The 68402-nt window shown below is 41.1% G+C and overlaps 5 protein-coding genes across 32 annotated transcripts in view; 3 read left to right on the top strand and 2 right to left on the bottom strand.

Moving 5' to 3' along the window:
- The first annotated feature begins 11708 nt into the window (after positions 1-11708).
- LOC143712127 (uncharacterized) lies at positions 11709-21618 on the top strand. 4 transcript variants are annotated; one of them, XM_077204331.1, is made up of 7 exons: positions 11709-11846; positions 18003-18299; positions 18673-18817; positions 19094-19361; positions 19767-20579; positions 20695-20830; positions 20954-21618. In XM_077204331.1, exons 4-7 carry the CDS (start codon positions 19166-19168, stop codon positions 21264-21266), a joined length of 1458 nt encoding a protein of 485 aa, XP_077060446.1. In that variant the 5' UTR covers positions 11709-11846; positions 18003-18299; positions 18673-18817; positions 19094-19165; the 3' UTR covers positions 21267-21618. The 4 variants fall into 4 exon arrangements, with proteins under 4 accessions (XP_077060446.1, XP_077060445.1, XP_077060448.1 ...); XM_077204330.1 differs by having other exon boundaries at positions 11710-11846; positions 18195-18299; XM_077204333.1 differs by lacking the exon at positions 18003-18299 and having other exon boundaries at positions 11710-11846.
- A 2166-nt stretch (positions 21619-23784) lies between these two features.
- Positions 23785-29912, bottom strand: LOC143711841 (uncharacterized). The gene is made up of 16 exons (XM_077203903.1): positions 29834-29912; positions 28692-28994; positions 28525-28602; positions 27862-27903; positions 27194-27271; positions 26967-27002; positions 26801-26848; positions 26579-26626; positions 26001-26030; positions 25767-25853; positions 25648-25666; positions 25509-25540; positions 25379-25410; positions 25232-25295; positions 24447-24475; positions 23785-24378 (listed from the first exon to the last, which is right to left on the bottom strand). The coding sequence occupies exons 1-16, from the start codon at positions 29886-29888 to the stop codon at positions 24286-24288; spliced, it is 1074 nt and encodes a 357-aa protein (XP_077060018.1). The 5' UTR covers positions 29889-29912; the 3' UTR covers positions 23785-24285.
- A 1169-nt stretch (positions 29913-31081) lies between these two features.
- ldlrad2 (low density lipoprotein receptor class A domain containing 2) lies at positions 31082-39702 on the bottom strand. Its single transcript, XM_077203902.1, has 5 exons — positions 39309-39702; positions 36445-36945; positions 35908-36054; positions 35685-35825; positions 31082-32594 (listed from the first exon to the last, which is right to left on the bottom strand). Exons 1-5 carry the CDS (start codon positions 39394-39396, stop codon positions 32326-32328), a joined length of 1146 nt encoding a protein of 381 aa, XP_077060017.1. The 5' UTR covers positions 39397-39702; the 3' UTR covers positions 31082-32325.
- Positions 39703-41203: 1501 nt separating this feature from the next.
- On the top strand, positions 41204-51564 carry LOC143711838 (ubiquitin carboxyl-terminal hydrolase 48). 20 transcript variants are annotated; one of them, XM_077203898.1, is made up of 28 exons: positions 41204-41229; positions 42017-42151; positions 42321-42441; positions 42603-42744; positions 43032-43159; positions 43242-43366; positions 43533-43641; positions 43752-43885; positions 43979-44061; positions 44669-44848; positions 44992-45126; positions 45346-45495; positions 46170-46370; positions 46455-46569; positions 46684-46820; positions 46906-46986; positions 47235-47359; positions 47488-47610; positions 47761-47822; positions 47925-48035; positions 48495-48625; positions 48707-48813; positions 48912-49016; positions 49947-50120; positions 50203-50328; positions 50584-50632; positions 50734-50760; positions 50884-51564. In XM_077203898.1, the coding sequence occupies exons 2-28, from the start codon at positions 42018-42020 to the stop codon at positions 50904-50906; spliced, it is 3138 nt and encodes a 1045-aa protein (XP_077060013.1). In that variant the 5' UTR covers positions 41204-41229; position 42017; the 3' UTR covers positions 50907-51564. The 20 variants fall into 20 exon arrangements, 11 of the variants coding, with proteins under 11 accessions (XP_077060013.1, XP_077060009.1, XP_077060006.1 ...); XM_077203894.1 differs by having other exon boundaries at positions 49929-50120; XM_077203891.1 differs by having other exon boundaries at positions 41204-41562; positions 49929-50120.
- A 16829-nt stretch (positions 51565-68393) lies between these two features.
- The window catches only part of LOC143711837 (ubiquitin carboxyl-terminal hydrolase 48-like), a 5870-nt gene continuing 5861 nt past the window's right edge, over positions 68394-68402 (top strand). For all 6 annotated transcript variants that reach the window (XM_077203886.1, XM_077203884.1, XM_077203883.1 and 3 more), the window contains exon 1: positions 68394-68402. This exon is cut by the window's right edge and continues 131 nt beyond it. The gene's annotated coding sequence lies outside the window, so the exon portion shown is untranslated.

The raw sequence follows: 68402 nt of genomic DNA, 5'->3' as shown, positions 1-68402 counted from the left end.
GCTCTTGAGCCAGCGTTGGAGAGGGCGCATATGCAACAATCCTAGCTGGAGTACGGCCGATGCTGAGGCCATGAGACCGAGCATCCTCTGAAACCGCTTGACGGGGGCGCGCGCGCCCGCCCTGAACGATGTTGCAAGGCGCCGGATGGTGAGCGCGCGCTCTGATGAGAGACGCGCTGTCATTTGCATCGAGTCTAGAACTATTCCCAGGAAGGAAATCCTCTGGCTGGGAGATAGTATGCTTTTTGCAAAATTGATTCTTAGACCCAGGCATTCTAAATGGCTGATAATCCAAGATCTGTGTGTTATTAACTGACTCTCTGATTGTGCTAGGTCCAGCCAATCGTCGAGATAATTCAGTATTCGCACTCCCCTTCGTCTCAAGGGGGAAAGTGCTGCGTCCATACATTTCGTGAATGTACGGGGAGCCAGGGACAGGCCGAACGGAAGTACTGTGTACTGGTAAGACTGTTCCTCGAAAGCGAATCTCAGAAACGGCCTGTGATGAGGCGCTATTGGAATGTGAAAGTAAGCATCTTTCAGATCCACTGAGAGAAAACAATCTCCTGGGCGTACTTGCGGAAGGATATGCTTGGTTGTTAACATTCTGAACGAGCGAATCATTACTGCTTTGTTCAGGTGTCTGAGATCTAGGATGGGGCGGAGACAGCCATCCTTTTTCGGGACGAGAAAATAGCGGCTGTAAAAACCTGCCTCGCTCATAGAGGGGGGAACAGTTTCCACAGCGCCCTTTTCTATTAGTTTGCGCACCTCGGTGCGTAGAACATGTGAACACTCCTTTCTCACTTTCGTCTCGACCACAGTCGTAAAACGTGGTGGTCTGCGAGCGAACTGGAGCGAGTATCCGTGCTTTACTATATTCAATACTCATTTCGGCATATCTGGAATGTTTTCCCCTGCCGCTGCGTGTACAGATATGGGCTGAATACAGGCTAGGGGCGGGCCGCTGTGACGTAGGGACCCGGCCAGCGAATCGCCTGAGCTCGTAGCTCTCAGAGGCGCGGGCGTGCGCTGAGCAGCTGAGTGAATGGGCGCGTGTGTGCTTACAACAGCGCGCGCTATGTCTGTAAAACTCGCAGCCTGAGCTGGGGTTGTGCTTGACACTGTAAGGACAGTGTTTATAAGTGGGGGTGCATAAACAGTGGTAGGCACACGCGTCACTTTTATAATGTTTCCCGCTTTTACTGGGGATGTATTCATAACTGTAGAACAGTGCTTGTGTGTAGTGGTGCGTACATGACCGTAGGCACGTGATCTACATTCATGGGGCGCGCAGCCTGAGCTGGGAATGAATTTGGCACTGTTTTGACAGTATCTGGGAATGCACACTTTGTGGACATGTGAACCCTTAGTGACACAGGCAGAAAAAGACTCTTTTTGTGTTTTCTGTGCGTCGCCGTAAAAACGGCGTTTGTTTGCAGGTGAGCGAGCTCTGTGACTGACCCATTGACTGCTGTATGCTGTATTTTAGCTTTTGCAGAAAGAGTGGTCCGGCTTTTGTGAGACACGCACTCTCTCTTCTCATTCCTGTGGCTAGGACGGCTTTCGAGGCTCAGGGTTCAGCACAATCTTGGGCCGAGGACCCCGTCGCTCAGGAGGCGGCTTGCGGTTGTGGGAGCGCGAGCGGCGTCGAGCGTCAGCCTGAGGCGCGGGCTGAGAGGCGGTGGGAGCTGTTCTAGCCCGCTGCGGCTTTGGCGGTCTCTGTCTGCTCTGCGATGAGCTGGAGCGCTTGGGCAGGAAATGGCGCATAGCTTGTGAAGCGTTCTGGGCCTTAGTGAAGCGTTCGGCGAAACCTTTAACCGCCGGTTCAAACAGCCCGCTGGTGGAGATAGGCGCGTCGAGAAACGGCGCCTTATCCGCGTCCTTCATCCCCGTCAGAGTCAGCCACAGATGGCGCTCGAGAACAGTCAAATTAGCCATGGCGCGGCCAATAGACTGAGCGGTGGCCTTCGTGGCTCGCAGAGCTATATCAGTTGCGCTGCGTAGGTCCTTAAAGGCTTCGGGTTCGGGGCCAGACTCATCCATAGAGCGGAGAAGCTTAGCTTGGAACACTTGAAGTACCGCCATTGAGTGAAGCGCTGATGCAGCTTGGCCGGCGGCGGCGTAGGCGCGACCGGCGAGAGCAGAAGTAGTGCGGCAGGGCTTCGAGGGGTGGGAAGCTTTGGCTTTCCATCCGGTGGTGGAGGGCGGGCAGAGATGATTGCCCACGGCCTCCTCGAGGGGCGGCGTTCCCTCGTAGCCTCTTTCCTTCACGCCGTCCACAGAGGAGAGCGACGAAGAAAAAGAAGGCTTCAGACGCGCAGAGTGGGGGGCTTTCCATGACTTGGTGAGTTCGTCATGAACTTACGGGAAGAAGGGAGAAGGCCTTTGCCGAGGGGCCTGCTGGCGCCCCTGCAGAAACCACTCATCCAGTCGGCTTCGGGTTGGTTCTTCAGGAGAAGACCAATCGAGCCCGAGGTCCTCTACGGCCTTCGAGAGGACGCGGATAATCTCCGTATCCATGGTGGAGCCCTCGCTCGTGCTAGCTAGCGTCGATGCTTTTTCTTAGTGCGCGGCTCAAACAGAGGGGTGGCGGCGATGGGCTCGCTCACGGCGGAAGCGGCGAGGCGAGCCCGCAGTGCGGAGAGACCCAGGTCATCACATTCCGGGCATCCGCCCTTGGTCAAAGCAGCTTCTGTAAGTGAACTGGAAACGCAGACTGATGATCGTCGTTTCAGTTCAGTTAGGACTAAATTTGACGCACCCTCCACTAGTGTTGATTATCACTTGCCCTCTGTGCCTTCGCCTGTGGCGTCTGATCAGCTTGCTGATTTCGATGTTAGTCGTCATCTAACCCTGGTGCCTGCATTTAGGGATAATGAGGTAGATTCCTATTTTGGCGCATTTGAGCGTATAGCTGCTGCGTTGCGCTGGCCGAGAGAAGTTTGGTCTCTTTTGATACAGTGTAAGTTAACTGGGAAAGCCCAGGAGGTTTGCTCCACCTTGTCTGTGGGTGACAGTTTGGACTATGATAAACTGAAAAGTGCGGTACTAAGGGCGTACGAATTAGTGCCAGAGGCGTATAGGCAGAAGTTTCGTGCACATGTTAAAACTGCCTCTCAAACTTATGTAGAATATGCGCGGGAGAAGACTGTGCTTTTTGATAGATGGTGTCACTCCAGCAAGGTCGTTGATTTTGAGAATCTCCGTGAGTTAATGTTGATTGAAAATTTTAAAAATTCGTTGCCAGACCGAGTTGTCGTTTATTTGAACGAAAAGAGAGTTGGTACTCTTGCTGAGGCTGCTGTCTGTGCAGATGAGTTTACCTTGACTCAAAAGAATGCGTTTGCTGTGCGTCGTGAATTCTATTCTCCGTCTTTGGATAAAAATGCTAAACTTCCGAAAATGGGTTCAACTAAGCCAGCAATACCCGTTGAAGCCCGTGAATGTTTTTACTGTCACGGACTTGGGCATTTGGTTGCGAATTGTCCTTCGTTGAAAAGTAAAAATAAAGGGAAAACAGCCAAAAGTGTTGGTTTCGTTAAGAAAATTTGCAGTCAACGTTCGAATATTGATGCCGCGTATGATCCTTTTGTGTGTCAGGGGATGATTTCCCTCGGCGAATCCGAACGTGATTTGGTTCCTGTGACTATGTTGCGGGATACAGGGGCCAATCAGTCGTTTGTATTGGCTAGTGTGTTGCCATTTTCGGAGAAGAGTTATTGTGGGTCTGATGTTCTTATTCAAGGGATTGAGTTGGGGGTGTTGAAAGTACCGCTACATCATGTGTGCATTCAATCCGGTTTAGTAACAGGTTGTGTAAAATTGGCAGTGAGGCATAAGTTACCTGTGAGTGGCGTGGCTTTAATTGTAGGTAACGATCTCGCTGGAGGGAAAGTACTTCCATTTCCCGAGGTCGTTGAAAATCCCGTGTTTGACTCTGTTGCTTCCGGTGAGTTGGCATCAGAGTTTCCTTCAGTGTTTGCTGCGTGTGTAGTGACGCGGGCTCAAGCGCGTAAGTTTGGCGAGTCGATTGATATTTCGAATACCTTTTTGGCAGCTGAGGAGCAAGTTCAAACCGAAGTTTGCAAGGTTCAACCTGAGCTGTCTGATCCTGAGTCGCTGTCCGTGACTAGTGGTGCTGAACTAGAACCGGCTGATCTGTTATCCATTGATAAAGACGCGATTTCTGCTGAACAGAGAAAAGACACTACTCTGTCGCGTTGCAGGAAGGTAGCGTTCAAATTAAATGAGATTGAGAATACATCAATAGGTTACTTTTGGGATAATGAGGTATTAAAGAGAAAGTGGACTCCGACCGGCTCTGATGGGTTAGGTTGGGATACGTTTTTTCAACTGGTTGTGCCTAAGTGTTTTCGAAAACAGGTTCTGAGCGTGGCTCATGATGATGTAGCAGGACACCTGGGTATTAGAAAAACCTATAATCGCATTTTGCGTTATTTTTTCTGGCCTGGCATTAAGTCTGATGTGGCGCAGTACTGTCGCTCGTGCCATGTGTGTCAGGTCGTAGGAAAACCTAACCAGATTATACATCCTGCTCCACTTAAACCTATCCCTGTCATGGGAGAACCTTTTTCACGAGTAATCTTGGATTGTGTTGGACCGTTACCGCGAACAAGATCTGGACATGTCTACCTGCTTACGCTTATGTGTGCGACAACTCGCTATCCGGAGGCAGTACCGTTGCGTTCATTAAAAGCGAAGGCTGTGGTGAAAGCCCTAATCACGTTTTTTTCTACCTTCGGCTTTCCACAGGTGATCCAAACGGATCAGGGAACCCATATTATGTCACGATTATTTAAACAGGTACTGTCCCAACTGAAAATTAAGCACATTACATCTAGTGCTTATCATCCAGAGTCTCAAGGTGCTCTCGAAAGGTTCCACCAAACCTTGAAGTCTATGCTGGGTAAATATTGTGCTGAGTCAGGGAAAGACTGGGACGAGGGGTTGCCTCTTCTTATGTTTGCTGTCCGTGAGAGTGTTCAAGAGTCGCTGGGATTTAGTCCAGCAGAATTGGTTTTTGGACACACAGTAAGGGGCCCACTGAGGATGTTGAGAGAGAACTGGCTGGCTGAGCAGAGATTGGACTGTAATCTGCTGGATTATGTCAGTTCCTTTAGAGAGCGATTGCATAATGCTTGTAAATTAGCACAGATTGCACTGGAAAGAACGCAAGTGAAAATGAAAACACGTTTTGATAAGAGTGCTGTTTTTCGTTCGTTCTCTGAGGGGGACAAGGTCTTGGTTTTATTGCGAATTCAGGGTGCTGCATTGCAGGCTAGATTCTCTGGACCATATTTCATTGATAAGAAGCTGAATGAAACGAATTATGTTGTTCGGACTCCTGATCGGCAAAGAAAAACTCGCGTGTGTCATGTAAACATGCTGAAGCTGTATGTGAGTCGTGGGGAAGATATGGAGTTAAAAAGCTCTGTTATCACTCCAGTAGCTTCGATCGTGGTTGCTTCTGACAGTGATATTGATGAAGATGGGCTGAATCTGCAGAGTACCCTGGTGTTGGATGGGAGATTGAATAATTCCACGATTTTGGATAATTTAGACCTTCATCTGACACATTTATCTGACTCACAGCGTACTGACATAGTAAGGTTGATAAATTCGTCCTTGGGGTTGTTTTCAGATGTCCCTACCTGCACTCAAGTACTGAAGCATGATATTGATGTGGGTGATCATTCACCGATTAAGCAACGTGCTTATAAAGTGAACCCTGCTAAACGTAAAGTAATGGAGGCCGAGGTAAAATATCTAGTGGCGAATGGATTCGCAGTTCCGAGTTTCAGCACCTGGAGTTCACCCTGTTTGTTAGTTCCGAAATCGGACGGAACACAACGGTTCCGTACGGATTATAGAAGAGTAAATGCCGTGACAAAACCAGATTCGTTTCCCCTCCCGCTCATGGAGGATTGCATTGATAAAGTCGGCTCGGCGCGCTTTGTCACGAAACTTGATATGCTAAAGGGGTACTAGCAAGTTCCCTTGACTTCGGCGCGGCCGAAATATCCGCCTTCGTTACTCCAGATGATTTCCTAAATTATAGGGTGATGGCGTTTGGACTACGTAACGCTCCGGCTACGTTCCAGCGCTTGATGAGTCGAGTGCTGGGCGGTGTTTCCAACTGTAAAGCCTACCTCGATGATATCGTTGTTTATTCGAATACGTGGGATGAGCACTTGATAACCCTGAGCACTGTTTTTATTCATTTATTGGATGCATCCCTCACTCTTAACTTGGCGAAGTGCGAGTTTGGCAAAGCGACAATTACCTACTTAGGGAAACAGGTGGGGCAAGGGCAGGTTCGACCTGTTACTCTGAAAGTGCAAGCTATTGCAGACTTTGCAGTGCCTCGAACGAAACGTGACCTCAGGAGATTCCTAGGAATGTCTGGTTATTACCGGGGATTTTGTAAAAATTTCTCAGATGTTGTGTTGCCTCTAACAAATATGCTTCGTGTGTCACAAATCTTTGAGTGGACTACTAAATGCCAGACTGCATTTGATTCTGTTAAAACCCTTTTGAGTAGTGCTCCTGTTTTAATGGCTCCAAACTATTCATGTGCATTTCAGTTGGATGTCGATGCAAGTGCCACGGGTGGTGGTGCTGTCCTTCTGCAGGATGATGAAAATGGGATTGAACACCCTGTTGGGTACTTTTCAAAGAAATTCCTGAAACATCAGTTAAACTACAGTACTATTGAGAAGGAGGCGTTAGCCTTTTTAATGGCTTTACAACACTTTGAGGTGTATATTGGCTCTAGTTCTCTTCCGGTGGTTGTATATACAGACCACAACCCGTTAGTTTTTTTGTCTAGGATGAAAAACTCAAATCAACGAATCATGCGCTGGTCTCTCTTTGTCCAAGATTTTAATCTGGAAATTTGCTTTAAGAAAGGCAAGGATAATGTGTTGGCCGATGCCCTATCACGGTCGTTTAACTCTGAGTGAATCTATATTCTATGTAGATTCTTTGTGTGTGAGGGTGTTACGACCTGTGTCTGTGTAGCTAATTATTTTCTTTATTGCTCTGTTCCTTTTCTCTCTCTCTCTTTTTTTTGTTTGTTTTTTTTTCCTGATTTTTAATAGGTTGCCCAATGATTGAAGTGAACGAACGCCATTGGTTGTCCAGTCAGGGCGTGGTCTTTATAAGGACGCTGCTGGCACTCGTCTGGGAGCTCATTCTTGGTTCGGTCGCACCAGGGGCGCAGATGGCACTAGGGACGGGGGGGACATGACCCCCCCAGATTCATAGTGACCCGATCTGTCCCCCGCCCTCACTATCCCTACGAAAGGCGACAAAAATCGGTAAAACAGAGGATTAACCAGTGTTTTCGCCAAGTACATTAGCCAAAGTAGTGTCCCGGCCCGCCGCTGCTTCAGAATCGGGTCGGGGCAGACGCGGACTGACACACAATAATAATCTACACCGGTCACCATTACTTTGTTTGTACCCACGTTCTCACAACACGCTGTTCTGTTGTCAATAAACACACGATGCCATCATGCCACCGACGTTTACACTCTCTTCTGGGTGTGTGCTACGACTCCTGAGTGACGTCGCCGGGGTCCTATGAGGAGCTGGTAGCTGCCTCAATCGTGCCTGTAGGGGCGGGGCGGTAACCATAGTGATCATATACAATCTATGACTGAGCTGAGTCGGTGATTTCTCGAACTGAAAAAAATCGACTGTATAAATGCCACATAAAGGCAATGAAGAGACAAAAAACAATCACCTCATTTTTTCAAAAACAAACAATGTAAGTATCCTATGCCTGTTGACTTTCCCAGATGTGGCAGATTAGATTTGTTAAGGGGAATAGCTAGTCTGACAATAATGGCAAGAAGGCTTTTGCACTTAGTAAACACAGCAAAATGTGGAGACCATAACTATGCATTTAGGTGAGTGGACCGAGACAAATAAGGAATGCACACAAAAAGAATGGTTGGATAAATCAAACAATTTATCGTCGTCAGGAAATAATGTTTTATCTTATCATTTAACCCATTGTACTGTATAAATTGACTGAGGTATGTTCACTGTCGTGTAAGCCACTATAAAAATAATCATAATAAGTAAATTTGTGTGGTGCAAGGTTTATGCAAACAACAAATAAAGGCCTACATAAACTTTTGACATCCTCTTATAGCAGGAAATCATGTTTTTTCTATTGTATGGACTGGAGCAACGGAGGATATAGATTCTTAAATTATGGGCTATGAAAAACATTTCTTAATTTGTCATACATCATTTGAAAGATATTTCTAATCTATAAATTGCAACAAACTTGTAATTAACACTTAAATTTAAAATTGAGTTATTCTTAGACATTTTTGAAATAGTAGTTTTAGCCATTAATTCTCAGGAATATGTTGTATTTCACATTGTTGTGAAATTCTATAGAGGTATAGAGGGTTAACTGAAATTATAAGATTTAAAATGTTGTCCTCCTGGCCTGCAGGCGATTTCTGATGACAGTAAGGCAGGCCCTAGTCCAGAGGTCTTCAATCCTGCTCCTGGAGGGCCACAGTTTAGTTCCAACCTGCTTCAGCACACCTGCCTTTGTATATTCAAGCGATCCTGAAGAGCTTGATGAGCTGTGTGTTTCAGGTGTGTTTGATTAGGGTTGGAACTAAACTCTGCAGGACAGTGGCCCTCCAGGAGCAGGATTGAAGACCTCTGCCCTAGTCAGGCAAGTGAGGATCTGCAGGAGGGCAGCCACAAAACATACTTTGCTGAAGACATGAAGTTTTGGTGGGTGATTGGCATACTAGTCAAATAATAGTATGATCATGCATTGCTAGTGGTGATCAGGTAGGCCTTTGTTTACCTTTGTTCATTGTTGTTTATCCATGATTTCAAATAAGAATCCCCCAATGGCTTTTTAGTGCAAATCATTAGCCCAAATTACGCAAAGTAACTACTTGAGCACTAGTTAAAGCCCAAATTACGCAAAATAACGAATTTAGTTTAAATCATTTGCTGACAGCTTGGTCCCCCCCAGTTAAAAAATCCTATCTGCGCCACTGGGTCGCACGTGGGTTGAGAGCTCCGGAATCCCTCCTCCGGCCGATGATCAAATTGTGTATTAGAAACTTTGATTAGTTCAAGTGAACGTGCATTTTGTGATAATCTCTGAACCGTTCTCCTAATGTCTAAACCATCTTAACAGTGTGGAGCGTAGGGGTGTCCTGCCTTGTTTATTTTGTAAATTGTTTGATCTCTGTTTTTGGGCAGGGAGTTAGGTAAGATAAATGTATTTTCTTTTGTTATTTGAGTAAGTTATTAATTTCCCCTTTTACTTTTTATATTCGTTTTGTTTGTTATTTTGGCCTTTTGGACACCCTGAAGATTTGCTCTTTATTTCACTTGTTATTCTTTAATAAATTTCTTACTTTTGATTTAATTTTGTGCATGAGTTTTTTTGATTATCGACCGGAGTGATTCGTTGCTGGGGTTCCATACCACAACCCAATAGTTATTTATTACGCCTCTTTAGTGATTTATATTCCCCTAGAGTCGGGGCGTAATAGTGGTCCCGGCCCAGGCAGCGAGTGCAGATGATGTGACGTTCCCCGTCCGGGAGAAGGTCTCTGCACGACGCGCAGGAAGGCATTTGAAACAACGCCTCAGAAAATTGCTCTTTTACAAGTGTCGCGGGGCGAACAGATGTAAAGATACTTGCGTGTGTGGCACGCCGGATGGCTCAGTAGGATGGCGTTCGAAGGCGGCTGAAGGTGCCGACGTCCTCGTAGCAATCCCGCTGGTATGCTTTTCGACGGCGGCGAAGGCTTCAATAATCCGGAGGATCCAGCGAAGAAGGTGTTCGCTGAAGGAGATTAAATCTAAAGAACTCTCATGACAGGGCGCCCAATAAATAGCTCTTGGCCACGCCCATCTTGGCGGGCTCTGACGCGCGCGGACGCGAAGCGCGCTCATTGGTCGCGCATTCAGAGTCGCCCCGTCATTGGTTCGAGCAAGTTGCCGCAGCACAGCCAATGACCGAGCTTCCTTCATTCATTGCTGTCAGCTGTGCAGCTGCAATGCGTTTTACATAAAGACTTCAATATTCTCGAGAAAAGGAGTTTTCCCATAGCGTAAGCTACTTACGCAATAGGAGAGACCTCTCGAAAGGGAACAATTTTAAGTATGTTATAAAGTCCATTGTTATTATAAGCCCGTTCAAAAGAACTGTAGGCCTAATACTTTTCCTTACCTGTAATGCTTTTAATTGATTACTATTTTAAAGGACCCATTAAATAACCTAAGGGGCTATATATAACTCAATGTACCATAATGCATAAAGTAGTGTAAAGTAGTTATACTTGTGTTTAATGAGAAGACTGCCATCATGTCAGGTACATCTCTGTAAGTCCTGTGTTAGGCAGCTGAGGTGGCTCTCATCTGACTCATATCCACAGTGATCAGATGCCGTCTCACAGTCCTGTATGTCTGTACTTCTTTAGGTTACCCTTGTTGGGTTTGGTTTTCATGAGACGTCTTAAAAAAATTATCGTTCAAAAGTTTGTGGTCTGTAAGATTATTTTATGTTTTCGAAAATCTCTTATGCTCACCATAGCTGTATTTATTTGATCAAAAATACAGTAATATTGTGACATTTTATTACGACTTAAAATTACAGTTTTCTATTTGAATATATGTTCAAATTAAACATTTTCCTGAGATGGTAAAGCTGAATTTAGTCTTCAGTGTTAAATGATCCTCCAGAAATCATTCTAATATGCTGATTAAAAAACGTTTCTTATTATTATCAATGTTGGAAACAGTTGTGCTGATTAATATTTTTTCTGGAAACGTATGAGCTATTACTTAATTACTTAACCAACAGCAGACAATACAACAATGCAACTTTTTGTAATTCCCCTGTGATCATATGAACAGAAAACCTGTTTATATGATTATTAAGCCATTAAAAAGATACTAATTAATCTGACAAATAATTCTCATGAGATCATTTGAACAAAACCAATGAGAATATTTTAGATATTACAACTAGAAGAACAGGAAAAAGAACAAGAACAAAAACAGCAAAAATATCCAACTCTTAAAAATGTCTCTGTTACGTATGTAAACCTCGTTCCGAGACGTAGTCGACGTGTCGACTGATTGGGATCACGCTTAGGGAGCCTGTCATCTTCGAGTACTGTTAAAATTAGCCAATCTGAATATTATAATGAAATGGACACTTAATACAATACATTATTAACAGAAACATTGAACATTGTACACACATCTAAAAAATTTTTTTTGCTGTGGGACAAAGTGAGACTAGCCTCCAATCAAATGCCATGTATGTAGATATTATGTTTATATAGTGGATCAATGCAAATAACACAATAGATGTTTTGGAACTTTTGATATTTATTGCCCCTCAACAGCCCACAACTGGGCAAAATTAAATTAAGCTTGTTAAGCAATATACCAAAAAGAAATAACAAATATATACACTCTTATAGTGGTCGACCGATATATCGCCACGGCCGATATATCAGCCGATATTTCGCCACGGCCGATATATCGGCCGATATTTGGCTTTTTTAAAACATCGGCATCGGCCGATAAGTTTTTCTGATTGGCCGATGTGTTGGAAGCGGGACTTTTATTTTGACGGCGCTGCAGACTTTTATTTTGACGGGCGGCGCTGAGAACACCACACAAGAAGAGAATGGCAGCGCCTGAATCTGATCACACAGCGCTCACTCACATTCTCCGTCTCTCTGTCAGTCATATCGAATAGTTTGTTTGACAGAACCGGTGGCTACAGAACTGGTAATCAAAGAAAGTAAATGGTATGTAAAAAAGTTATGCGTTTGCTTTTATATTATTTGTAACCGAAAAGCCAAACAATCAGGCTAAAATACTTTCTCATTTACCGTCAACATTCAGCAAATGCGCATCTACATCATTTAAACAAATCTCTGAATATCTAATAAACATTTAATTTCACAAACCTTGCAGATTTAATCGAATCCAGCTGTGATATCTTGTGAAGTGTGCATTTGTAGCCTGCATAAACGTGTTCCTGCGAGTGACGGTGCGTGCGAAGTGAGATCAGCCTCACAGGAGACGCCATCGAAAAACTTTAAATCCTTCATTTTAAAATATGCTGTGCTATATCCAGTTGCCCACTGTGCCATATTAATGTCGTTTTCACTGTGTGCTGTATGTAAAATTAGCGTTACTTTGTCAAAAGTCAAAGTGAAAAAAATATGATTATCAGTGCGCATGAAATTACCAGGTTACTGAGTGCCCTGTTACAGTGTTTACTTCCTTTTTATTTACATATTCATATATTTTTAAACAATTACTTTATTTGTGAAAAATACTGTACTAGGATTGCAGATTCAAGAAGTTGCCATCTAAAGTATAGGGCCTAAGCATGTTTATTTTAAATATTTTTAAATATTTATTACATTAATCTAATTTATTAAGTATTGATTTATATAAATATAAAGTGTGTGTGTGTATATATATATATATATATATATATATATATATATATTATATGTGTGTGTGTGTGTATTAGGGATGCAGCGATTACCGGATTTCACAATTAACCGCGCTTTAAAACGTCACGGTTAATTAATCGTAAAGACTATGCTACACCGAGTGTTCTGCACGGAACGGAACTTTTGCAACAAACGAAAACAAGGTTACACCAGCGGTGCGCCAGCTTAATGCCGTGCTCGTCAACCACTATGGCAGAGGGACTAGCAGCGACGCTCTATTCCCACCGAAAAAACGCCTTAAGGGCCTGTTCACAGATCGCGTCTTTTGCGCGCTCAAGTTCGTTATTTCAAATGTAAGTGTGCGGCATGCTCGCTCATAAGGGAAGCGGCGCGCTCGTTTTTTCCAAGCGCGTGCGCGCCGCATCGAGATAAAAACATCTCTACTTTTCATAATGCCGCAAGCGCACCTTAGGTCAAGTGACAAGAACCAACACAGCAACGACAGACGCCTCCGGAGCGCAACCGCCCTAGCGCTTTGGAAAAAGGAGAACGTGGCGTGCAACTTTCAGCTTTCAGTGCAACGTAAAAAAACAACAACCAAAAAACAGCGGAATGTTTTGGTTACCCAAGTCTGTGGAAAAAAGAATGTGACGTGCTCTCAAGAGTTTCAGTCACTGAACATTTAACTTAATATCCTATTACTTTCTCCTATAAATGTTAGGTTTTGTAGTTTTAATATGCCCGGTGTAAAACACTAACATAAGATCAGGGCCGTGTAGACTTCTAGGACTACCAATTAACTGCATTTCAGTTATTAATAACACTACATGAGAGATGTTCTCAGTTTCTTTCTATAATTTTTACTTAAACTTCAAACAAACAAACCAAAATAATGAGATTATAATAGATGATTTTCTAAAGGCACATGTAAAATTTGGATTAATAATTTAAAAAAAGAGTATTAAAATAAGTACAATAATATTGGAGTGGATAACATGTGGACTATATTTGTTTTCTTTTAAAAGAAATACATAGTTAATATTTAGCTTACATTTAATTCAATAGAGCCAAATACTTTGTTTATTCTTATTTTCATTGGGATTTATTATCCCTTTATTTGTTTTTAAGTCAAATACCAACAAGATATTGTTTTCATGTTATCAAGTTTTCTACCTCAGGTTGAAAATAAATTTAGAACAAACTAAACACTTAATCATTTTGTGATCTATTTCAATCAAAGAGCCCTGCAGCCATTGACTTAAATTGTTATTTTAAAAGAAAAATGCTGGATGTTTACAAAGCACTTCTCTTTAATTCCAAAGGAAGAGATTGATTATCGTTTGTCATTTTATAATTTTGTACTGTGTTGTGGCAAATAACACATGAAAATCTAGTGTTGAGTGTTCATGTGATATTATACATATAGTGTTGTGAAATTAATTGATGCATAATAATCGTGATAATCGTTAAATCGTGATTATTTCTCAGACAATAATCGTACTTACAAAATCTGTAATCGTTGCATCCCTAGTGTGTATATATATATATATATATATATATATATATATATATATATATATATATATATATACATGTGTGTTTGATATATAAATACCGGCTTTATATCGTCCATCGGCCACCCTGCTCTCTAAGATATCGGCATCGGCCATCAAAAAAACCATATCGGTCGACCACTACACACTTTGTAGTGCAAATAAAACAAAAAAAATTGGATTATTTGGGCTCATCGCCATACCTGTTTCTCGTTGACTGACTGGCTTGTGTTGTTCCTTGTGTGTCCTGTCCTGTCCGACTATGCGTTATGATGGGTCGTTCGCAATTCATGAGCATTAGCCGTTAGTGATGATGGGTCGTTCGCGAATGAGCGTTAGTGATAATGGATCGACTCGTTTGCGAATGAGCTTTTGATGGGTCGACTCTAAGAGCCGGCTCTTTTAGGTGAACGTCGGGAGCTGGCTCGCATATCTGAAGAGCCAACTCTATTTTTACAAATTTAGCCTATAGAAATTAAATAATTATGTAATAAAAATGAAATATTATAGTCAAAGTCCTTTAAAGAGCCGTTTGTGAGCAAGAAGAGCCGGCTCTTTTCAGTGAGCTGAGTCAAAAGAGCCGAATGCCCATCACTATATGCATGCTTTCGAACACCCGCCCAACTCTACCTCTGATTGGCTTACAATGACATTTTACTCTACCTCACTATGATCCTCTGATCACCCATCTCACACGGCACCGTAGCGTGGCGTGGTAATGGGGACTCCACCTTCATGCATGAAGGCGAGTCTCGATCTCAACACTGCGATAGTCATGTTCTCGCAATGAGAACATGAACTATCCACAAAACCAGCGTGGTGAAAAAAAAAAGAATTATATATATATATATATATATATATATATTGGTATATATATATATATATATATATATACACCATTGTGTCAGTCAGCGGGGGGGACAGGGAACGACCGCATCCAGAAACGCACAGATGGAATGACATCTTGAAAAAGACGCAAATGGGACCCGTCAACAGTGCCGGAGCACACAGGGGAATGACCGCGGCAACACTGAACAGTGAACTGAAACAGTGAAGCACTCACTTCTTTGCCCTCTACCAACCGTCAACAAACACACAGAAATGATACTGTAAAAACAGCAGTTGAGAGCTCAGAAGCTCGCGATCAATGCTGCACTCGCGCAGTAGAACCACCAGCACTGGGAGTCGTTGAAAACTTCAACACTCTTCAGAGACATCGACACCGATCGGCTTCGAAGCGAAAAACGACTGGTGCATGCATGTAAGATGCAGTGTGTAAGATGCAGATCTCGCACGCCAATGTGCATTGGCTCGTTTTAACACATATACATATACACTAGATGTCGCCTTGGCTACGGCAATTCATTGGAACGAATGCGTCAATAGAGCCGCCATCATGGAATCAGAATCAGAAAGAGCTTTATTGCCAAGTGTGCTTGCACACACAAGGAATTTTCCTTGGTACTGAGGCTTCCAGTGCACATATACAAATACAGATACAACTAGTAATAGTAATACAAATAGTAATACAAATTCTACAAATAAAATTATAAAAAATATGAAAATACTATAAAAATATATGGTCACAGTTGGGTTTTGTCAGAATAAACATTTACAGATAATGAAAATATTTACAGTATTTTGTATAGTATGAATAAATATAAATATCACCTGAATTTTTAAGATATTGCACTACACAGTGGGAGTATTGCACTTACAGGCATATGACTTGGGAGATATGTTAACTGTTCAGAAGGGAGATGGCCTGTGGGAAGAAACTGTTCCTGTGCCGAGATGTTCTAGTGGCCAGTGATCTGAGTCGCCGTCTTGACGGTAACAGTTCAAACAGGAGGTGTCCAGGGTGAGTGGAGTCTGTGATGATTTTACCTGCTCTCTTCCTCACTCTGGAAGAGTACAGGTCCTGGAGGTTTGGCAGGGGGGCACCAATAATCCTCTCCGCAGTCCGGACTGTCCGTTGTAGTCTCCTGATGTCTGATTTGGTAGCTGAACCAAACCAGAGAGTGATGGAAGTGCATAAAACAGACTCAATAACGGCTGAGTAGAACTGAATCAGCAGCTCCTGTGGCAAGTTGAACTTCCTCAGCTGGCGAAGGAAGTACAGTCTCTGCTGGGCCTTTTTCACAGTGGAGTCAATGTGATTGTCCCACTTCAGGTCCTGAGAGATGATAGTGCCCAGGAACCTGAATGACTCCACTGCTTCCACAGTGCTGTTCATGATGGTGAGTGGGGGGAGTGCTGGGCTGTTCCTCCTGAAGTCCACGATCATCTCCACTGTTTTGAGCGTGTTCAGCTCAAGGTTGTTATAGCTGCACCAGACAGCCAGCTGTTCAACCTCCAGTCTGTAAGCAGACTCGTCACCGTTTTGGATGAGACCGATGACAGTGGCGTCGTCTGCAAATTTCAGGAGCTTGACAGTATGGTCTTTAGAAGTGCAGTCATTAGTGTACAGGGGGAAGAGCAGTGGGGAGAGAACGCACCCTTGGGGGGCTCCGGTGCTGATTGTGAGTGTCTTGGATGTGTGTTACCCCAGTCTCACTCGCTGCTGCCGGTCCGTCAGGAAGCTGGTGATCCACTGACAGATCGAGGATGGCATGGAGAGCTGGGTCAGTTTGGCTGTGAGAAGACCAGGCATGATGGTATTGGAGGCCGAACTGAAGTCCACAAAGAGGATCCTTGCATAAGTCCCTGGTCTGTCCAGATGTTGCAGGATATAATGCAGTCCCATGTTGACTGCATCATCCACAGACCTGTTTGCTCTGTAAGCAAACTGAAAGGGATCCAGTAGGGGTCCAGTGATGTCCTTCAGGTGGGCCAGCACCAGTCTTTCAACCGACTTCATGACCACAGACGTGAGAGCGACAGGTCTGTAGTCATTAAGTCTAGTGATTTTGGGTTTTTTGGGGACAGGAGTGATAGTGGAGCGTTTGAAGCAGCAGGGAACTACACATTGCTCCAATAATCTATTGAAGATCCGCGTGAAGACCGGGGCCAGTTGGTCAGCGCAGGCTTTTAAACAAGCAGATGAGATGCCGTCTGGGCCTGAGGCTTTCCTAGTCTTCTGTTTTTTGAAGACTCTGTTCACGTCCTCCACGGGGGGGGGAGTGGGAGTGCAGGAGGTGATGGTGAATGTGTGAAGTGCAGGTCAGAGCCGGTGTGTGGTGTGAATGAGGGCTTTTCAAACTGGCAGTAAAATGAATTTAAATCATCAGCCAGGTGTTGATTGTCCACAGATCGAGGGGAAGGTGACTTGTAGTTGGTGATGTTCCTCAGGCCATTCCAGACTGATGATGGGTCGTTGGATGAAACGTTGGAATAGTTCGTTGGAATAGTTTATCAGAGTAGTTCCTTTTAGCAACTCTGATCTCCTTTGTCAATCTGTTTCTGGCCTGGTTATACAAGATTTTATCCCCACTTCTGTAAGCATCCTCTTTTGCATTACAAAGGTGTTTGAGTTTCCCAGTAAACCATGGTTTATCATTAGTGAATGATAAGAATGTCCTAGTAGGAATGCATGTATCCTCACAGAAATTTATATATGTTACAGTATCTGTGAGCTCATCCAGATCGTTGGTAGCAGCTTCAAAAACAGTCCAATCAGTGCAATCAAAGCAGGCCTGTAGATTCTGCTCTGCTTCATTAGTCCATCTTTTTACAGTCCTTATTACAGGTTTAGCTGATTTCAGTTTCTGCCTGTAGGTCGGTATGAGATGAACCAAACAGTGATCAGAGAGCCCCAAAGCTGCCCGTGGGACCGAGTGATACGCATTTCTTATTCTGGTGTAACAGTGGTCCAGTATATTACTGTCTCTGGTGGGACATGTAACGTGCTGTCTGTATTTTGGTAGTTCATGGGAAAGATTTGCTTTGTTAAAATCCCCAAGAATGATTAAAAGAGAGTCTGGGTACGTTTTTTCCGTTTCAGCTATTTGTTCAGCCAGCTGTTGTAGCGCCGCGCTCACGCACGCGTCTGGAGGGATGTAAACATTCACGAGAATGAAAGAGGAAAATTCCCGAGGCGAGTAGAAGGGTTTAGGGGAGAACCGGGGCGAAAGTAACACCGGACGAAAGTAACAAAGCGATTTTCTCTGAGCCCTGATTACAATTTCGTTTCAAGCTATGACAGCAGATTCAGCACGCAGCCAGTGACGGAGACGCTAAATATCACGTCATTTCATCATTGTTTCCCTCGGATAGATCCGGAAAGCTGTTTCCGAGTACGGTAAGTAAATTACTGAAGCGGTACTTTTTTTCTATTTACAAGTTGTTTTTCTCTTTTCATGTGTCGCATTAATGATCAATCCACGGGTTATTTAGTGGTGCAAAACACACAGACAAGTTTGCCTTGTCAGAGTTTTTAAGTATACAAGTAATTCGGGTTTAAATGTCAGGAGTTCCAGTCGGTACGAAAGTAACACTTGTTACTTTCGTCCCGCTGCTAATGAGGTGATTTTCTCTGTGTTGCAGAGTGTATTAAAAACATGTCATATTATACCAACAGAATATGCCAAGAATGATGGTCAGAAAGACAGACAGAGGTCTAATTCTGAAAGGTCACATGAAATATGCCATGTCACTTTGCTCCGATACTGCAGGAGAAGTGCAGAAAACAGTAGGGAGAAGACTAGACCGCCAGGGTACAGGTCACACTCCAAAGTCTTCTCTGTGGACCAAGAGAGGAAGCTGGAGGTTTACATTAAGAGGGCAGCTGATATTTATTTTGGCCTGTCTCCTAAGGAGGTCAGTGTTGTAGCCTACAGTAAAAACACTCAAGATGCAGCTCACTTACACTGCTTTTACTAGAACTAGTTTAAGATATTCTTAGATTTGTATATTCTTTAAGTAGATTTTCATTTTATATATATATATATTTTTTTTTTACATTACATTTAATTTTTCCACTGTCTGTAAAGCTGCTGTACCATGTAAAAATCCCTAGTGCAGGATCAGTAAAGTCTTATTTTATCTTATGTCATAAACAATGTCCCTCTAAACATTTTTTTTTAACTGTTTTAGGTGCGCAGATTTGCATATGAGTTGTCCAGCAGATATGGGTGCAAATATCCGAGTGGATGGGATGCCATCAAGATGGCGGGAAAGGACTGGCTCACCTCCTTCCTTCAAAGGAACAACACCTTATCTATTCGTAGACCCCAAGCCACCAGCATGTCCCATTCCACTAGCTTCAACAGAACAAATGTGTCGTCTTTTTTTAAGAATTTGCAGACAGTTCTTGCCCGCTACCTTTTTGAAGCAAAGGACATTTGGAATGTGGATGAAACAGGTAAAGTTTACAATTCATTAAAACTAAAAAAAAGTTACAATGTTTCAGTGGTTTAAAATACATGGGACAAATCTATTGTTATATAAAATTTAATAAACAGACCGTGATAATAAATACATACTGTAGCCTATACAGATAAATATATACAGGTTATAAAACTATGAGGTGAATGAATATGTAATTCTATAAAAACACTACACTACACGCACACACACATACACTTAGCTATAATAAAACATACAAATAAACAAAAAAATATTAATACAGATATAGAGATAATAAAACAATAATGTTAAAATTAATATGTAACTATGTACAAACAATATCAATACACACACATCTAGGTATATAAACATTTACAAATGTTCTTGAAAGTTCATCAATTAATTTATAATTAAATTTCAGGTACCACAACAGTCCAGGTGCCAGGCAAAATTATAGCCACCAAGGGGAAGCGCCAGGTTGGTGCAGTGACCTCTGGGGAGAGTGGGACATTGGTCACCATTGCCCTTGCGGTTAATGCACAAGGCAATTGCATTCCCCCGTACTTCATTTTTCCCAGAAAGAAGTTCCAGGACCACTTTGTTATGAGTGGTCCCATCGGCTCTACTGGTTCTGCCAATAGTTCAGGGTGGATGCATGATGTAGACTTTCTTTCCTTTCTCCAGCACTTTGTCAGACACACCCGTGTGAACCTGGAGTCGAAGGTGCTGCTCCTCCTTGACAATCACTGGTCACATCTTTCTGTGGCAGCAATTGACTTTTGTCGGTCAAATGGCATAGTCCTCCTATCTTTCCCACCCTACTGCTCACATCGTCTCCAGCCGCTCGACAGGAGTGTATTCGGTCCACTGAAGCGCTATGTTAACACAGCAGCAGATCACTGGATGAGAACACACCATGGAAAAATGTTAACTATTTATGACATCCCAAACTTAGTGGCCAAAGCTCTGCCACGCGCAGCAACACCCAGCAACATCAGATCTGGCTTTGTGTGCACTGGCATCTGCCCCTTTAACCCAGATATTTTTGAGGAGCAAGACTTTTCACCTTCATATGTCACCAACCGCCCAGATCCTTCACAAGTACCATGTGCTCTCACACCACATTGCAACACAGACCCATACAGCCAGAGCCTGCTGCCAGAGTATCCTGCTGGCTCAACCAGGAACACCTGTTTAGTGTCTGCCATCCTTGACCACCCAGCTGTCTGTTCAGGTAAAATAGAATAAGATAGAACTTGTTTAGTCCTGAAGGATTTTAGTAAAATAATTACTAATATAGAATTGTGCACTTGATATTAATATTACTGTTTCTGTGTCCGCTGATTAAGCTGTCCCTCCTGAAGAAGCCGGAAGAGGTATGCTTGAGGTAAGTCACACTTCTGTCCAGGCATTCAGCCCAGAACCTGTACGTTCCTTTCCAAAGGCTGGTCCGAGAAAGGACACAAAACGGGGAGGCAAAAGGAGGTGAGGTTTTTGCTTTTTCCTGAGTATTTTATTTATGCTATCATGTGGACAGAGGATGAGCAATAACTGCCTGTAAATGTATACAAATGTTGACAGCATTTTTTCTCACTTTGAATGTTGCAGGTCAACGGCGATCCTCACGGACTCTCCGGTGAGGGCAGCTCTGGAGGAGGAGCAACAGAAGAGGATCCAGAAGAAGCCGCCTGCTCCAAAGAAAAGGCTCCTCACACCTCACACTCAAAACACTGCACCCACAAACACTGCACCCACAGATTCCTCGGACAAGGATGAGGAATGTCTTGTGTGTAAAGAAACATTCAGCTCATCCTTGCCTGGGGAAGTGTGGGTTCAGTGTCTCTTTTGCCAGCTCTGGTCACATAAAGTATGCACTGAGGGTGCAGAACATTATATCTGTCACAACTGTGACCATGAGTAGGCCTAGGCTAATGCCTTTTTTTAGTTCTTTTTTGTTTGGTTAGTTATGGTGTTATTTCTTTGCTGGTTTTGTTTCTAGGTTTCACTAGAGGAACGTTGAGGAACAGCTGATTTCGAAATGTCACCCTCACATTTTATCTCTCACATTTAGGTTAGCCATACATACCGTACATACAGACCAAATCTTTTCCACCTCCACCAATGAATTTGCAGTGTTTCCATCCACATGTTTTTATGCACAGTTTGAATTTTGATTATTTTATGCTAATTTCGTTAAATTTTCATATTGTTCATACGGTTGAATGTTTTATAAAATGGTTTGACATTGCCAATAAAAAGATATTCTAATCAAATCAAGTTTGTACTGTCTTATTTTTGAAACATTTGATGGAACTGAAATTTAAAATGAAAATGTAATTTAATATATTTTTTTGCAAAGATAAAGGACAAAATATGTTTGCAGTTACATATTAACGAAGTCATAGTCAGGTATATTTGATGAAAACAAGAGTAACACAAAAAAATCTAGCTTGTATTGTTCTGTTACTTTTGACCCACCTGTGTGTTACTTTCGTCCCTACTTACGGGGTCGAAAGTAACAATATGCAACTTATGTTCTAAGTGAAATTATACTTAAGTCAGTCGACATTTGTACAAAATACCACCTGGTATTGATAGACCATACTTGTGAGTTATTGACCACAGCAAAAATATAGCTCTGTCTAAAACAATATATTTTAAAATGGTGTTTTTCTGAAAAATGGTACTTTCGCCCCCGCTCTCCCTACAGTTTATTAAATGTGCCTCTAAATTAGGAGAGCACATCTTCTTCAGTGTTGTTACATCTGAACACCAACTTTCGTTAATGTAGAAACACAATCCACCACCTCTCGTTTTCCCCGTTAGCTCCGCGATGCGTTCCGCTCGGAACAGCTGGAAGCCCGGCAGATGTATTGCGTTCAGTCCCGGCGCCAGGACAAATGACTTGGGGCGGTAAAGTCGAGAACAGTTCAGACGGTTCTCGTTGATAGTTATCTTATTCATAAGTTTTTAGAAAAACCCTGCACGAACGCTCAGTCACATAATCATCATTCAGATCACCGCTAGGGGGGCTTGAGATCATCAAAGGGGGGGCTAACCCCCCCCAAGCCCCCCCTTGACGCCGGGCCTGATTGCGTTGTCTGGTATGGCTTCACTCAGCCAGGTTTCAGTGAAGCACAAAGCAGCAGAGTTTAAAAAATCCTTGTTAGTGTGGGTGAGGAGAAGAAGTTCATCCGTTTTGTTAGGAAGGGATCGGAGATTCGCGAGATGAATACTGGGGAGTGCAGTGCGCAGGCCGCGCTCGCGGAGTTTAACCAGTGCGCCGGCACGATTCCCGCGTTTGCGTCTGAACATGCGTTTGAACAACACCGCTGCCCCTCCGACGAGAATGTCCAGCAAAACGTCAGAATAATCAAAAACTGTAGAAAAGGTTTCTGGTGTGTGTTTCCTAATGTCCAGTAGTTCGTCTTTGGTGAAACTGATAGGAAAAGAATGACTAAACGCAGAACAAACGAATAAAAACAACACAATAGCTGGAGAGCTCCACACCGAGGCAGCCATCCGCGGCGCCATCTTGAATAGAGAGAACAGGAGAGCCCCTCCTCTTTAATGCATCAGCTTCAATGTAGGAAAAGGTCTAACGGAAATAAAATCACCATAAATCGTCATGAATGCGATTTTCTAGTTGTTTTGGTTCGTTCCAACGGTCAGACATGTATTTATCATTGAGTCCAGAGAAATGTAAAAAAAAAATTACAAAATTTCACATTCTTGTTAAATGTAATCCCTAGCTGTCTGGTTTTTAGATTTCATTCGTGTGAACATCCATACGCAGCACAAAAGTCCGGCATCATCCATGAATTCAGCGTTACCTAGCTACTTCCTATGACAAGACCCCTGTTCCAAGATGGCGGCAGTTTTGACGCATGCTTAGAACCCCAAGGCGACATCTAGTGTATATATCTATGGTTTTAACAGTACTCGAAGATGACATGCAGGCTCCTTAAGCAGGATCCCAATCAGTCGACACGTCGAACGTGAGTGACTGAAAGGGAACAAAGGTTCTTGACTCAATTTTATAGAACCATTTATGCCAAAAGGTTATATGTCTTACATGGTTGCATAAAACGTTCATGTTTAACAGTTTAACTCATAAAATTTTATCAAAATCAAAAGTGAATTAAAACAAAATTGGGAAGCCCTAAAAAGTTCTATATATGAAGTGCCTGACAGAACTCTTTAAAGTTCTATATAGAACATTTTCTTCTAAGAGTAAAAGTAAAAATTAGGTGCTTAAATTATGAACATTAGGTGAAATATTCACAGAGCCAACCAAAAGGACAAAATGTGAGTATTTGGCATGCAACAATGGCCCTTGTGCTCATCAATACAACTGCCATTCACAATAACACAGTATCATAAGTAGGCTATGTGTAACACTGTTCAAGATGTAGGCAAGAAGGAGGCAGGAACCGGCGAACATTTAAACATTTTAATAACAAAATATAACAAATACAAAATGAAAGTAAAAGACAGCAGCCCCTCACGGACGCCTGCTGTCACATATAACAAAACGAACACAACACAAGTCCAGGCTTAACCTCTCTTAATCTCCACTGTCGTCGCTCCTCCTTTTATGCTTCCGTTCCTCCGTGAGAGATACGAGACCAGTGCGTCGCGCAGGTGGCGCTCATCAGTAATCACGCCACCGGCCTCGTTGCGTTCTCTCACGGACCTTGGCCTCGTCCTGCTCGCCACAGTATGCAATTATTTTTGCGTAACAGGATGCATGTTCATGCTGTGTTTTTTCATTGATAGAACTGCTACAAGTTTGTGACCTATGATAGTTTTAAAAGGCTAAGAGGTATTGTTTAGAAAGCAGAAGTTTAAAATGCATTTAGTATGGAGTATTAAATCCTGTTTAAAATTAAGACTGATCAATTCTGGACTGAATTAAAATAGTGGGCAGAGTTGGATTCTCAGAGGACCGTCAGCAGACTGTAAACATCATTGCTGTCACTGGCGACGGGCGGTTGAGTGAGGATGGTGACATACAAATGATTCAGTTCAACCTGGAGGAAAAGTGAGTTTTAAAATGAGGAAAAATTATTGCATGCACATGTGCATCTTATTTACTCACCTCAGTTTGCTTTGATTCTTCACTGTTTCCTGCATAACAAGACACATCAGATATCAAATAATGACCATGGTAGTGTATTATTAGAATAATGGTAAGATGCAACATTTGCAAAATTATTATTTGATAGCACTTTATTTCAGTAGTCCACTTTAGACATTCTACTATAACTACATGTCAACTACCTCTCATTTGTCAACTAACTCTCATTAGTCTTAGTAAACTGTCTGCTTAATATCTCCTAACACTTTTACTATGATGGTCACTCAACAGATATTCTACTGAGTATAAGTAACTTTGCAAGTACATATAAACTTATTCAACTAACACCTAACCCTAACCTAAAAGTCTACTAATACTCTAATGAGAGTTAGTTCACATGGTTGCAAATTTTCTTATAGTTAGTAGAACTACAATGTCTAAAGCGGACCATCAAAATAAAGTGTAACCTAATATTTTTGTCAATTGCAATTGAGTTTGACAAGCATTCATGTTTATATATGTTTATATTCAACACATTTATATCAGAACAAGTGCAGATCAGAAGGTTTTTACAATAAAGTAAGCAGCATGAATATTATCCAATTTTTCATGATTCTGGTTGGAGCTTATTTATTAAGCAAATAATATGAAAACATCAGTGCCAGCTAAAGCAAAGGCTTGCAAATCACTATAACCGGTTTGCTATGATTTATGTAAGTAGCCTATAATAAATCATAATGCTATTTACATAAAATAATACACAAAATAAAATATATTGTATGGAGGTGATTCGTTTTACTCTTTACCTGGTTGAGAGGTGGATTGTACGGAGTTGATGGTTGAGTAAAATGCGGTATCTTCCTCACCAAACTAAATAACAAAGATTGATCTATTAAATAGTGTCAAATATTAAAATGATCCCATAAATGGTTGATAATGATAGTAACACTTACTGAGTCTGAACCGGCAATTGGTAAAGAAACTCCTACAAAACAGATGAAGATTTCAGCAAACCTTGACTTTAAAATGAATTTGACTTTTATTTTGATTATGGCTTACGTTTGGAGAAAAGTAAAAACTTACCCTGCTTTTTACTTTTTTTTTCAAGCCAAATCCTAGTAAATTTCACAAATATATTTTGTGCAACTCTTTATCCTTTACTTTTTTATAATTTCACCAATGATTTCATATATGCTCAAAATAAACTCAGAAACATCTCTACCTCTCGTCCTTTGGCCTTCCTGCGGTTAAGGAAACACCAAATCAAAGTGTCAAGTTGACTACTTTTTCATAATATCTATAAGCCACATTGAAGACATGGCAAAACATTTTTATACTTACGTGTACATCCGTATAAACAGATGCCCATGAGTCCAGTCAGTACAATTCCTCCACCAGTTGCAACCACAGCAATAGAGAAAAACATTTCTGTGTCAGACAAAGGTATAAAAGATTAGCAAGTAAAACACTGTTGCATTAATGTATTAAGTGTGAAAAATAATGATGCTGCCATTGGGTTTCTGATGAATTTGCTTCTTCATGGAAAAATGTAAGCCTCTGAGTAAAGTTACTTACTTTTATTTGAGTACTTTTTGATTTCAAGGCCTTCAACCATCAAGAGGAAATTTATAAAGGAGAAATTGACCATTAGCATATGTGTATTGTATTGAATGTTTATATAACATATTCAACTCTATTCATATAAAAATTTACATTTTAGCTAACAATTTCCCAGTAATTTTCCCTAGTATTTAGTAATTTCCCAGCTAACAAGGAACGTTCTTATAGAGCTTTGAGTAACATTCTGGCAAGGTTCTCTCAAAGAACTTATGGTCAAACATTTGTCCAGTAACATTAATAGAATGTTTGTTCAAATTTATCTGGTCTTTAATAATGTTCTCAAAACATTAGCACAAAAAATACATCACTTATACATCATTCATGGAGCATATTTTTTCCTGAAATGTTTTAGTTGGATGGTCGTCTAATGTTTTTTAAATATTACTAGTTGTTTCAAACAATGTTTGAAGAATGATATATTGGAATTCCATAATGTTCGCAAAACCAAGAAAAAACGTACAGAAAAAAATTGGAAATAATGTTTTCATAACTTTAGCAAAACGTTCTTAGAACATTTCTGTTAGTTTGGTTACCTGATGCAGGTTCAGTAGTTTCAGCAGGTGTAGTCGATTCCAGGTATGCTGAAGATTTGTAAATAAATAAATCAAATGTGTTTTGGTTACAGTAATATTACAGATTAAAAGAGAAGACCTGAGGACTTATCTGTAGTAACAAAACAAATGTAGATGAGTAGATTTAAAGCCAACCAATCACAATCTTTGATATATAATTATGAGAAAGAAAGAAGCACTTACTGGTTATCGGGTCTGTTGTGATTTCAGTACTGGATGTTACAACCAATGCTATTGAAACCACAGAACAAGTTTAACATTATTAATGGACAAAACGATAAGACGTAATGTTTACAAAACGAAAAAGAGTTATGTCGGTTGTAAGAATTGTACAATCAAGGCAACTCACAAGTTGTGTCCGTTGTCGATGCAGTCAACAAATTTGCTGAAATTAATGTTTATATATGAAATCGCAATGATCAATTTAGAAAGTGTTAGAATAAGAAAGACGTATTGGCTTTAAAAAGCCTTTAAAAACATTATTTTAACAATTAGTCTATATGCCATTGTAGGTGTATGAATACAAATTATTACAAGTTAAATCAGAAAAGCTGGAAATTCATTTAAAAATTCCACCTTCAGAGGTTCCATTGGAGATCAGTGTAGTTGGGCTGTCCTCTGTGATCGGTGACAAAGATGACATGGCAGCCAAACCTTATGAGATTAAAAAACCAACGAATTTAAGGAAACCAGGTAACTTACTTTGTAAAAATATATATATTGTTAGTGTATTGACTCTTGAATATGATTAAGACAAGTAAAGGTTTATATAAAAATGTAAAAGTCAAGTGTAGACTTAATATATATACTTCATAATAAATAATTGCAAGTGGGAAAATGAACGGAAATCGGTATTAATATATGTATTCTTACAGGGAACAATACATCTATATGCCATTGTACTCCTAAAAGGTCACATACAGAAATGATCTGTTAACATATCTATATATACATTACATTTTAGTCTTTCTCTTCCATGTTGACGGTCAAGGGTGTATACACGTTTTTGTACAATGCAAATACAAGGTTCACAACAATGACTTCAACTAAAGCCTATTGGATGTTTTAAAAAAGGGGAGGCGACAACTTCTATGCCCCACCCAACTTCCTGTTTCAGTTGGAAATACGTCAACACAGGAATCAAAATGTTTTAATGGGGTATTTAACTGGAGTAAAGCAACTGAAATGAATATGAATTATTACAAGTTAAATCAGAAAAGCTAGAAATTCAATAAAAATTCCACCTTCAGAGGTTCCATTGGAGATCAGTGTAGTTGGGCTGTCCTCTGTAATCGGAGACAAAGATGTCATGGCAGCCAAACCATATTAGATTAAAAAAACAACAAATTTAAGGCAACCAGGTAACTTACTTTGTAAAAATATATATATTGTTATATATATTGTTAGTGTATTGACTATTGAATATGATTAAGACAAGTAAAGGTTTATATAAAAATGTAAAAGTCAAGTGTAGACTTAAAAAATATATATACTTCATAATAAAAAATTGTGCAAGGGGGAAAATGAACAATAAGTCTATATGCCATTGTACTTCTAAAAGGTCACATACAGTAATTATCTGTTAACGGATATATACATTAAATTTTACAGTCTTTCTCTTCCATTTGACGGTCAAGGGTGTATACACGTTTTTGTACAATGCAAATACAAGGTTCACAAAAATGACTACAACTAAAGCCTATTGGCTGTTTTAAAAAAGGGGAGGCGACAACTTCTATGCCCCACCCAACTTCCTGTTTCAGTTGGAAATACGTCAACACAGGAATCAAAATGTTTTAATGGGGTTTTTAACTGGAGTTAAGCAACTGAGATGCTCCTTAGTGTTTTCTTAAGGGATATGAATATGAATTATTACAAGTTAAATCAGAAAAAATTAAAAATTCCACCTTCAGGGGTTCCATTGGAGATCAGTGTAGTTGGGCTGTCCTCTGTGATCGGAGACAAAGATGACATGGCACCCAAACCTTATGAGATACAAAAACATCTGCTTGGAAAAGAATAAACCACATTATCAATCTTTCTATTAAAAACAGTCTGTGATTAAACCGCTTACCTCTGAGCTTTACTGAGACTTTGTCGGAATGAGGTGAGGTTGCGTTTTCTCCTAAGCCATACACAGTATAGTAGCAGGATATGTTGACATGTGAAGTCTCTGGATCTTGTGACCACATGATCAGTTCGATGCTGGTAAGGGTGATGTTACACAATGCACTTGGTTTTTTATAGTTCTCCTTCCCTGCAGGATAGAACATGCATTCAGATACATGCTGATTCTCATGACCTCCACAGAACATCTGCACCTTTTCTCCATACGTGGCAAATGTAGGAAATATTGTCAGGTTGGCCCGCGGCAAATCTCTGAAAAAAGATGAGATACGTAAATGATTAATTCAGACTTCTTTAAATTCATTTTAAATTGAATTCATTAATTTAAAAAAACATATAAATTGTCTGTGCATGTGTTAATGTCATTAATTTAATATACATGTCCAATATACCACTTATTAATGGACAAGCCATTTTTTATTAAAATACACTGTAAAAAAGATTATTTTCATGATTTCTTGTCACAACTTTTTATCATTTGTCAAATCAAATTAGATAATGTGGGTCAGATAACATAATATTTTGAGTTTCTATTTGTTAAACTAATCTCATTAATCGAATTAACTCAAATATTCAAAGTTGTTTTGTTTGTTTTTGTTTTTTTTACTAGAGTATTGACTCTTAAATATGTTTAAGAGAAGTAAAGTTTTATATAATAATGTAAAGTCAAGTGTAGAGTTAAACATGTAAATACTTCATAATAAATTCATAATAAATAAATAGTGCAAGGGGGAAATAAACGGAAATCATTAATATGTATTCACAACTTACAGGGAACATTCTCAGAATTTTTATTTAGACATTCGTCTAATGTTTTTTTAAATGTTGCAATGTTATGCTATGTTATTTGTTTCAGAAAGAACAAAGAACATTCAAAAGTAACATTCTCATAATATTTGCCAAATTATAAAATGGAATTACAAATTAATGAAAAAAACTGTTTTGAACATTTAAAAATACTGAACATTTTGAATATTTAGAGAACATGAAAAAAATAACATTTTCAAAACTTAACGGGAACATTAGCAAATGTGATCATATTTTTCTTAGCTGGTTTAATATCATTTTAAAGCATGAGAGATCGCTTACCCTGTGATTTAACCTGCATTAAAAGTGGAAAGGTTATTAAGATGACCAGGGCCATTTCACTATGACACTGTGAACAAACTTTGCAAACTTTGCACTTTTGCAAAGTAGGAATCAAACTGCAGAAACAGGTAAATCACATGGGTTATGATCAAGACATTAAAAAAGGAAGTTTACAGGGTCACTTTCACATTATACGTGTTTGTTATCACCGTTGTTCTATAGAAGTGGAAAACGAGAAGTACAATGATACTTAAAGGTAGATTATGAATCATGCGGGGGGGGGGGGGGGGGATTGGGGGTGGATTCATCAAATATAATCAGCCTGAGATAAATACTGAACATTCCAAAATAATTTTTATATTTCAGAAACACTTTTTTGTTGTTGTTGCACATGAGAAAAATCACACTCAGGGAGACTTTAGTGAGCATGTGTTGAACAATGTTGAAGAAAGTAATGCGTTACAATATCGTGTTACTCCCTAAAAAAAGTATCTAATTATGTTACTTGGTTACTTTTGATGGAAACGCAAATATGAATGTGTAATTTTATAAAGCGTTACTTTACTCGTTACATCAAAAGTAATCTGATTATGTAATGCATGTTAGTTGTTCCCAACATTGGTGCTGAATAAGAATTATTGTCAATCTTAATCGCTTCCAGACTCCCCTATATAAAACCTGTGCAGACATGGTAGATCCAGCAAATATTGGCCAACAGCATTGTTTAGCAGATTTTGCATTCTGTTTTCGCTGATATTTACACATCCCATCATTCATTTTATTGACACGTTGACCAAACAAGACCAAACAATTTAGGCGTGTTGTGCGAGTGGGTCACCGATGACGTTTGCACCTGCTTGTGTCAGAGAGATACCACAGGAACAATGCAGGGCCGTTAATTTAAAGCGTTTACAGACGGTCTTTAATGGGGTCAGTGTAGCAACAACCCACACCCATCGCTGTGGCCTTAAAGGCCTGAAAAGAATCTACTGCCTGGGTTCAGAGAAAAAAATGGAGGTCACCTTAATGTCAGATATTAAACATCTAGGGCCTGTTTGAACAGGGGGTTTGGTGATTATATAAATCGGTCAAACAGAGAAAAGGAAATTCTTCTTTGAGCAAAGAGGATCCGCTCTGAAAGGTTGCTATGAGTGACAAAAATAACAGACGCAGTTTGAAATGGAAGCGCTTGCCAAACTTTCCCTCTCTTTTGTAAACAGTCACAAGGAGAATCTGAAACACTTGGTCGCATTAAAATAGCATTTTAATGATTGAAATGGTCTATTTACAGTTTTAATGGCATCTAAACTCTCCATCAGCCTTTAGAGACTTACCAAGCAGACAACATAATATTTAGAATATCAGAACATGGCAATTGAATTTGCATGAAATAATTTAGCTTCTAATTTATTAAATGTTTGTTTTTAATTTGGCAATGAAATTTATAATGTAAATATTCAGGGTGATCAATATTCAAACCACCATGGATGATGACCTTTGACCCTTTCTCATAATTCCATATGTCATTGTATTTTATATTAATTTCGACACAAATTAAAAATGCCTGGCATAAGATATGATGCATGTCCTACCATCTTCTATAGCAGTGGAAAAAGCCATAACTCTCTCAAAACATTTTTTTTTTAAAACATTGAGAAGGATTATATTTTTGTTTTGGGGGGAGATTATATTGTGATTATATTTTCCTTGGGATTAAATCATTTGTCAATCAGATTGTTAAAAACTGTAACTTTGTAGTTCTTCCAATAATATTTACTAGTCACATTTTACTTTTGTAAACTGCAATTATGTACTAGTTCTGGCTAAAAAGTCTTTTTATGTACTTTACAGCAGCTATCTTGCACATCACATTCCCAAACACCTGTTGTGTCAGTGAAAATGCAAGATTTGTTCTAAAAAAAACAGTTCAGAAAAAGTTATTAAGCTTTTTTGGCATAACCTTGAATCTACAGTCTTCATATGTGAGTTTTTAAGTTTTATAAGTCACTACTGCAAATGTTCAGAATACAGATAGCTCCAAAAAAAGTAACTTATTCACATTATTTTCATCTGCAGGAGAGGATAGTGACCAATAACTCCTGGAAAAATGCAGCTATAATAATGCTCTCGGCTAGATTAATGTGCATTTTACTGGAAAGTTTTAATAATAGATTTTTTTCCAGTCATTTGAAGCTGGATTGTCCTAGTGTTAGTTGTATCCCACTAAAGCAATATAGAGTGGAATTCTTTTCTTTTTCACTTTGCGAAACCGACTACTAACTAGAAATTTAATTTATGTTGTTTTTCATAGATCCAGTATGAATTATGTTCTATAATTTTTTTTAAACAAAAAATCAGTGCAACAAAAAATTCATTCATTAAAAAAAACTGTAAAAAATTAAAAAGCAGCACTTCTACTGTTATACCACTACTGTCCTCTGTATCTCCGTTATGAGTCTTTTATGGAGCTAGGCTACATCAGATGAGTGTATTTACACAGCCACCATGGTGGTAGAAGACACGGGTGTTGCGGCTCCTTCCGGTGTAACCTTAGCCAATCGGTGGTCCTTGTTTTGCAAGCAGCTCCGCCCACAGAGCTGGCAGGACGCGCAGCAAGGGTTGCAGCAGGGCAAGAACCGAAACACACTCACTCGCCACAGGAACCAGCCGGGGGCCCAACAGCACCAGCACATGAGAACCCCTCCTGCCGTCACACCCAGAACCACATACAGCGCCAGCAGAGACATGGAAGCCTGGGAATCTGGAGAAGAAAGCGTTTCATTATTGGACTAGGAACTACAATTCCCTGTGAGATTTAAACGAATTCAGTACAAACACTCGCAGTCACTACATATTCTTCTAACTGCCATCTATGGGATCAATTATTAAACAGACAATAACTTTTTAACTAAAGCAATAATCCATGATATGGTGTGTATTATACTGACTTTAGCACGATTAAGTCAGCAGCAATAGCAATATTGTAAAAGACACTTTGCTCAGAAAATCATTTAATTTGTTGAATAATAGATATCAGAATAAATAATTGTTCCACCAAGGAATATAGTTAATTAGCTTAGCCTTATATTAACATTAAAAAATAAAATAAAAATATACGTATCTGCATTTTATGCCTTATCCAATCAGACCAAGTCTACAGTTAAAAAACTATATTAAGTTAACTGAAATATTCAAACCCGAAATTAACCAATTTAATTATTTAGTAAATATTTGTGTTTCATTTGACTTGCCTACCAACACCCTTAACAGTGTTATTTTATTAGTTATATACTATTACAGTACTTATTATATATTATTAATATTTATATATTTTTCATTTTAGTTTTGTTAATGTTAATATTTCATCTTATTTCAGTTAGTTGGCAAAGCAACATTTCTATGTAAAAAAAAAATTATGTTTTTAATCTATTTATATTTTATTTCAGTTTTATTTCAATTAATGAAACTGTTTTTAATGATTTATTGGCTTATTGTTTAATTTGGTGACTATGTGTTACTCATTACATAATTTTGTACAGTAAAATAAGATTTTATAGTCCTTATAAAGTCCTACTTTCTTTTGGTTAACTAAAGCTTTCTTGGTCAAATCTGTCCCTCAAGTAGTGTGCCATCGTTTGAACACCTGTGGATCGGATGTGGAGGTACTTACCTCAAAATAGATTACATCTATTTGTTCAAATGCACAAATGTGAGTAGTGGCTACTTAGCAGACTAGTGCTCTTGAAAAGTTACAACGAGCAGTTGATTTACAGCTCACTGTTTGCAATGAATATTTATGTGCTCCTCAATTAGCTTTGTGTCCTTAGCCTTTCAGAGGTCACTATAGCAATAAAACTAAAATTTATGGACACTCAAAAAGAGCCACAGTTCTGAGGAGTAGTCATTATACCGTATTTGAGTTCTTGAGCATCAACCATCTTCTTCACACACATGTTTTTCCTCTATCTTACTAAAATAATTTAATAACTTAAAATGCACTAAAAACAGGATGGTGAATATTGTACATTAAACCTACAACCATGTAAACTTGATTTATTGAACATTGCTGCAGCTTACGCAGATTGTGTGGTTTTGTTAGTTTGGCCTTCTACAATTAACCATACAGCATTCTGGGAAGCCTGTAAAACAAGTTTGTAGAGTTTAATTTTAAGCAATTCTACAAGACTGACAAGAAACAACTGACTTATCTTAAAGGAATAAATCATTCAGAAATGAAAATGCTGTAATTTATGCACATTTATGCATAATGCCATAGCAAAATCTTTCTTTCTAACACAACAGAAGATGTTTGTCATTGTTTTGCTAGAGTGCACTTCTACATGTAGGGAAAAAAATACATAAGGTGTTATTTGCTGCAAATCCTCCTTTCACCATATAATTTTCAGTGCAAATACACTGCACTAAGACATGTCTCAGCAGATTTGATGTTTTAATATATTTATGTTAAATCTGGAGTGATGCATCTTTATGCGCCATATTTGAATTGAATGCAAGTGAGGACCAATTTCAGCAAATTATAACTTAAATTTCAACTTTTGATCACACAAAGCTATCATATGAATTCAGATGACTTACGGAGACTCAATATGCCATAAGTCATATGGATTAGTTTTATGGTGCTTTTCGACACTTTTTGAGCTTAAAGCTCCAGTAGGTAACTTTTGTAAACAAATATTTGTTAAAACTCTCATTATGTCCTGACAGTAGAATATGAGACAGATAATCTGTGAAAAAATCAAGCTCCTCTGGCTCCTCCCTGTGGTCCTATTGCCATTTGCAGAAATACACTGCTCCCGGTCAGAAACAACCAATCAGAGCCAGGAGGAATGTCTTAGCAGTGTCAATCACGCTCGTGTACGCGCTGATCACCCCTCTCTTGCACAGCGCGAGTGCGTACCGTCGTTCGTGACTCTCCTGTTCGAACTCGTTCATCCAAATGAACAAATCTTTTTTCGAGTCATTTCGTTCATTGAATGAACTAAATGACTCGAAAAAAGATTTGTTCATTTGGATGAACGAGTTCGAACAGGATCACGAACGTGCATCACAGAACAGAGCAAGGCGAGCATTTGTGCTTATAAAATTTTAAGTTTTTTATTTATTTTTGAAATGACCGATCGTTTCGCTAGATAAGACCCTAATTCCTCGTCTGATATCGTTTAAAGCCCTTTGAAGCTGCACTGAAACTGTCATTTGGTCCTTGAAACGTTTGTGTCCTATTGAAGTCCATTATATGGAGAAAAAGCCTGGAATGTTTTCATCAAAAACCTTAATTTCTTTTCGACTGAAGAAAGAAAGACATGGACATCTTGGATGACATGGGGGTGAGTACATTATCAGCAAAAGTTTTTTTAAAAGTGAACTAATCCTTTAACGTTATCTTACTAGCTATTTATAACTTATAGAAAGAATGCAACATTATAAAGTTACATGTATTGCAAAATACATAATGATTTGAGGACCAAGTTTGTAGTCAAAGTATGGGAAGGCCATAGTCAATGTAAAGCATATTGTTGATGTTTCGTCCCTATTAGTGAATGTTCCAGAACTGTTTATAATCCGCCGTCATCGGTGGTCCTGCCTACTAGCCTGCGCGTTCACGGCAGGCTCTGCTGTGGGGGAGGAGCTGTGGAGGGAGGGCTGTAGCGCAGCAGAGAGCAAGGGGGTTGGACATGTAAGTTGTGCTTGTTCAAAAGTCAACATTTTCTCAAAACTCCCTACCGCAGCTTTAATGGAAAAGAGCCTTGATTGGCATTATTGTGAGAGAATTTTTGTTCTGTTTCTGTTTGATTGCATGTTTTTTATTGCTTTTCAGAACTGGATAGCTTACCAGTCACAGAATCCAGACCAGGAATTGCGTTTGGAGTTGCACAGTTCTTTAAAGTGGACACTGTCAGAGTAGGCAAGACGTTCAGCATCTGTGCTGGTTGGGTAACATGGTGCTGCGGGGGCTTGGGTGTAGTTAGAGGACCTGAAACACAAAAACAAGAACAAAACCTATCAGGAACAAATCTCAAATGGAACAGCCTTCTTAAAATAAAGTCTTTACTGACCATTGCAATCAGGATAATCGATTAAGTCACTGCCATCGCCACAGTTGTCAATGCCTTTATCATCTGCACAAACCAGACTCAGGGGAATACACTTCCCGTTCCGACAGTTGAAGTAAGGCTGCCCGCTGCACTCTGATTGATTAAAACCTGGAGGGACAAACAATATGAGCAGTTTCTATCATGCTTAGACTTCAAGAAAAAATTAAATCGACTGAAAATTAGTGATGGGCGTTTTTGACTCTGCTTTGTGAAGCTTCAAAACCTTTTGTTTCGAACCAGTGATTCAGAGTGGATTTATCAAGCAAAGTCACGTGATTTCAGTAAACAAGGCTTTGTTACATCATAACTGTTTCAAAACGTTTCGAAATTTCAATTGTTCACCGCTACGGTTAAATCATTGCAGAGTCTATATGGTTTTACCTGGTCTCGGATCAGTTTTATAAATGTGGAAATGACAATTGGTTCAAATGATTCCAAATTTTGAAAAGCTTTGTTTCTCCAATCACTACTGAGAAGTGGATGTAAACACATTCTAACCCAGCCTGAATGAAGTGAAGTCTCCAACAAAGTCCACCCTTGGCTGAGTTCCTCGCGTCACAAGACGTAGTGTTAGAAATCTGCCCGTTGACAACACTGGTCGAGGAGGGCTCTTCCCACAGAGTGGCAGGCCAATTGGCGGTGCGGACTTATCCCTCCCATCATAGAACTGGATGTAAGAGCCAGCATGGCAGGGGTCTTCTGGCCCCTCCCTGGTGGTTGGCTCCAAGCTCATGTCAGGCCGCGTCGGGCCAGATGAAGAGGACCCCCTGGGTGATTCCGGAAAACGGGGTGGGGGGCTGTGTGGTGACACTCTTAGCAGGCTGTAGACTAGGAAGAAGCGGAAGTAGAACTGCACCTTGTCCCGGGGAGTGGCGGACTGCATGGTGAAGTGGCAGTCCGTTCCCATGGAGACAAAGTAGTACCTCCGGGACTCCTGGTGGGACTTTACGATCATACCGTCCCCCTGTATCGTCTGTCCACAGAAGTCCACCACATTCACTGTTGGGAATATTGACATTCAGGGTCATTTTCTTTGAGAAACTGAGATGTGCATGGGGCTCCAAACCAAATTTTGTTTCAGTTAATTGCTATCCAAGTCTGCTTTATTTGGATGAATTCAGGTTGATTGGGACACTTTTTCCTATCTCAATGGCAAAAGGTGTCCCAATTAACCTGAATTCACCCTATATGGCTTTCAATATACCATACAAATTGTTTCATAGCAGCTTAACAGTACTAAACAGGATAATAACAGAATCAATGATGCAAAATTCTTCATATATGTGACAAATTAAAATTCTGCTGCGAAGCAGCTCTAAAAAAGACAATAGTGTCATTATTCAGCTCAGTTTAATAACTGTGTAAAGTTCATCAATTATGAAACACATTGTTTAGCTATGAGCAGCTCTACAGAAGGCAACAGTGTCATGAAGAACAATCCAGTTTGAAAATTGAATCCTAAGTATATCCCTCAACCCTAAACCTAACCCTGCCCCGAAGTTATCCAGAGGGAAATCATAGGTGAATAACACTGATGTAGAAGCACCAAACGCTAGTTGTAGGCCTAAACTGGACACCAACTGTAAACTTGTCCCTCGAATCTGATTGGTTGATTGGAATGTTGTTCCGGGATCAACAAAGATGTTGATCCAGGAACATGTTGCACTTGGTGAAATCGGGTTCTAAAGTCAGTTGGCATTAATGTTGCAAAGTGTTCCCATCCGATAGTGTCTGTGCAGTCAAATCAATAAGGTTCCTGAATATGAAATCAAATGCCTTTTAATCCCTAACTATGCAGGCGACAGTGGCAAGGAACCCAAACCCCATGTTGTGTAGAATGAAATAAAGAACACAGGGATGGAAGGAAACAGAACAAATCCAGTTCTAATCTAGAAAGACCACAAGCATGAACTGGCTTTGCATCCCCCCATCTGGGGTACGAACCAAATAATAGAAAGATTTACAACCTCTCCTTGGTTTATTAGCTTTGTTACCAAGGGCAACAGGTGGATCCGTGATGTCTCACTGCCAGGAATGTCCAGAGAAACCTTCAATTGGGTGAAAAGGACCAATACCTCAAAATATTCCGTAACCATGTATCCTAAACTGAGTCTCCACAAAAACTAAGCAGCAGCAGAATAGTAAGTTCCCTATAAATGTTTTAATTGGCCAGACCAAAGCGCTCTGAGCTCCAATCACACCCGAGTTCCCATTGTAATTCCCAACTCTAGAAAAACAGCAGAGAGCGTGCCAACTCTGTGGGTAATGACACAGATGCCATGGGCTTTTCACAGGACCAGATGAGGAGGTGTTATATTAATGTTTGGTGTCAGAACAAATAAATCATCGCTAGCTAGATGTATTGTCTTATAATGAAAGGCAACAAATTATTTTTATATCAAAGTATAACTATCTCTGTGTGTGTGTGTGTGTGTGTGTGTGTGTGTGTGTGTGTGTGTGTGTGTGTGTGTGTGTGTGTGTGTGTGTGTGTGTGTGTGTGTGTGTGTGTGTGTGTGCAATTACAAAACATTGTGGTAGTAAATGTTTGTTCTAAGATTTTTACAAATATGTGATATTTATGTGAAACAGACACAACTAACTTAAGGAGCAAGGTTTTTTGGAAGCCAATTTTGAGGTAAGAAATTATGGCAATATAATATATCGTATTTTATTTTAATTTTATTATAAATATATAGTAGGCTATTTTAATATTTTTCTTCTCTCTTTTCTGTATAATACAGTAAAGGATTTTGTAATTATATAGATGAGTAAACTTAAAAAAAAAAAGATAAAAAAATACGGTAACTTCTACAGCATTTATTAATCTTAGTTCATGTTAATTTCAACATTAACTAAAACATTATTAAAATCAACTGTTTGTATCTTAACATTTGTTAATACACTGTGAACTAACATGAACAGCTGAAATTTGTATTAACAAAGATTAATCAATACTGTAACAAATGTATTGCTCATTGTTATTTCCTGTTAGCTATTATGTTAACAAATGAGAACTTTATGTAAAGTGTTAACAAAAATACTAATCGTTATTATTTAAAATATATAATTTTAAAAGTTTGAACTGCAAAAACTTATTGAATGAAAATAAAACAACGAGGTAAACGATTAAAAGTAATGTTAAATCTACTTTCATTTAACTTCATTATATTACAATTGTGGTAAGACAAATTAGGCTACATGGGACAAGCCAAATGTCTGTGAAAGCCATTGCAACTCCAGCTAGTTCTATTGCCAACACACACAAATTAATTAAGAATACGAGAAGAACCCCAAATGCAACAAGCGTCTCAGACAAGGTAATAACGGGATAAATCTTGAGAAGTGAACACCCATCACCCTACCTGTCTCAATGGAGAGACTCTGGCGTGTCATTAAGCTGAACAGAACAAACCATCCTGACAGGTGCTGAATGCATCGCACTGCGGCCATCTCGGGTGTCCAAGCAAAGACACTGGCTCCTCCAATGTTAAACGCAATTGTTCTGTCGCATTTGTATCGCGCAAAGTCTACTCTTGCGAAAACCAAACATTCCCCTAATTTATAAAGCCGACATATAGCCTGTGAAACACCCCCAGAAGTGTCTTGCTTCTGAAGCGGGAATATTTGTCTACGGCGTCTCAGATGCGTCGAGGTTAATCCTTGTTCATCATCACGGCTTTTGTGTCTTTGAAGCCTCTTTGTCAAATATATGCGTCTGAACTATTTCCATGACAACAGGTCCAATGTCACGGATCTAAAGGAGGAGCTGTGGCGTGCAGGACCACCTCAAAGTTGCCCCCCACACAAGCACCATCTAGTGCTGAAGAAGACAGGGGTGAACATCTGTCACACTGATTGCATTTGGACATGCAAACAGTTGCAAAGTGTTTGTTGAGACTAGGGAACTGTTAGAGTTTTATAAATACAGGTGTACTTTTATACTACTAAAGTATAGCCTAGTCAAAATATGCACTCTGCATTATTGCTCTGCACTATTGTTCACAATTGACATTAAAACTATTAACACAACTGGAAGTAATATGTAGGCTTTTTAAAGTTGCCAACTCTCAATGAAAGCAACATGGGATGCCTTTTATAAAAGTATTAAAGGAGTTCACGTGTATACTAGACTTTTGTTGCTGCTTGCCCTTTACTATTTGGTCCAACACATTCATAGTTTTGTATTTTAAAAAATTATAATAATTATGCATAGAGATTAGCTGTATTTGTCTACAGAACAAATTTCAAGCATTTAAGCAAGCATTTAAGCCTTCAGAAAATGTTAAGATTATTAGGAATAAATTCAAACTTTACTTAGTTATTTTCAAATTGCTTTGAAATAATTATAAAACCCTATAAAATAATTTATATTACACAATAAAAACACAACAAACAAACACTCATGAAGTCCAGACCTAAACCCAATCTGCAGTGGGACCTGAGACATTCTTATGTTTCTTGATTCAGTAGGACTCTGCTAGAATTCCTCTTCAACAGCATAAACACACACACTCACATTATTCCACAGTTTGGCATAAATACCTTCTCTCTACACTGCATTCATGACTTTCTTGTGACAGTCAGAAACCAGTACATGGCATCATGTCTTCGTTAAAAGTTTTAAGGGTCAGTCAGTAAAAAGCTCTTAAACCTTTTGGGCCTTTAACAGAGTGGAATAGAGCTTCTTGTTAAACGTTTCATTGGACATTTATTCCCCCTTTGAGTGTGTGAATCTATTTTTTGTAGCCTACACTCTATAGTGTGAATGTGTCTCGACTCATGATCTACCATGATAATCTATCTAAGCACAATTCCCACAAGACAAATATATATATATATATATATATATATATATATATATATATATATATATATATATATATATATATATATATATAGCCTATATTAATTTATTTTACCCAGTTTCTGCAAAACAATTTGATTTATTAAAAATTACATTACGTATCTTTTCACAACAATCATTATAGACAGGACATGCACATAAACCTGTTTGGTAGCCTATATATAGTGCAATATGTGGAGCCTTTCAACATTATGTCGTCAAGACAAACGAGCCATTTATGGACTTTTAAATGTCACCTGGCTCAAAAACAGCATATTATCCAAAGCTTTAAGCGTTTTGAATTACAACAATTCAATGTGCTGTATGTTTCTGAGCAACGAAAAAGTTGAAGAAAACTTGCCATGTGCAACACCCAAACATTGAGCGAGCTGTGCGCGCCAACGGATTGACGTCAGACGCCGCAAGTACGTCACGCGTAAGTACGTACGTCTCATAGAAGTTTGAAACTGACGAAGGGACAAAAATATTTATATAAAAGCTGACGCAAAGGCGCTAAATACAAACTTACAATCAATAAAGTGTGATTTAAAATTCCTATATTTATGAAAGCATCTTCACAGTCAAGAACCTCCTGCTAAATTTACGCCAGGTGCATTTATTTAATGAAAATAAGTCAGAGCTAGCTGCTAGCATGCTAACTTCGCAGCTTTAGCCGCCTCGATGAAAACATTCAATATTATTGTGTTTGCTAAAGATTTATAAAAACAACACAGTTGTGTCGAGCCCGTAAAACGCCGTATTTATTCTTGACGGTATGTTTTATTCTAAACTGTGAATTATGTTGATGGGATAGTCCAAAATGTGTGTGCTAATTTGGACTCAGTGGTGTTTCTTGAATATTATTGTCTGTACTTGCCAATTATTTGCTTGTTTTCATAAATGAGCTGTCATTAGAGTGTTTTTCTGATGTATGGGGTAAAATCAAAAGTGTTGTGCATGCTGGACCAATGATGCAAGGCCTGTGCATCACAGATGTGTGTAACTGTCAAGTGAGTGTGGTGTGATTTTTAATGTTTGTGTTTCTTTTTTATGTATATGTTTTTGGCTGTGTATTTTGTACATGATTTCCATATAACTCTGTAAAAGTTTGTGTGTGATGTATTTTTTTCTGTCTGCAGGGCGTCTGTACATGTCTGTTCAGCTCTATGTTGTGATTTTTGTGTGCTGAATTTGTGTCATTTTCACTGTTTGTATTTCTTTGTGCAGAATGGCTCCTCGGTTGCAGCTGGAAAAAGCTGCGTGGCGGTGGGCAGAGACAGTCAAACCAGAGGACATCACACGTGAACACATCGAGTTAGCTTATAGGATTGCAGTGGTGGCTTGCAAAAGAGGGGCATGCAGGTAATATGGTGGTGATAATGTTCTGTTTACTATTCTCTCTGTTTATTTATTTCAGAATGACATTTAAATGGACAGTTGTAATGGAACAACTGTGTAAATGTGTTTTTATTTTTGCACGTTGTTGTAATCGCATCACTGTCCCACCTTGAACATTTTTCCTGTCACACAGGAGGAACTGTAAAGGGAATCCTAATTGTCTAGTCGGCATTGGGGAACAATCATGGTTAGGAGAAATTGATGAAAATACCTTCCACAACATCGATGACCCAAACTCAGAAAGACGAGATAAGGTATACAAAATGACTGATTATTTCAATGACTGAAAATGTTTTTTAATGGCCTTAGTTTAACAATAAATTAGCCTATACGTTTGTAAAATGCTCTCAGGGCAAGTTTATTAACACTGATATGTCAACATCATCAACATTTATGTGTTTGCTTTCTCTTCCAGAACACATTTGTGGGCCTGACGAATCTTGGCGCCACATGTTATGTGAACACTTTCCTCCAGGTGTGGTTCCACAATCTGGAGCTCCGCAGAGCCTTGTATCGATTTCAAAATTCCAGAGCTGAAGGACACAACACGGATTCAGGTGAGCTTGAGGTTCTTTCTTTTAAAGGCATGATGATTTTATTGCTTTAGTTCTCATTAGGCAATTACGATGCCATTGTAGCATGCAAGTATTGTACAATTATTGTAGTGGCAAATGCCATTTAGTCATTTTTTTTTGTAATTGTAAGGAGATTCACTCTGAAGCTACTTTGGAGCTAAGCATCAAGACTGCTGAAAGCATGACTTTTAGTATTAAATATGCATTAGAAGCATATTTATTGAAATGGACTTTTCTTATTTTGTGCACATTATTCTGCATACCAACAGATTATGAGCCACGGACGATATGCGAACATCTCCAGTATCTGTTTGCATTGCTACAGAACAGCAACAGACGGTATATCGACCCCTCAGGGCTGGTGAAGGCTCTCGGGCTCGATACAGGGCAACAGCAGGTGAGCAAGCATAAGATGGAGCATGTTGGAGTGTCCTGTGGATCATGTGAAATCTCAAAAGCAACTTTTATTTTGTTTTTAGGATGCTCAGGAATTCTCTAAACTCTTCCTATCACTTCTTGAAGACACACTTTCAAAGCAGAAGGACCCAAATCTCCAAAATGTCATCCAACAGCAGTTCTGTGGGCAGTTCTCTTATGTTACTGTGTAAGTTATTCTTGTATTATCCGTGTAACTGTAATTTCAGATTCAGATTCTTGTCACTATTTATTTATAGTCACATATAGTCATTTTAAGAGTGATGTGTACAATGTATGACTTCTACAATTATGTTATAATATTGTAATTAGAGCTTGTTTTTGTGTTATGTCAGATGCAACAAATGTGGACGTGAGTCTCCTCTACCATCACGATTTTATGAACTGGAGCTGAACATTCAAGGGCATAAAAACCTCACAGAGTGCGTTACAGAGTTTTTGAAGGTGACTGCTCACATTTCTTGTGCCTGACAGCTCCATATGTCTATGTAGATATTATATATCATATTATACTGTATTAAAGGTCTCAATGTGTGGTTTTTCACACTGTTTAGGAGGAGAAGCTGGAAGGTGATAATCGTTACTATTGCGAGAGCTGTCAGAGTAAACAGAACGCCACCCGTCGGATCAAGCTCCAGAGTCTTCCCCGCACACTCAACTTTCAGCTCATGCGATTTGTTTTTGATAGGTGAGTTTTGTAATACGTCATTATCAGATCTGTTACCTGATGCTTTATAGCCATTTTTAGTCACTTGTTTCTCATCTTTCTCTGCTTTTATAGGCAAAGTGGTCATAAGAAGAAACTTAACACCTTCATTAGTTTTCCAGAAGTTCTTGACATGGAGCCGTTTTTGGAAGGAAAAGGTATACTGTGCATTAATGTGCATATAATATAAACACACTACAGTTCAAAAGTTTGGGCATATAAGAAGTCTCTTATGCTCAGCGAGGCTTTATTTATTTGATCAAAAATACAGTAAAAAGGTAATATTGTGCAATATTATTACAAGAAGTTAAAACAACTGTTTAGTATTTTAATATATTAGAAAATGTAATTTAGTCCTGTGATGCAAAGCTAAATTTTCAGCATCACTACTCCAGTCTTCAGTCACATGATCTTTCAGAAATCATTCTAATAATCTGATTTGGTGCTCAAGTAACATTTCTTATTATTATCAATGTTCAGAACAGTTCAGCTGCTTAATATTTTTGTGGAAACTGTGATAATTTTTTCCCCAGGATTATTTGATTAATTGAAAGTTAAAAAAGAAAAACTACATTTATTTGAAACAATGTAAAAAAAAATTATTGTCACTTTTGATCATGAATGCATCCTTGCCGAATACAAGTATTAATTTCTTTAAAAACAATAAAAATCACTATGTCATCTCAGAATTAGAGAGAAGGAATAGGAATTTTAATCAATGAACCTTACTTGATTCTTTTTTTGTCCCTCCACCTCTAAATTCAGAAGAGAAGTGCACGTATGAACTCAGCGCCGTGTTGATTCATCGTGGTGTGAGCGCATACTCTGGTCACTACATTGCTCACGTTAGAGATGCCCACACAAATGACTGGTACAAATTCAATGATGAGGAGATTGAGAAAATGGAGGGAAAGAAACTTCAGCTGGGCGTTGAAGAAGACATTGGTAACAACACATTTTATTTTAGTTTGAATGAGGTCTCATTTTTTTGTTGCTATGTGTTAGTGCAGTTTGCTTTTACAGTTCTGAAAATATAAGTCTAAAAAAATTAAAATATAGTTTTTTTTTTCTTATCCTTTACATTCCAGCCGAGACGGGCAAGTCTCAAACCCGAAAGCCAAAATGTAGCAAAGGCTATCACTGTTCGAGAAATGCATACATGTTAGTGTACCAACAGCAGACAGAAGAGATTGACCAAACAGAAACTAACGTTGAAGTACCAGGTAAAATGAACTCTAATAAAACTGTATGAACATAATGGATTAAACAATCACATTGTTTTTTTTTGTGCCAGTGTAATTTTACATGACTGACATTGTCATCAAGAGAAAACAACATTGCATAATATTTTTTTTAAGTGTTATCTATTTACTGAATTATTAAAGTAGAAGTGTTCAAACCTCTCATGATATCTATTTAAGACGAATTTGTTTGGTGTTTAGCTTTTCTCCATAAGCTAGTTGAACAGGACAACAAGAAGTTTGAGGAGTGGTGCAATGAGATGGCAGACATGCGAAAACAAAGTGTTGACAAAGGCAAAGCCAAACATGAGGAGGTGAAGGAGCTCTACGAATTGTTACCCGCGGAAGACGGTCCGTAAAAATGCCCCGTGCATCAGTTTCTCTGGCAATATAAACTTTTAAATATCCCATTTTTAAATCTTGCTTTTGGTGTTAAATTTACACTACCGTTCAAAAGTTTGGGATCGGTAAGATTTTTTTAATGGTTTTGAAAGAAGTCTTATGCTCATCAAGTCTTCATTTGTTTGATCAAAAATACAGTAAAAATAGTAATATTGTGAAATATCATTACAATTTAAAGGACCTGTTTTCTATTTAAGAATGTATTTTAAAATGTAATTTATTCCTGATCAAAGCTGAATTTTCAGCATCATTACTTCACTAGATCCTTCAGAAATCATTCTAATATGCTGATTTGGTGCTCAAGAAATATTTATTATTATCAGTGTTGAAAATTGTTTGTGCTACTTAATATGTTTGTGCAGTTTTTTTTTCAGGATTCTTTGATGAATAGGATGTTCAAAAAACAGGATTTATTTGAAATATAAATCTTTAGTAACAATGTAAAGTCTTGACGGTCACCTAAACAATTCAATGCATCTTTGCTTAAATAAAAGTTAAAGTGAAAAAAACAACAACAATCATATGAACCCCAAACTTTTGAACAGTAAGGCTTTTGTTTTTTGTATGAAAGCATCTTTTTTTTCAAAAAGGAAACAATGTCTGGGCTCCCTTTGTGTTTTTAGGCCATTCGTATGAATTTGTGCCGCTGGAGTGGCTGAAGAAATGGCTTGATGACTCCACGGCCACCAAGGAAATTGACAACAGCCAATTCCTTTGCTCCCATGGCAAACTGCACCCAGACAAGATTGGCGAGGCCAAAAGAATTTCCTTGAAGGCTGCCAATCTACTTTTCGACCGCTACGGAGGAGGACCCAGACTAAACTGTAAGGGTTTAATTTGTCAAACCTCTCCTTAATCATTCATTACTGTTTTTTTCAATATATTCATTCATCCTGGATGACGTTTAGGGTCATACCTCTGCCGAGACTGTGTCACTCAACGATGTAGGGTGATCAGACTGAAAAACCAGCTAAATGAAGATTACAAAGAGGTCACAAATTTTGCCAAAGCCTCTATGAAAAGGTAAGGAATACAGAAGCAGCTACTTCTTTTACCTGTACCTCCAGCAGATGCTGCTATTGCAGTTCATTAGATGTTTGATGAAGCTGTTTTGGTGTTTATATTGGGTGTATTTAGTAATGAATCGGGGTTCTGGATCGGTAAGGCTTCTCTAAGGAGCTGGAGACAATTGGCATTAGACCAGCTAGAAGAGGACGAGGAGGAAACCAAACACAACAACAGCAAAATGAACGGAGAGAAAAGCAGCAGCCCAGGTACCGAAGCTTACAGATAGTCTTTTTTTCTTTTGCTTTAAGTCTCGTCTTTTAGTTGTTTGTTATCTTTTTGTCTCTTTGTTAGCTGATGGAGTTAAAGGAGATAGTGACGACAGGGACGGTGAAGAGATGAAGAACTTTAATGAAGACATTCTCTGTTATCATGGTTTGTTAAATATTTTTTTGGTTTTTAAATATTTAATGGTGCATCAAACCGATTTAATAATAGCAAATAAGATGCTGTCATTTGACATTAATTAAACAGTTTAAATGTATATTATGGAGTAAATATACATTTAAACTGTTTAATTAATGATAATATTTGAATCATTTAAATATTTGAAACTATTATTCATTAGCAAGGCTGGTTTTTGCAATGATGCTCCGTAATTGTGCTTTTTCCTTCTCCCGCAGGTGGTTTGAGTATACTAGAGAATGACAGGCGGCTGGTTTCTGCAGAGGTGTGGAATAAACTGCGGATGTATTTCCCCAAAGCACCAGAGTTCCCGCAACATCACGAGCCCTGTCAGCAGTGCATGGTAACAAATTGATCAATTAGCACAGCTGTCATGGTTAAAAGGTGTAGTGGACACTCGAAACCTTTTGATCTGCCTACTATTATTTGGGAAATGTCTTAGAAGGTTTTAAGATATACTGTTTCTTTCAGAGGCTGGATAGGGAAGGGAAAGAGAATGAGGCTTTGAACAGAATGATGGCAAATGAACAGAAGAGCTCCCTGCTCAACCTCTTCCAGGAGAAAAATCGGCCCACGCTGCAAAAATGGCCACAGGTATCGTCATTTTCCACAAATAAGGGATTCTGTTTCAGTTTTTCCCCTGATGTTTTAAATAATTAAAACGTCTTCTAGTAGAGAGGGTGATTACATCAGTATTTCATTCTTATTTTCAGCTCAGTGACTATGGTTTGAATTGTGTTTTAGGACACAGATGTTCTGTACATTGTACCCCTTTTCTTTGTAGAAGAATGGAGGAAATTTATCAGGTAACGGAAAAAATATTTTTTCTGTAATCACTAAAATGATTTTGCAGTTTCGATATGTCTACATTATTGTAACGTCTCCTGTTATACCTCATCATACCACAGGAGGCCAGCAAAGAGTAACCCAGTGTCCAATGTGGTGAACAGTATCCTGCTCTGCCCTCATGGTGGCTTCATGTTCACCTATGACTCCATGCTGCAAGGAGACGCCCAACAGTGAGTTGCTCAGTCCTGACCTCTCACATCTCTTAGAGTGAAAATAATCAGCTTTAATTACTGATATCAGATGTCATTAAACAAAACTGCAGAAATGGTTTTCATTTGCATTATTTTCTACTTATATACAATACAAAATTGAAATATATATTTTAATTATTTATAATAATAAATATGATAACAACAATGATAATATGAAATATTACAAGTCAATTGTAATAATATTTCACTTATATTACTGTTTTTACTGTTTTTTTGAGCAAATAAATTCAGCCTTGGTGAGCATAAGAGAACAGATCTTACTAATCCCAAACTTTTGACCAATATACTTTTCCTTATACGTGTACATTTTAAGCACATATTTTTATGTTGATAATTTTTTTCTTTTTAATCCATGGGCACGTTATTCACGTTATTACTCTGAGTTAAGTCTTAGTGTTTGTGTCTGTCAATGCACAGTATAGCTCTTCTCTGGCCTGCTGAATGGGATGTGATCTACAAAATGTTTCTGGTGGACCATGTCATCTCCATATATCAGATTCACGATAAAACGCAAGACAACGGTATTGTGCAGTACCAAACTCATCCAGGTGAGATAAATTGTAGTAGTTTCTTCCAGGTCCCTCAAACAGACGTTGTATTTCATGTGAGAATGTGCTTTGTGCTCTCAGATTTATGTCGAGAATGCAGAGAGGGCTTCATATTCCAGCAGCAGAGGGACATGAGGGAGTACGCTCAGGCCACTGTGTATGTTCGCAAAGTCATTGACAAGAAAATGGTGAGTCTTTGCATGATCACTTGTCCTCAGTTAAACCCTTAATATTACAATTGTACTACCAGGAATAACTTGTGTGCCATTTGCTTTCTCTTTTCTAGATGATTAAGGAATCTGCCCCTGAGTTCAGTGTGAGTGGGTCAGATGTTGAGGATGAAAGAGAAGAGCCAAAGATAGATGGAGAGAAAGATCCAGACTTCAGTCAGGTACTTTTGATCTCTCTGTCTGTCCATCTTTCTAATTGTCTATCTAGCCATCCATCTATCTAGGGCTGGGTCAGTAAACTTGACAAACTTGTCCGAGTAGCACCAACGGTGGTCCGCCAAAACATGCTTTTTTCTTTACATTCTATTACCACAGGACTGAAACACAAAGCTTTGTTTACAAAATAAAAATAAAAATGTTCCATCGCAGCCATGGAAACTTTTGGATTCATGCTGAATGAGAGAGGTAGGCTATACGTGAGCCCAATTTAAGCTTTGTTGGCTTTTTTATTCTTTTTTTCAATCTGGTCACCTGATTTCCCTTGAATTTAACAATAGGCCTACTCCATTTTATTCCACTGGACATGGAATCTCTTATTATCAAATTATCACTTGCGTCTCACCCATTTTTGCAGGGGATTATAAACATGTCCTTCTTTCGTTTGCTTTTAATTAGGTCTATTATATTCGCATACTTTACTGTGGTTAAGTAGAAAAAAGCTGTAGGACAGATGCCTTTTTACTTCAAATTCAATTTAACACAGTTTGTGCTTGTTATTAGACTTGTTAGGGCACGTCAAGTTTATTTGGATATCATCTATTCATCTTGTCTATCTGACCGTCTGTCTATCCAACTGGCTATCCAACTATCTGCCTGTCCAAATGTCCATCTGTCTGAATATCCATCTATCTACTGATTATCTACCTGACCGACTGCCTATCTGACTGTTTATCCATCTATATATCATCTATTGATCTGTCTGACTTTTTATCCATCTGTCTGTCTGTTTGTCTGTCTGTCCATCTATTTGCCTGTCTATCCATCGATCTGACTTTGTGTGTCTGTCTGTCCGTCTGTCTGACTATGCATCTGTCTATCTGATTATCTATCTATCTATCTATCCATGGCTCAAGCTCCCTTCTTTACATCAGTCTGAGGGCGGAGCCAAACGGCAGAAGCTGAACGACACCGTCTCTCTCTCTATGCCCGCTGTTGCTTCTGCTTCCAAGTCGGGCATCAGGAGGAGCACAAGGCACAGGAAACTACGTGGGGAGAAAGCCCTCATCGTCTCTGCCAACCAAACGCTCAAAGAGCTAAAGATCCAGGTCTGTTAGTACAGCGAAAATTAAGCATTTAGATTTTATATGATGCCGCTTATTGTCTAATTTGAAATAATTGCATCCATAGATCATGCATGCATTCTCTGTGGCTCCATTCGACCAAAACCTTTCCATAGACGGACGCTGTTTAACAGATGACTCCGCCACACTAGGAAGTCTTGGAGTCATCCCAGAGAGCATCATTTGCCTTAAGGTACAACTCTCAACTGTTTTGATGGGAACAGATACATTGGCTGTGTTTCAAAACTTAATGACTTGCCTATACAGTACCTCGACAGCCTTTTTGGGTTTATACACTTGGGTTCAAAGGATTGATAAGATTTTTTTTTTTTTTTAAGTCTCTTATGCTCACCACGGCTGCATTTATTGATCAAAAATACAATAAAAACAGTAATATTGTAAACTTCTAAAATAAATAAATAAGCTGCTTGAATTTTAACCTCTACAGGCTGATGAACCCATTGCTGATTATGCTGCAATGGATGATGTTTATCAAGGTAAGTACTGTTTACGTCAGCTTAAATTCTAATGCCAGTATGTCTCATTTTCAAACACATTAATCTGCTTTTTTTTATGCTGAGTATTTTTTTTTTTGTAGTCTGTATGCCTGAAGAAGGATTTAAAGGTATGCATACACTATTATACTATCATTTCTGCCATGCATTTTTAATCTTTAAAACCTTTGTGAAAGAATCAGGAACACGATGTTGTCAAACATGCTCTACTGTACTTGTTTCCTCTTGTTCAGGCACTGGACTATTAGGACACTGATGGAGGCCTCAGATGTGGAACAATGCTGACAATGGCTGAGCAAGGATAAAGCTTGAATTACACATAAATATTTTTTTGTTTTAGTTTTAATTTGTTTTTGAATGTTGCAACAACTTCAAAAGTGTCTTTTTGCTTTAAAACATCGTGCTGATTTTAATATTGAAAGATGTTGATGCATTCTGCAAAGTTTTGTGGTCGTGCTTACCATGACTGTGAAAAATACGGGTCAAGATTTCCTCAAAGGACGTTCCATTTCAAGGAAAATCTGAATTCCTCCTTGTTTTGTTGCAATGTCATGTTCAGAGATTATGTTCTGATCATATTTTGTGTGTAAAAAAATTAAGTCTCTGTAAAGCCTTTGTTGAAAAGAAGCTTGTGATGGCACGGCAATAGAGCTCGTATATATTTAAGAATGCATGAGCAACTTGAATATTAAAAAAAACATATTTAGTCTTTGTTTTGTTATTGTAAATAACCTCATCAAAATACAGCAGTGAAGAAAAGTCTAGAAAGATGAGCATAAATAGGAGACATTTCCAAATGTGGAAATATTACAGCACTACTAAATAGTTTAGACATGTTCTGCTACTAGCAGGCATTTGTGTGAACTTTTCTGTATGTTCTTTCATATGGGCAATAAATATTCTTTTTACATCTTCATATGTGTTTTTCATGTGTAAAACAACTGTAGAGATTGATATAAGAATGTTTATATAAATATAATGTGTGTTTGTTGTAGGAATGCACATATTCCTGTTACTGTTGTGTTTCTGGTCCTGTCAGTCAACATCTTGAGACCCAGCAGAAATGTTGATCATACTGACTGATACAATAAAAGATTTATATTTTCTATCCATACTAATGTAACTATGAAATAACAGTGCATTTATACATTTGACCTGCATTGAAAAACTTGACAGAACTCCTACATTCCAATCGTTAAATATTTCTCAGCTGTTATGAAAGATGTAATATTATAACTTCCTGATTAATTACACAATTTTAATCAACATATTGAAATAAATATTTGTTCCCATTTTGCACATAGTGGCTAATGTTAAATGTATTTTAGGGGCGTGTATAAATTTTACCGTTTACCTGCAGTAAGATTTAAAAAAGTAACCATATGGTTTGAAAACTTGCAGACATTTATTAGATGTTTATTTTAAATTAATTTGAAAATCAAATACAACTGACAATTGCAATACAAATAAATTTATATTACGTAAATACGTTTTTAAAATCTGGATTGAGTCATTTTATTTGAATTAAGATACTTTTGCAGATGTCAAACCAAGAGGTTAATTAAACATTAATAAACATGTGTTGGAATTATTTACGACTATTAAACCTTCTATCTGTGTAGAGATACACGAAAAAATAGGAAATGCACAGCTCAAATTCAATAAAGGGAATTTTCAAAGAATGAATAAGTGTTTTTTTGTTTTGTTTTTTTAAGTAAACATGTTGGTCTTGGATTTACTTATACACAAAGTGAGTAGAGCTTTCGGCCTACGTGTACGTGACTAGGGGTGCTTTTCAATATCCCTCCTCGTCTCATCTCTCCTCCGTCCTGGGAAACCGATCGAGCTCAGCCATCTTGAAGAACATCTCAATTCTCTAATTGCACCGCGAGGAGTCGAGGAACGAGGAGTGAGGAGGATTTCAGAGGAGTCATGAGCGAGGATACACAGGTGTATCCTATGCGGAAGTGTTTTATCGACTAAACGTGACGCACGTATAAATTCTCCTCCACCTTCACATCGATCTCAATCGTTTTAATTTATACTTTACCTTTGCAGTTTATATAATCCACACATCTTGCATATTTCAAGAGGGTATCTTGCTTTATTAATATTTATTATGAATTTCTTAAATAACCAAACTTCAACAACATAAGGGCAGATCCTTTGAGCGCTGCTGATGACGCTGTGAAGTGACGCTCGAGTGATCAAGTATTCCAATGTATAAAAAAGGATTCCTCCGTCCTCGTTTTCTTTCCTTGCAGCCTTCCCTCGCATCCTACATGGGGTGGAGCTGAGACGCGAGGAAAGGAACAGAGGAAAGGAAACGAGGATGCACAAATAAGAAATGAGAAGCACCCTAGGTGACTGATTTCTGTATGCTGTTCATTATACGCATGCGTGGAAAGGTACCCCAAGTCTTGACGCGCATGCGTATTATGTTATCTAATGGCTCGCAAATCTTTTCGCGCATGCGCAGTGTTACACTGTTTTGGGCCGAATCTGCGAAGCGAAATGTTGTCGAGGAGTTTAAACCTTTCTTTTACTGTCTATGGTTTAAACAAAGTCCTTTTAGGCAAGTCATGCCACTCGGCCGCCATCTTTGGCGTTACGGGTTTTCCCTATATAGTTGTATTGAGGTTTGAGTAAGTGGCATGTCTCTATAAATAGTGTCTGGTTTAAATAAAGAGTGCCCGTATTCATAAAAAATCTTAATGCAAAGAGTAGCTCCTAGTGACAAAATTCTAGGAAAATTCTTAGAAATGTGGGCGTTTACTCTTAGAATTAAAGAAAAAATCCTAGTAAAGAAAAAAGTAATTCAGAAAGCATCTTAACCCTTAAAATTGTTAGGAGCACGGATGAGGACTGAGGCTTTAAGAGTTCACTTTCGAGAGGTCTCTCCTATTGCGTAAGTAGCTTACGCTATGGGAAAACTCCTTTTCTCGAGAATATTGAAGTCTTTATGTAAAACGCATTGCAGCTGCACAGCTGACAGCAATGAACGAAGGCAGCTCGGTCATTGGCTGTGCTGCGGCAACTTGCTCGAACCAATGACGGGGCGACTCTGAATGCGCGACCAATGAGCGCGCTTCGCGCCCGCGCGCGTCAGAGCCCGCCAAGATGGTCGTGGCCAAGAGCTATATATTGGGCGCCCCGTCATGAGAGTTCTTTAGATTTAATCTCCTTCAGCGAACACCTTCTTCGCTGGATCCTCCGGATTATTGAAGCTTCGCCGTCGAAAAGCATACCAGCGGGATTTGCTACGAGGACGTCGGCACCTTCAGCCGCCTTCTAACGCGATCCTACTGAGCCATCCGGCGTACTGCTCACGCAAGTATTTACATCTGTTCGCTCTGCGACACTTGTAAAAGAGCAATTTTTCCAAGGCGTTGTTTCAAATGCCTTCCTGCGCGTCGTGCAGAGACCTTCTCCCGGACGGGGATCGTCACATCATCTGCGCTCGCTGCCTGGGCCGGGACCACGCAGAAGCTGCTTTGACCAAGGGCGGATGCCCCGAATGTGACGACCTGCGTCTCTCCGCACTGCGGGCTCGCCTCGCCGCTTTCGCCGTGAGCGAGCCCATCGCCGCCATCCCTCTGTTCGAGCCGCGCACTAAGAAAAAGCGCCGCTCACAGAGGCTTCCTGAACCTGAGCTCAGTGACGTCACGCCGAGCCAGTCTCCGCGTGCTTCACCGCCGCTCTTGCCTTCCCCACCGCCGGTTCAGTTCACCCAGCCGGACCCACACCCCTCTAGCAGAGCGGTGGGCCTTGTGACTTTCGGCGCGTCCGAGGACGACGGGGGAATGGATGACAGCTTGTCAATCGACGCTGCATCGGACGACTGGCCGGGCTCCACTCTCGACCCCGCCCCGTCGACGCTAGCTAGCGCGAGCGGGGGCTCCACCATGGATAGCGAGATTATCCGCGTTCTCTCTAAGGCCGTGGAAGACCTCGGGCTCGATTGGTCTTCTCCCGAAGAACCAACCCGGAGCCGACTGGATGAGTGGTTTCTGCAGGGGCGCCAGCAGGCCCCTCGGCAAAGGCCTTCTCCCTTCTTCCCGGAAGTTCACGACGAACTCACCAAGTCGTGGAAAGCCCCCCACTCTGCGCGCCTAAAGCCTTCTTTTTCTTCCTCGCTCTCCTCTGTGGACGGCGCGAAGGAAAGAGGCTACGAGGGAACACCGCCCCTCGAGGAGGCCGTGGCCAATCATCTCTGCCCGCCCTCCACCACCGGATGGAAAGCCAAAGCTTCCCACCCCTCGAAGCCCTGCCGCACTACTTCAGCTCTCGCCGGTCGCGCCTACGCCGCCGCCGGCCAAGCTGCATCAGCGCTTCACTCTATGGCGGTACTTCAAGTGTTCCAAGCCAAGCTTCTCCGCTCTATGGACGAGTCTGGCCCCGAACCCGAAGCCTTTAAGGACCTACGCAGCGCGACTGACATAGCCCTGCGAGCCACGAAGGCCACCGCCCAGTCTATCGGCCGTGCCATGGCTAATTTGACTGTTCTCGAGCGCCATCTGTGGTTGACTCTGACTGAGATGAAGGACGCGGATAAGGCGCCATTTCTCGACGCGCCTATCTCCACCAGCGGGCTGTTTGGACCGGCGGTTAAGGGTTTCGCCGAACGCTTCACTGAGGCCCAGAATGCTTCACAAGCTATGCGGCATTTCCTGCCCAAGCGCTCCAGCTCATCGCAGAGCAGACAGAGGCCGCCGCAGCCGCAGCGGGCTAGAACAGCCCCCACCGCCTCTCAGCCCGCGCCTCAGGCTGACGCTCGACGCCGCTCGCGCTCTCACAACCGCAAGCCGCCTTCTGAGCGACGGGGTCCTCGGCCCAAGATTGTGCTGAACCCCGAGCCTCGAAAGCCGTCCTAGCCACAAGAATGAAAAGAGAGAGTGCGTGTCTCGCAAAAGCCGGACCACTCTCTCTGCAAAAGCTCAAGCATTACCCAGTCCCCTTACAGGCGGCTGGATATGTTCATACAGCAGTCAATGGGCCAGTCACAGAGCTCGCTCACCTGCAAACAAACGCCGTTTTTACGGCGACGCACAGAAAACACAAAAAGAGTCTTTTTCTGCCTGTGTCACTAAGGGTTCACATGTCCACAAAGTGTGCATTCCCAGATACTGTCAAAACAGTGCCAAATTCATTCCCAGCTCAAGCTGCGCACCCCATGAATGTAGATCACGTGCCTACGGTCATGTACGCACCACTACACACAAGCACTGTTCACACAGTTATAAATTCATCCCCAGTAAAAGCGGGAAACATTATAAAAGTGACGCGTGTGCCTACCACTGTTTATGCACCCCCACTTATAAACACTGTCCTTACAGTGTCAAACACAACCCCAGCCCAGGCTGCGAGTTTTACAGAAACAGCGCGCGCTGCTGTAATCACACACGCGCCCATTCACTCAGCTGCTCAGCGCGCGCCCGCGCCTCTGAGAGCTATGAGCTCAGGCGATTCGCTGGCCGGGTCCCTGCGTCACAGCGGCCCGCCCCTAGCCTGTATTCAGCCCATATCTGTACACGCAGCGGCATGGGAAAATATTCCAGATATGCCGAAATGGGTATTGAATATAGTAAAGCACGGATACTCGCTCCAGTTCGCTCGCAGACCACCACGTTTTACGACTGTGGTCGAGACGAAAGTGAGAAAAGAGTGCTCACATGTTCTACGCACCGAGGTGCGCAAACTAATAGAAAAGGGCGCTGTGGAAACTGTTCCCCCCTCTCTGAGCGAGGCAGGTTTTTACAGCCGCTATTTTCTCGTCCCGAAAAAGGATGGCGGTCTCCGCCCCATCCTAGATCTCAGACACCTGAACAAAGCACTAATGATTCGCTCGTTCAGAATGTTAACAACCAAGCATATCCTCGCGCAAGTACGCCCAGGAGATTGGTTTCTCTCAGTGGATCTGAAAGATGCTTACTTTCACATTCCAATAGCGCCTCATCACAGGCCGTTTCTGAGATTCGCTTTCGAGGGACAGTCGTACCAGTACACAGTACTTCCGTTCGGCCTGTCCCTGGCTCCCCGTACATTCACGAAATGTATGGATGCAGCACTTTCCCCCCTAAGGCGAAGGGGAGTGCGAATACTGAATTATCTCGACGATTGGCTGATTCTAGCACAATCAGAGAGTCAGTTAATAACACACAGATCTTGGATTATCAGCCATTTAGAATGCCTGGGTCTAAGAATCAATTTTGCAAAAAGCATACTATCTCCCAGCCAGAGGATTTCTTTCCTGGGAATAGTTCTAGACTCGATGCAAATGATAGCGCGTCTCTCATCAGAGCGCGCGCTCACCATCCGGCGCCTTGCAACATCATTCAGGGCGGGCGCGCTCGCCCCCGTCAAGCGGTTTCAGAGGATGCTCGGTCTCATGGCCTCAGCATCGGCCGTACTCCAGCTAGGATTGTTGCATATGCGCCCTCTCCAACGCTGGCTCAAGAGCCGCGTCCCTACTCACGCGTGGCGTTCGGGCCACCTTTTAATCAGAGCGAACCACGGCTGTATAAAAGCCCTGACGCACTGGAAAGCCGCCGACTGGTACCAGTCAGGCGTGAGTCTGGGTGTGAACACAAGGAGAAAGATGATAACGACAGATGCCTCCAAAATAGGTTGGGGGGCCCTTTACGAGGGCAGGCCTGTCTCCGGCTTTTGGTCAAACCCGGAGAAGCGCCTACACATAAACTGTCTGGAAATGAAAGCGGTCGCTTTGGCTCTCAGAGCCCTGCTCCCACAGCTGAGAAACGAACACGTCTTGGTCCGAACGGACAAAATGACGGTAGTATCGTACATAAATCGCCAGGGTGGACTCAGGTCGAGCTCCATGCATTCAATGGCCAGGAGACTCATTTTATGGTCCCAGCACAACTTGCGCTCGCTGAGAGCAGCGCATGTGCTAGGTGCCCTGAACCAGGGGGCGGAAATGCTATCCAGAGACAAAATTCTCCCAGGAGAATGGGCTCTCAACCCGCTGACGATTCACTGGTTATGGAAAACCTTTGGCAAAGCGGAGATCGACCTCTTCGCCTCCAAGGAGAACGCGTACTGCCCTCTTTTCTTCACGAAAAGCATGGATGCGCTCGCCCAGAGCTGGCCGAGCCGTCCCTTATATGCCTTTCCCCCGATCGCGATGCTACCGCAGGTCATCAGTCGGGTCAGAGAGGAGAAAAACGCAGTGCTGCTGATAGCCCCACTCTGGAAGAACCAAACATGGTTTCCAGATCTGATGCAAATGCAATCTGCACCACGGCCGATTCCACTGAGGCCAGACCTCCTCAGTCAGGCCAACGGGATGATATTTCATCCCCGCCCCGATCTGTGGGCCCTTCATGCATGGCCCCTCAACGGGTTCCCAGGAACCTCACGAGCGGAGCACTAAAAACCATCGCTGAGGCGCGGGCGCCCTCCACGAGACGCTTATATGCCCAGAAATGGAAAGTGTTCAGTGTCTGGTGTAATGCCAAGGGCCTGAACCCTGAAACATGCGAGATTACGAACGTACTCGCTTTTCTACAAGGGCTTCTGGAGGCGGGCCGCGCCCCCTCCACGCTCAAAGTATATGTGGCGGCCATCACAGCATCACACGACCCTGTAATGGAACGTCCATTGGGAAGAAACGACCTAATTATTCGTTTCCTAAGGGGCGCTAGGTGGATGAACCCTTCACGCCCCACCTCAGTGCCGATCTGGGACCTAGCTACTGTCCTAGACGCTCTTAAAGGGCCTCCGTTCGAACCACTCCGAACCGTGCACCTTAAACAGCTCTCGCTCAAGACTGCGCTCTTGCTGGCACTCGCCTCGGTCAAGAGAGTGGGCGACCTGCACGCGCTTTCGACAAGCACTGCCTGCCTAGAATTCGGACCTAACGACTGCAGGGTCGTCCTTAGACCGAAACATGGGTATATTCCTAAAGTGCTCACCACTCCCTTCAGAGCACAGGTTATTCAATTCAATTCAATTCAAATTTATTTGTATAGCGCTTTTCACAATACACATTGTCTCAAAGCAGCTTTACAGAAATTGCATTTCGGAAAATGTACATAGAAAAATACAGTTAGTTAATCAAGTATTAATTTATGGCATAACATATCGCCGGCTTTGAGTCGTCTCTTCACAGGCGTCGAGTCGTCTCTTCACAGGCGTTGGGGCATCTGAAGTCTCCGTGAGAGGCTGGATACAAACTGGAGCTGACGAACGCTATTTACCTCGGGACTAGCGTCCCGAGATAACAGCAGAAAGGCAGATGGGAAATAATTAGCATAGCTGATGTTCATAATGTTAATGCATTCGAACTGATTCAGCAGTAGTATCAAAGGTTAAGCATTAAGTGAATGCTTGGTTAAAGAGATGCGTCTTTAATCTAGTTTTAAACTGGGACAGCGAGTCTGAGTCTCGTACAATATCAGGAAGGCTATTCCAGAGTTTAGGAGCTAAATGCGAGAACGCCCTCCCTCCTTTAGTGGACTTAGATATCCTAGGAATGACCAGAAGCCTCGAATTTAGTGATCTTAAAGAGCGCGATGGATTGTATGGCGATAGAAGGTCTGTTAAATACACAGGAGCTAAACCATTTAGGGCTTTATAGGTCAGTAGGAATACTTTGTAATTGATACGGAACTTGATAGGTAACCAGTGTAGAGATGATAAAATAGGTGTTATATGATCATATTTCCTTGATCTAGTAAGAACTCTAGCAGCTGCATTTTGCACTAACTGTAGCTTGTTGATTGAGGATGCAGGACAGCCAGCTAATAAAGCATTACAGTAATCTAGTCTCGAGGTCATGAATGCATGAACTAACTTTTCTGCATCAGAAACAGATAGCATGTTGCGTAGCTTAGCAATGTTTCTAAGGTGGAAAAAGGCTGTTCTTGTAATATATGAAATATGATTTTCGAAGGTCAAGTTGCGGTCTAGTATAACACCCAGGTCTTTTACTGTAGTGGATAAAGTAACAGGACATCCTTCTAAATTAAAGTTGTATTGTAAGGGATTGTGACGATCTGCGGCTGGAGTGCCCGCTTGAGCCTCTGGAGGGCACTCCTTCCTAGTTTATTGTTTCCATTATGTTTCACCCTGGACTGATTATGGTTTATTTGTTGCACCTGTTTTAGATTGAGCGTCCCTGATTTAAGCCTGAGTTTTCCCTTTGTTCAGGGCTCAGTATTGTAAGTGTTTGTAAGTGTCTGACTGCATTACCTAGCCTTGTTCCAGTTTCCTTCTATTCTAGTGTTTCGGTTCCTTGATTATCTGCCTGTTCCCGGTTTCCCGTTTGCCTTATCCCTGCACGGATTTGATGTTTGTTTGGACTGCTTACCTGGTTTTGACCCCTGCCTGTTTCCTTGTACCTGTCTCTGGATTCTCCTCTTAATAAAGCCCGCGTTTGGATCACCTCTGTCCATGTTCCATGTGCAGATTCATGACAGAATACTGAGCCCCAACTGATCCAGCGGCTGAGAGGAACACGGACCTCGATATGGATCCCACAGCGCAGATCGTAAGCCTCCGTCAAGGAGAACGTCCTCTCAAGGTTTTTGTGACCGATTTTTTGAAGCTCTCTCGTCAGTCCTACTTGAATGATTTCTGTTTGATGATGCTCTTTCGGGGAGGACTGTCTGAACCGCTCGGCTCTGCTATACCATTTCCGTGTTCAAGCTGGACTCTAACCCAATATATTGACCTGGCCCTTTCCATGAGCGGTTCGGCTTTTACTGTGGATTTTTTGAAACTTTTGCTTCACAAAGGACCCGACGATTCGCCACTTTACAAGGTACCCACTGAATCCACGCATCAATTGTCTCCCGGTGAACCAGCGCATCACACGCGCTCCGCCGAGTTTGCGCTACATGAAAGCCCAGTTGAACCAGCGCTTCGTAAAGGGTCCGCCGTATCCACGCAACATGTGAATCCCGACGTTCTAACACTTCACGTAAGCTCCGTTATATTCCTGCCTCAAGAGTTTTCTACTGAGTCTGAGCGCGTGCCAGCTGAATCAAGTGAGTCAAGTGCCGAGTCAAGTGAGTCAAGTGCCGAGTCAAGTGAGTCAACTGCCGAGTCAAGTACCGCCGAATCAAGTGAGTCAAGTACCGCCGAATCAAGTGAGTCAAGTGCCGCCGATTCAAGTGAGTCAAGTGCCGCCGATTCAAGTGAGTCAAGTGCCGCCGATTCAAGTGAGTCAAGTGCCGCCGAGTCAAGTGAGTCAAGTGCCGCCGAGTCAAGTGAGTCAAGTGCCGCCGAGTCAAGTGAGTCAAGTGCCGCCGAGTCAAGTGAGTCAAGTGCCGCCGAGTCAAGTGAGTCAAGTGCCGCCGAGTCAAGTGCCGCCGAGTCAAGTGCCGCCGAGTCAAGTGCCGCCGAGTCAAGTGCCGCCGAGTCAAGTGCCGCCGAGTCAAGTGCCGCCGAGTCAAGTGCCGCCGAGTCAAGTGCCGCCGAGTCAAGTGCCGCCGAGTCAAGTGCCGCCGAGTCAAGTGAGTCAAGTCCCGAGTCAAGTGAATCTAGTGCCGTGTCAAGTGAATCTAGTGCCGTGTCAAGTGAATCTAGTACCAAGTCGAGTGAATCAAATGAGTCGAGCCAAATGAGTGAATCCAGTCAAGTCAGTGTATCAAGCCCAGTGACTCGCCGTCGCAGGAGGAGAAGGAGGACTCGTTTGGTTCGCCAGGCTCCGGTGGGTGTTCCCAGACTTCTCGCCCTGCCGGCCCCGCCTCCGCGCCTCGCCCTGCCGGCCCCGCCTCCGCGCCTCGCCCTGCCGGCCCCGCCTCCGCGCCTCGCCCTGCCGGCCCCGCCTCCGCGCCTCGCCCTGCCGGCCCCGCCTCCGCGCCTCGCCCTGCCGGCCCCGCCTCCGCGCCTCGCCCTGCCGGCCCCGCCTCTGCGCCTCGCCTTACCTGCGCCTCTCAAGCTTCGGGAGCCTTTTCCAGTAGCGGTTTCCAGCCCGGAGGCTTTAGCTTTCAATTTCCCCATGAACTTTTTGGGGGGGGGCAATAGGTACCCTAAGAGGGCCATGGAGGTGGCATCTACGTGGACCCTTGCACTACCACCTACACCTGAGAGGGTCATGGAGGTGGTGCCTACATGGACCTTTGCACAACCACCTTCGCCTGAGTTTACCATGTCACTGGTCCTGTCCAGCCCTGTGCTCCCCACGTCTTGGTCCCCTGTTAAGTGTCCTCTGCCCTGGTCCTGTGTTATGTGTACTCTGTCCTGTTCACCTGTCACTTATGCTCCAGCCTGTCTTCCTGCCAAGCATGCTCCGCCCTGGCTACTTGCGGAGCGTGCCTCCCCGTGGTCTCTTGCCCTGCTCTGGTCTCCAGGCCCCAGGTCTCTCCATGGGCCTGGCCCCCTGCCTCTCCACGGGCCTGGCCCTCCATCCCATCCCCCGTCGACCTCCCTCCGGAGCTCTTAGGAGCGTCTGGAAGCCGCTCCTTAGAGGGGGGGTTATGTGACGATCTGCGGCTGGAGTGCCCGCTTGAGCCTCTGGAGGGCACTCCTTCCTAGTTTATTGTTTCCATTATGTTTCACCCTGGACTGATTATGGTTTATTTGTTGCACCTGTTTTAGATTGAGCGTCCCTGATTTAAGCCTGAGTTTTCCCTTTGTTCAGGGCTCAGTATTGTAAGTGTTTGTAAGTGTCTGACTGCATTACCTAGCCTTGTTCCAGTTTCCTTCTATTCTAGTGTTTCGGTTCCTTGATTATCTGCCTGTTCCCGGTTTCCCGTTTGCCTTATCCCTGCACGGATTTGATGTTTGTTTGGACTGCTTACCTGGTTTTGACCCCTGCCTGTTTCCTTGTACCTGTCTCTGGATTCTCCTCTTAATAAAGCCCGCGTTTGGATCACCTCTGTCCATGTTCCATGTGCAGATTCATGACAGGGATTTTGTGGGTAGTTTTTTGGACCAATAAGTAATACCTCCGTTTTATCTGAATTTAATAGCAGGAAATTACACGTCATCCAGCATTTTATATCATTTAGACACTCTGTCAATTTAGATAAGTTAGTGTTTTCATCTGGTCGTGATGAGATATATAATTGAGTGTCATCAGCATAACAGTGGAAATTAATTCCATGTTTTCTTATAGGCAGTTATCTCCCTAACTGCGCTATCGTCCCCAGCAGACGAACACGACGCTAATCTACTCTGCCCCGTTAGGGCTCTCAGAGTGTATTTGGAGCGTTCTGCCCTATTCAGACAGACAGAACAACTGTTTGTATGCTTTGGCGGCCGTACGAAAGGTTCCGCCGTTTCAAAGCAGAGAATCTCTCACTGGATAGTTGAAGCTATAGCGCTGGCTTATGAAGCTAAGGGACTTCAATGCCCCTGGGGAGTCAAAGCACACTCCACCAGGAGTGTGGCTTCTTCCTGGGCATGGTCGAGCGGGATACCGATCGAGGATATTTGTGCGGCGGCAGGCTGGGCCTCACCGTCCACATTTATCAGGTTCTACAACCTACAGGTCCCGACACTGCATTCCAATGTACTATCAGCATGATGCTAGTTGAACTACGAGTTCGTATCTAGATTATGTATGTGCTTGTGTCACACTGAGCGCCTTCTAGCCGCTCTGTATTCTTTCCCACATATAAAGCTCGCCTCTGCCGGCTAGTTGGATGATAACTTTGCTTTTTTAGCTCAGGCACCTGCCTCTGGCTATCATAAGGCGAAGTTCAGCACGCACGGCGTTTTGCATGGTGTTCCCATAGCGTAAGCTACTTACGCAATAGGAGAGACCTCTCGAAAGGGAACGACTCGGTTACTAACGTAACCTCGGTTCCCTGAGAGGAGGGAACGAGTATTGCGTAAGCTGCCGTGCTTGTGCTTGGTTAGTTCGCTTCAGTCGTTTTAACCTAAAGAACTCTCATGACGGGGCGCCCAATATATAGCTCTTGGCCACGCCCATCTTGGCGGGCTCTGACGCGCGCGGGCGCGAAGCGCGCTCATTGGTCGCGCATTCAGAGTCGCCCCGTCATTGGTTCGAGCAAGTTGCCGCAGCACAGCCAATGACCGAGGTGCCTTCGTTCATTGCTGTCAGCTGTGCAGCTGCAATGCGTTTTACATAAAGACTTCAATATTCTCGAGAAAAGGAGTTTTCCCATAGCGTAAGCTACTTACGCAATACTCGTTCCCTCCTCTCAGGGAACCGAGGTTACGTTAGTAACCGAGTCGTTTCTTTAGCAGAGGAGAAAATGGCAGAAAGATGAAGAGGGCGAAGAAATGCATTGCAGACAATAGATGACAGTGAGTTAATAAGACACTAGATTAGATCGTGCAGGGATCATGTTTGTGACCGATTTTATTAGAGACACAATAACATCTCAGACACAGCGCAGGAACGGCGTAGTGCCAGATATTAAATCACTACTTTACATTAAGATATTTGGCAGCTGGGAAAATGCATCAATGCAGCAGTGATGATATGGTTCTGACACAAACTTCTGTAAGCAGAGTGATCACAAACAATTACAGCATTCCAGAACCTCTTATTGTGTCGCAGTTCATTTTGTTTCGACTAGACATTCCAACATTGCAGGCTCAAAAAAATGCATTTATGAATAGAGCAGGCTTCCGCACTAGCAGGGTGAATGAACCGTAAACAAATTTATTATTAACCGCTATAAGCTCCCACGTCTGCTTCTGTGCTGTGACACCCGGCCTGATTTTCCTTTAAGGATGGCCTTGTGTTCATCCACTAACTGGGCTCACAGTAAACACTGTTCCTCTGTCCAATTGAGCTTTCTTGTGGTTCTTGTTTTTTTATTCCATGTTTGCTACATTAAAACCAACATTCAAACCACCACTTAAATAGACAGTGGAACATTTTTTATCATTCTAATCCAATCAAATACCTTATAGGAAATTAACAGTATGGTAAATAAAAAAAGGATTGTGTTTGTGTGTGTGTGTGTGTGTGTGTGTGTGTGTGTGTGTGTGTGTGTGTGTGTGTGTGTGTGTGTGTGTGTGTGTGTGTGTGTGTGTGTGTGTGTGTGTGTGTGTGTGAGTGTGTGTGTGTGTGTGTGTGTGTGTGTGTGTGTGTGTGTGCAAGAATGGTCAAATAGGAAAAATTACGCATGTAATTTCAAAGTGAAGGCTTAGAATAGACCCTATACTTAAAATCACTATTTTTTTCCTTCTTGGACAACCAACCAATCACAGTCTTCAAAAGATTGTGTCAAACATAGCAACGGGGTCAGCCCCGCCTCCTCACTAAGATAAAAGTTTTTGTCTTTTCCTTACTCAGAGTTGCTCTCAGATCGGTCCCGAATCGCTCTTAAGCTAAGAATCCTATGTAAAAGATTTTAAGCTAAATTAAGAGTTTTCTGAGAGGATTCTTAGAATCTTTTAAGAATACTGGCCCAGGATCTTTTGAATTTAAAGGAAAAGGGGAAGTGTTTAGCTGTGGTGTGCTGTGTGAGGGACAATCAGTTGCCTCTAATATTGTGTAATTTGTACCATTACTGCCTTTATTTTCTATATTAGCATTAGATAGCATGTCAGCTTAGCCAAACACTGAAATGTCCCTCATTGCACGTGTTTATGACGTCACATTTAGCTTATATAGTTAAATATTTGTTGTTTGCCTATTTTGTTCTTGCTATGAAGATAAAAATACTCCAATTACTGTCTTCTATAATTGTTATATACTGTGTAAATTTCCTGTGTTTCCTTAATTTACACTTGTAATAAACCATAGGGAACAAACAGGCTAAAATGTCTCCCCTTCAGCTAAAAAAGACACACCTCATGTACTGTGTTTGTTTACATTTTATTTATCTAAATGTGTGCTTTAAGAGAATTAGAATTAAGAGAATTAAAAGATTTATGAGAATTTTATATAAGATGTTATGAAACACATAGTTACTGTGCACGATTAGGTCTTTGTCAAGGCACTCTTACTTTATTTAGAAACAGAAAAGGAATATTTCACTCAAAGACAATGTTTGAGTTATCTTTAAGCACATTATGAAGAAAAAAAAATACAATTTGAGCTGATATTTTTGTCCACCAGGGGCCGTATTCACAAAGAATTTTATTTTACCACTAGGAGTACTCCTAAATCACACTAAAATATTTTAGCTAGGAGTTTTCTCTTAAAAGTTATTCAAAACGCCTTTCAGACCTACTCTTAGTAAGGAAAAATGACAACTCCTAAACTAAGAGTGATTCTTCGTTGCTATGGATGACGTAAATTCTCATGCACGAGTTTCCTCGCAATGATCACGGTGATTGGTTGTTAGATGACAGGGCCATCATACGGAACATAACACAGACGCAACAAATCATGGAATTACGACATCTAAATATGTCTGTGTCCTACAATAGTATCCAGCTGCAGACCCGCAGCACCACCAGTTTCAGAACCCCAGCGCCAGAACCGGAAGTAAGGGGCGGACCTTACGTTCTAACACCAGCGCCAGGACCGGAAGTGAGGGGCGGAGCTTACGTTCTAAACCGAGTAACGCCACCTAACGTTTTGGAGCGTAATTTGCTTAGACACGAAACGTCATTATTACACACGAAATGTCATACTTTATACCTATTATAATGATACATTAAGGTATAGTACAATAAGCATTTAAAACATTGATTTTGTGTAATATAATTCTATATAGTTATCCGTTTTATTGTATTATGAGAGTTACTTCCTGATCGTGAAAATAATGCTTGAAACTTGTGGTCATTTTATATAAAATATACTTTATTTCACAAGAACATGTGCAGCATGCATTTTTCTTTATGTAAAATAATGTCAAAAATCTAAAAAGAGAGAGAAAATCCGGCATTGTTTTAAAAGAAACCATAAAAATGTACCGTACTTCAAATAATAGCCGAGTCCCAAATAGACGATTGTCTCTTTTCACGCCTGGTGTGGCTGCAGGTCTGGGTAAATATAAGTCCGGTCTCAAATAGAGGTCGGGTCTGTTTTTTAGTTTCAGGTTGTATTAAATCTTCTAAAACCCGTCAGATCGTCCGCTTTTTGGCGGAATAGAATGACTGCTGCGCATGACAGGGCGCTTAACGAGCAGAGAGTGAGAGAGCCCCGGCCGCGCGCGCGCACTCTCACGTCTTCAAACAACACGAGCACTGTCTTGCTCTTTATTTGTCACATACCAGTTATAGTTCATACAACGAGCAGTGACTCACTGTGTAATAAAAACATACCCTAAATATTATTTAAAAGGTGCAACAATTTTTTAATATTTTTAAATACTTGCAAAAATAACCATGCTTGTGTCATTGTAAATAATTCCGCCCCTCCCTCACTTCCGGTTCTGGCGCTGGGGTTCTTCTGGCACTGGGGTTCTGAAACTGGTGGTGCTGCGGGTCTGCAGCTGGATATATCTCGTGTCCTACACAAAATAATAATAGTAATGTCATCAAAATGCAAATATAATGACATGTTTGTGCAGCCCCAGTGAAGTGTAATTCTAAAATGGCAGAGAGAGAGAGAGAGAAAAGTGTTGAATTCAATTAAATTAAATCAAGGTAGCCTAATACCCTAATGAAACCGCCACTTGCCTAATAATGAAAAACGACACTTGCATTAACACTTGCTTGGTTAATTGACATCCTATTAGTATGGAAGCTTGTTTCCGCCACTGAATAAAAATAAATAAAAATAATTGCGACTTTTTTTCTCACAATTGCGAGATATGAAGTCAGAATTGTGAGAAATAAAGTCGCAATTGCGAGATATAGGAAGTCGCAATTGTGAGATATAAAAAGTCGCAATTACCTTTTTTATTTTTCATTCTGTGGCGGAAACAAGCAAGGAAATGTTGCTCCTATTGAAGTAATTTAATAGTTGAATGATGGTGGATTATGAACTCGCCAAAACAGAAAAGAAAGCCCAACTGGACGCAGGATCAGTTACTGCTGCTGGCCCAGTTGGTGCTGAAAAAATAAAAAAATAAAAATAAAAGGGAAATTCGACACTGGGATATCAAGTAAAACTAAGCGTGAGACATAGGAGAAGATTTGTTTGCAGATCAATGCAGCATTCCCGCTTGTGTCGCAGACCCCGGACGACTGCGAGAGGCGGTGTATGCGCTACAATCCTTTGTGAATAGGTCTTAGTGAGTTAGGAGTCCTCTCGACTTCTTTTAAGCTGTCCCAGACTTAGGTGCTACTTTTAGGGCTAAAATGCTTCGTGAATTACTCTAAGTGAAAAAAATTAGGAGTCCTAAAGTTAGGAGTGACACGCCCATTATTTTTAGGAGTTGCTACTAAATTCGCCAGTTAGGAGCATAGACAGTAAAAGAAATTGACACAGCGACCCCGTTGATTTCAACGGAGAGAGTTGAAGCCAAACATGGGCACTCACTTCCTGATAGCCAAGCGTTCTGCGCAGGCTCAAACTGAGCTTGATGACGTAGATGTCACGTGAGCAACCTGACTGACAGTTGTAAATCTCCTAGTAGCTGTGCCAAGGATATTTGAAGTGTATTAACAGTAGCATTATGAGCAGAACACATGGGTATGCAGTATGAACAATATAGACAGATATGTGCAGTTTAATAACAGTAACATTTTAAGAGTATCTTGGGTGTGTGTGGTTGACCCTGTCAAAGCAGCCCCATGGACGTGGTTATAATAATTAATTTAATATAACATATTACGCTATATAATTACAATATGACATGATAAAAGAAGTGGCTAAAATCGACTTTAAAATAGCCTACTTTAGGGTTAGGAGCTACTTTTAGCCTTAAAATTCTTTGTGAATACGGCCCCAGAGCAATAAGGTTTT

This window comes from Siphateles boraxobius, unplaced genomic scaffold, assembly GCF_051911475.1.
Source record: "Siphateles boraxobius isolate OS27281-9 unplaced genomic scaffold, OSU_SipBor_1 5, whole genome shotgun sequence".
Taxonomy (NCBI): Eukaryota; Metazoa; Chordata; class Actinopteri; order Cypriniformes; family Leuciscidae; genus Siphateles; species Siphateles boraxobius.
The sequence above is the reverse complement of the archived record's forward strand: the minus strand, read 5'-3'. Positions and strand labels throughout refer to the sequence as shown.

Excerpts from the sequence above, each read along its gene's own strand:
- LOC143712127 (XM_077204334.1), top strand. Across the intron at positions 19,362-19,766 it reads TTGGAATGTGGATGAAACAG|GTACCACAACAGTCCAGGTG; the intron begins GTAAAGTTTACA and ends ATTAAATTTCAG. Across the intron at positions 20,831-20,953 it reads AAACGGGGAGGCAAAAGGAG|GTCAACGGCGATCCTCACGG; the intron begins GTGAGGTTTTTG and ends TGAATGTTGCAG.
- LOC143711841 (XM_077203903.1), bottom strand. The coding sequence starts at position 29,888 with ATGGCCCTGGTCATCTTAATAACCTTTCCACTTTTAATGCAGGTTAAA. Across the intron at positions 28,603-28,691 it reads AGTCTCAGTAAAGCTCAGAG|GTTTGGGTGCCATGTCATCT; the intron begins GTAAGCGGTTTA and ends GTATCTCATAAG. Across the intron at positions 26,627-26,800 it reads CACAACAGACCCGATAACCA|CATACCTGGAATCGACTACA; the intron begins GTAAGTGCTTCT and ends ACAAATCTTCAG.
- ldlrad2 (XM_077203902.1), bottom strand. The coding sequence starts at position 39,396 with ATGGCCGCAGTGCGATGCATTCAGCACCTGTCAGGATGGTTTGTTCTG. Across the intron at positions 36,055-36,444 it reads CTTCACTTCATTCAGGCTGG|GTTTTAATCAATCAGAGTGC; the intron begins GTTAGAATGTGT and ends TTGTCCCTCCAG. Across the intron at positions 32,595-35,684 it reads TGGTCTGGATTCTGTGACTG|ATTCCCAGGCTTCCATGTCT; the intron begins GTAAGCTATCCA and ends TTTCTTCTCCAG.
- LOC143711838 (XM_077203890.1), top strand. Across the intron at positions 44,849-44,991 it reads GGGCGTTGAAGAAGACATTG|CCGAGACGGGCAAGTCTCAA; the intron begins GTAACAACACAT and ends TTTACATTCCAG. Across the intron at positions 46,570-46,683 it reads GCCAAAGCCTCTATGAAAAG|TAATGAATCGGGGTTCTGGA; the intron begins GTAAGGAATACA and ends GGGTGTATTTAG.